The sequence below is a fragment of the Rutidosis leptorrhynchoides genome, chromosome 6 (genome assembly GCF_046630445.1).
Source record: "Rutidosis leptorrhynchoides isolate AG116_Rl617_1_P2 chromosome 6, CSIRO_AGI_Rlap_v1, whole genome shotgun sequence".
NCBI classification, from domain to species: Eukaryota; Viridiplantae; Streptophyta; class Magnoliopsida; order Asterales; family Asteraceae; genus Rutidosis; species Rutidosis leptorrhynchoides.
Window position 1 is genome coordinate 81,895,783 of NC_092338.1, and position 72,089 is coordinate 81,967,871.

Below are 72,089 nucleotides of genomic sequence, written 5' to 3' on the forward strand. Positions count from 1 at the left end.
GCATTCCATCGAACCTTAACAATTGGTATCTTGTTTTGCTTAAGTCTTTTAACCTCACGATCCATTATTTCGACGGGTTCTTCGATGAATTGGAGTTTTTCGTTGATTTGGATTTCATCTAACGGAATAGTGAGATCTTCTTTAGCAAAACATTTCTTCAAATTCGAGACGTGGAAAGTGTTATGTACAGCCGCGAGTTGTTGAGGTAACTCAAGTCGGTAAGCTACTGGTCCGACACGATCAATAATCTTGAATGGTCCAATATACCTTGGATTTAATTTCCCTCGTTTACCAAATCGAACAACGCCTTTCCAAGGTGAAACTTTAAGCATGACCATCTCTCCAATTTCAAATTCTATATCTTTTCTTTTAATGTCAGCGTAGCTCTTTTGTCGACTTTGGGCGGTTTTCAACCGTTGTTGAATTTGGATGATCTTCTCGGTAGTTTCTTGTATAATCTCCGGACCCGTAATCTGTCTATCCCCCACTTCACTCCAACAAATTGGAGACCTGCACTTTCTACCATAAAGTGCTTCAAACGGCGCCATCTCAATGCTTGAATGGTAGCTGTTGTTGTAGGAAAATTCTGCTAACGGTAGATGTCGATCCCAACTGTTTCCGAAATCAATAACACATGCTCGTAGCATGTCTTCAAGCGTTTGTATCGTCCTTTCGCTCTGCCCATCAGTTTGTGGATGATAGGCAGTACTCATGTCTAGACGAGTTCCTAATGCTTGCTGTAATGTCTGCCAGAATCTTGAAATAAATCTACCATCCCTATCAGAGATAATAGAGATTGGTATTCCATGTCTGGAGACGACTTCCTTCAAATACAGTCGTGCTAACTTTTCCATCTTGTCATCTTCTCTTATTGGCAGGAAGTGTGCTGATTTGGTGAGACGATCAACTATTACCCAAATAGTATCAAAACCACTTGCAGTCCTTGGCAATTTAGTGATGAAATCCATGGTAATGTTTTCCCGTTTCCATTCTGGGATTTCGGGTTGTTGAAGTAGACCTGATGGTTTCTAATGCTCAGCTTTGACCTTAGAACACGTCAAACATTCTCCTACATATTTAGCAACATCGGCTTTCATACCCGGCCACCAAAAATGTTTCTTGAGATCCTTGTACATCTTCCCCGTTCCAGGATGTATTGAGTATCTGGTTTTATGAGCTTCTCTAAGTACCATTTCTCTCATATCTCCAAATCTTGGTACCCAAATCCTTTCAGCCCTATACCGGGTTCCGTCTTCCCGAATATTAAGATGCTTCTCCGATCCTTTGGGTATTTCATCCTTTAAATTTCCTTCTTTTAAAACTCCTTGTTGCGCCTCCTTTATTTGAGTAGTAAGGTTATTATGAATCATTATATTCATAGATTTTACTCGAATGGGTTCTCTGTCCTTCCTGCTCAAGGCATCGGCTACCACATTTGCCTTCCCCGGGTGGTAACGAATCTCAAAATCGTAATCATTCAATAATTCAATCCACCTACGCTGCCTCATATTCAGTTGTTTCTGATTAAATATGTGTTGAAGACTTTTGTGGTCAGTATATATAATACTTTTGACCCCATATAAGTAGTGCCTCCAAGTCTTTAATGCAAAAACAACCGCGCCTAATTCCAAATCATGCGTCGTATAATTTTGTTCGTGAATCTTCAATTGTCTAGACGCATAAGCAATCACCTTCGTTCGTTGCATTAATACACAACCGAGACCTTGCTTTGATGCGTTACAATAAATCACAAAATCATCATTCCCTTCAGGCAATGACAATATAGGTGCCGTAGTTAGCTTTTTCTTCAATAACTGAAACGCTTTCTCTTGTTCATCATTCCATTCAAATTTCTTCCCTTTATGCGTTAATGCAGTCAAGGGTTTTGCTATTCTGGAAAAGTCTTGGATGAACCTTCTGTAGTAACCAGCTAGTCCTAAAAACTGGCGTATGTGTTTCGGAGTTTTCGGGGTTTCCCACTTTTCAACAGTTTCTATCTTTGCCGGATCCACCTTAATACCTTCTTTGTTCACTATGTGACCGAGGAATTGAACTTCTTCCAACCAAAATGCACACTTTGAAAACTTAGCGTACAATTCTTCCTTCCTCAATACTTCTAACACCTTTCTCAAATGTTCACCGTGTTCTTGGTCATTCTTTGAGTAAATAAGTATGTCATCAATGAAAACAATGACAAACTTGTCAAGGTATGGTCCACACACTCGGTTCATAAGGTCCATGAACATAGCTGGTGCATTAGTTAAACCAAACGGCATGACCATAAACTCGTAATGACCGTAACGTGTTCTGAAAGCAGTCTTTGGAATATCATCTTCTTTCACCCGCATTTGATGATACCCGGAACGTAAGTCAATCTTTGAATAAACAGACGAGCCTTGTAGTTGATCAAATAAGTCATCGATTCTCGGTAGTGGGTAGCGGTTCTTGATGGTAAGTTTGTTCAACTCTCGGTAGTCGATACACAACCTGAATGTACCATCTTTCTTCTTGACAAACAAAACAGGAGCTCCCCATGGTGATGTGCTTGGTCGAATGAAACCACGCTCTAAAAGTTCTTGTAATTGGCTTTGCAGTTCTTTCATCTCGCTGGGTGCGAGTCTGTAAGGAGCATGAGCTATTGGTGCAGCTCCTGGTACAAGATCTATTTGAAATTCAACGGATCGATGTGGGGGTAATCCCGGTAATTCTTTCGGAAATACATCGGGAAATTCTTTTGCAATGGGAACATCATTGATGCTCTTTTCTTCAGTTTGTACTTTCTCGACGTGTGCTAGAACAGCATAGCAACCTTTTCTTATTAGTTTTTGTGCCTTCAAATTACTAATAAGATGTAGCTTCGTGTTGCCCTTTTCTCCGTACACCATTAAGGGTTTTCCTTTTTCTCGTATAATGCGAATTGCATTTTTGTAACAAACGATCTCCGCTTTCACTTCTTTCAACCAGTCCATACCGATTATCACATCAAAACTCCCTAACTCTACTGGTATCAAATCAATCTTAAATGTTTCGCTAACCAGTTTAATTTCTCGATTCCGACATATATTATCTGCTGAAATTAATTTACCATTTGCTAATTCGAGTAAAAATTTACTATCCAAAGGCGTCAATGGACAACTTAATTTAGCACAAAAATCTCTACTCATATAGCTTCTATCCGCACCCGAATCAAATAAAACGTAAGCAGATTTATTGTCAATAAGAAACGTACCCGTAACAAGCTCCGGGTCTTCCTGCGCCTCTACCGCATTAATATTGAAAACTCTTCCACGGCCTTGTCCATTCGTGTTCTCCTGGTTCGGGCAATTTCTAATAATGTGGCCTGGTTTTCCACATTTATAACAAACTACATTGGCATAACTTGCTCCGACACTACTTGCTCCGCCACCACTCGTTCCGACACCATTTGTTCCTTTCGTTCTATTAACCCCTGGTCCGTAGACCTCACACTTCGCCGCGCTATGACCATTTCTTTTACACTTGTTGCAAAATTTGGTGCAGAACCCCGAGTGATTCTTTTCACACCTTTGGCATAGCTGCTTCTGATTGTTGTTGTTGTTGCGGTTATTATTGTTGTTGGGATGATTGTTGTAGTTGCTGTTGTTGTTGTTGTTGTTGTTGTTGTTGGGCCGTTTGTTGTAGTTGCGATTGATGTTGCGATTGTTGGGATAATTGTTGCGATTATTGTTGTAATTACTGTTGTTGTTGTATTGGTGATTCTTATCACCGTTTTCCTCCCACTTTCTTTTGACTTGCTTCACATTGGCCTCTTCAGCAGTCTGTTCTTTAATTCTTTCTTCAATCTGGTTCACTAGTTTGTGAGCCATTCTACATGCCTGTTGTATGGAGGCGGGCTCGTGTGAACTTATATCTTCTTGGATTCTTTCCGGTAATCCTTTCACAAACGCGTCGATCTTCTCTTCCTCATCTTCGAATGCTCCCGGACACAATAGGCACAATTCTGTGAATCGTCTTTCGTACGTGGTAATATCAAATCCTTGGCTTCGTAACCCTCTAAGTTCTGTCTTGAGCTTATTGACCTCGGTTCTGGGACGGTACTTCTCGTTCATCAAGTGCTTGAATGCTGACCACGGTAGTGCGTACGCATCGTCTTGTCCCACTTGCTCTAGATAGGTATTCCACCATGTTAACGCAGAACCTGTAAAGGTATGCGTAGCGTACTTCACTTTGTCCTCTTCAGTACACTTACTTATGGCAAACACCGATTCGACCTTCTCGGTCCACCGTTTCAATCCGATCGGTCCTTCGGTTCCATCAAATTCCAAAGGTTTGCAGGCAGTGAATTCTTTGTAGGTGCATCCTACACGATTTCCTGTACTGCCAGATCCAAGGTTATTGTTGGTATATAGCGCAGCCTGTACTGCGGCTATGTTTGAAGCTAGAAAAGTACGGAATTCCTCTTCATTCATATTTACGGTGTGTCGAGTAGTCGGTGCCATTTCCTTCAAAATAGTCAAATGGAACAAGTTAATCATACAGAATATTAAGAGTAGTTAATAGTATTTCGTAGCATAATATGAACTCATTTATAAAAGCTTTTTCTTCATATTAGCATTTTATAAGTTTAAATTCGAGTAGTACCTACCCGTTAAGTTCATACTTAGTAGCTAATATACAATTCAACTACTACAATTCTATATGAAAAACTGATTATAATAATATTTCGCGTTCAAACTTTTATACAATATTTTACAAACTTACAATACCGCTTATTTTACATAAAGCATGAAATATAGCACACAATAACTTTGATACAAGATAGTTGTGAAGACAATTCTAGCTAGTACACAAGTCGTTCAGCAAAGGCAATAAATACACGTAATTCATACGTCCAGAAACAAGTCATGCATTCTGGTTTTACTAGGACTACTTCCCATCCTTGGTCTTGTGCAACATAACCGTTATGGCCGTTGATAAGACAGCGTGTTGTAACGTCATCAAAGGGATGAGGGTTACGTAATGTCCAACAGTCCCGTAATAATCTAAAAACCTCATTTCTTACCCCAATTACCGACTCCGTCACTTGTGGAAACGTTTTGTTTAATAGTTGTAGCCCGATGTTCTTGTTCTCACTTTGGTGAGAAGCGAACATTACTAATCCGTAAGCATAACATGCTTCTTTATGTTGCATGTTAGCCGCTTTTTCTAAATCACGAAGTCCAATATTCGGATATATTGAGTCAAAATAATTTCTTAACCCGTTGCGTAAAATAGCATTTGGGTTCCCCGCAATATATGCGTCAAAGTAAACACATCGTAACTTATGGGTTTCCCAATGTGATATCCCCCATCTTTCAAACGAAAGTCTCTTATAAACCAAGACATTCTTGGAACGTTCTTCGAATGTCTTACAAACTGATCTCGCCTTAAATAGTTGTGCCGAAGAATTCTGGCCGACTCTAGACAAGATTTCATCAATCATGTCTCCGGGTAGGTCTCTTAAAATATTGGGTTGTCTATCCATTTTGTATTTTTAAACTGTAAAATAGACAAGAGTTAGATTCATAAAAAAAATACTTATTAATACAAGCAATTTTTACATATATCATAAAGCATAAGCACACTATATTACATATATTACACCACACGAATACAACTATCTTATTCCGACTCGCTTGTTTCTTCTTCTTCGGTTTTGGTTCGTTTTCCCAAGTTTCTAGGGATATATGATGTTCCCCTAATACGAGCCGTAATTTTCCACATTGGTTTAGAAAAACCTGGTGGTTTAGAGGTTCCCGGGTCATTGTTACAACTTAAGGACTTCGGGGGTTGACGATACATATAAAGTTCATCGGGGTTGGAATTAGATTTCTCTATTTTTATGCCCTTTCCCTTATTATTTTCTTTTGCCTTTTTAAATTCAGTTGGGGTAATTTCTATAACATCATCGGAATTCTCGTCGGAATCCGATTCATCGGAGAATTGGTAATCCTCCCAATATTTTGCTTCCTTGGCGGAAACACCATTGACCATAATTAACTTTGGTCGGTTGGTTGAGGATTTTCTTTTACTTAACCGTTTTATTATTTCCCCCACCGGTTCTATTTCTTCATCCGGTTCCGATTCTTCTTCCGGTTCCGATTCTTCTTCCGGTTCCGACTCTTCTTCCGGTTCCTCTTCGGGAACTTGTGAATCAGTCCACAAATTATTCCAATTTACATTTGACTCTTCATTATTATTAGGTGAGTCAATGGGACTTGTTCTAGAGGTAGACATCTATCACATAATATCAAACACGTTAAGAGATTAATATATCACATAATATTCATATGTTAAAAATATATAGTTTCCAACAAAAATGTTAAGCAATCATTTTTAAAGAAAACACGGTCGAAGTCCAGACTCACTAATGCATCCTAACAAACTCGATAAGACACACTAATGCAAATTTTCTGGTTCTCTAAGACCAACGCTCTGATACCAACTGAAATGTCCCGTTCTTATTGATTAAAAACGTTCCATATTAATTGATTTCGTTGCGAGGTTTTGACCTCTATATGAGACGTTTTTCAAAGACTGCATTCATTTTAAAACAAACCATAACCTTTATTTCATCAATAAAGGTTTAAAAAGCTTTACGTAGATTATCAAATAATGATAATCTAAAATATCCTGTTTACACACGACCATTACATAATGGTTTACAATACAAATATGTTACAACAAAATAAGTTTCTTGAATGCCGTTTTTACACAATATCATACAAGCATGGACTCCAAATCTCGTCCTTATTTAAGTATGCTACAGCGGAAGCTCTTAATAATCACCTGAGAATAAACATGCTTAAAACGTCAACAAAAATGTTGGTGAGTTATAGGTTTAACCTATATATATCAAATCATAATAATAGACCACAAGATTTCATATTTCAATACACATCCCATACATAGAGATAAAAATCATTCATATGGTGAACACCTGGTAACCGACATTAACAAGATGCATATATAAGAATATCCCCATCATTCCGGGACACCCTTCGGATATGATATAAATTTCGAAGTACTAAAGCATCCGGTACTTTGGATGGGGTTTGTTAAGCCCAATAGATCTATCTTTAGGATTCGCGTCAATTAGGGTGTCTGTTCCCTAATTCTTAGATTACCAGACTTAATAAAAAGGGGCATATTCGATTTCGATAATTCAACCATAGAATGTAGTTTCACGTACTTGTGTCTATTTTGTAAATCATTTATAAAACCTGCATGTATTCTCATCCCAAAAATATTAGATTTTAAAAGTGGGACTATAACTCACTTTCACAGATTTTTACTTCGTCGAGAAGTAAGACTTGGCCACTGTTGATTCACGAACCTATAACAATATATACATATATATTAAAGTATGTTCAAAATATATTTACAACACTTTTAATATATTTTGATGTTTTAAGTTTATTAAGTCAGCTGTCCTCGTTAGTAACCTACAACTAGTTGTCCACAGTTAGATGTACAGAAATAAATCAATAAATATTATCTTGAATCAATCCACGACCCAGTGTATACGTATCTCAGTATTGATCACAACTCAAACTATATATATTTTGGAATCAACCTCAACCCTGTATAGCTAACTCCAACATTCACATATAGAGTGTCTATGGTTGTTCCGAAATATATATAGATGTGTCGACATGATAGGTCGAAACATTGTATACGTGTCTATGGTATCTCAAGATTACATAATATACAATACAAGTTGATTAAGTTATGGTTGGAATAGATTTGTTACCAATTTTCACGTAGCTAAAATGATAAAAATTATCCAATCTTGTTTTACCCATAACTTCTTCATTTTAAATCCGTTTTGAATGAATCAAATTGCTATGGTTTCATATTGAACTCTATTTTATGAATCTAAACAGAAAAAGTATAGGTTTATAGTCGGAAAAATAAGTTACAAGTCGTTTTTGTAAAGGTAGTCATTTCAGTCGAAAGAACGACGTCTAGATGACCATTTTAGAAAACATACTTCCACTTTGAGTTTAACCATAATTTTTAGATATAGTTTCATGTTCATAATAAAAATCATTTTCTCAGAATAACAACTTTTAAATCAAAGTTTATCATAGTTTTTAATTAACTAATCCCAAAACAGCCCGCGGTGTTACTACGACGGCGTAAATCCGGTTTTACGGTGTTTTTCGTGTTTCCAGGTTTTAAATCATTAAGTTAGCATATCATATAGATATATAACATGTGTTTAGTTGATTTTAAAAGTCAAGTTAGAAGGATTAACTTTTGTTTGCGAACAAGTTTAGAATTAACTAAACTATGTTCTAGTGATTACAAGTTTAAACCTTCGAATAAGATAGCTTTATATGTATGAATCGAATGATGTTATGAACATCATTACTACCTTAAGTTCCTTGGATGAACCTACTGGAAAAGAGAAAAATGGATCTAGCTTCAATGGATCCTTGGATGGCTCAAAGTTCTTGAAGCAAAATCATGACACGAAAACAAGTTCAAGTAAGATCATCACTTGAAATAAGATTGTTATAGTTATAGAAATTGAACCAAAGTTTGAATATGATTATTACCTTGTATTAGAATGATAACCTACTGTAAGAAACAAAGATTTCTTGAGGTTGGATGATCACCTTACAAGATTGGAAGTGAGCTAGCAAACTTGAAAGTATTCTTGATTTTATGAAACTAGAACTTTTGGAATTTATGAAGAACACTTAGAACTTGAAGATAGAACTTGAGAGAGTTCAATTAGATGAAGAAAATTGAAGAATGAAAGTGTTTGTAGGTGTTTTTGGTCGTTGGTGTATGGATTAGATATAAAGGATATGTAATTTTGTTTTCATGTAAATAAGTCATGAATGATTACTCATATTTTTGTAATCTTATGAGATATTTCATGCTAGTTGCCAAATGATGGTTCCCACATGTGTTAGGTGACTCACATGGGCTGCTAAGAGCTGATCATTGGAGTGTATATACCAATAGTACATACATCTAAAAGCTGTGTATTGTACGAGTACGAATACGGGTGCATACGAGTAGAATTGTTGATGAAACTGAACGAGAATGTAATTGTAAGCATTTTTGTTAAGTAGAAGTATTTTGATAAGTGTATTGAAGTCTTTCAAAAGTGTATAAATACATATTAAAACACTACATGTATATACATTTTAACTGAGTCGTTAAGTCATCGTTAGTCGTTACATGTAAGTGTTGTTTTGAAACCTTTAGGTTAACGATCTTGTTAAATGTTGTTAACCCAATGTTTATAATAACAAAAGAGATTTTAAATTATTATATTATCATGATATTATGATGTACGAATATCTCTTAATATGATATATATACATTAAATGTCGTTACAACGATAAACGTTACATATATGTCTCGTTTCAAAATCATTAAGTTAGTAGTCTTATTTTTACATATGTAGTTCATTGTTAATATAATTAATGATATGTTTACTTATCATAATAGCATGTTAACTATATATATAACCATATATATGTCATCATATAGTTTTTTTTTACAAGTTTTAACGTTCGTGAATCACCGGTCAACTTGGGTGGTCAATTGTCTATATGAAACCTATTTCAATTAATCAAGTCTTAACAAGTTTGATTGCTTAACATGTTGGAAACATTTAATCATGTAAACATCAATCTCAATTAATATATATAAACATGGAAAAGTTCGGGTCACTACATCTTTGTTAAGTACCAACAACTGTGGTAGAAAATTTGATCACGGTAAGAAGAAGGGTAGAAAGAAGTCTAAGAAGAGGTATCCATCGAAAGATAGAAGTGAAGTCGTTTGTTGGGGTTGCAATCAAAAGGTGCACTTTCAAAGGAATTGTAAAAATGGTCCGGCAAAAGGTGTGAACTTGACCGCAGAAGATAGTGATGATGCACTTTTATGTAGTGTTGAAAATTCTACGGAGTCTTGGATTTTGGATTTGGGAGCTTCGTTTCATGCTACTCATGTCAAAAGCATGTTGAAGAATTTTCGATCATATCAAGGCAAGGTGAGATTGGTCGACAACAAACAACTCAATATAGAGGGCATTGGAGATGTTGTTTTGAAGACTACTCTTGGTTCTAATTGGACTTTAAAAGATGTAAGGTACATCCCTAAATTGAAAAGGTAGCTTATTTCGGTTGGTCAATTAGATGATGAAGGTAACGCGGTTACTTTTGAAAACCGCCAATGGAAGGTGGTTAAGGGTAGTTGTGTTGTGGCTCGTGGACATAAAAGGGGAACTCTTTATATGGTTGAAGTGTTTGATGAAGACACGGTGGTTGCTACAGTTAATGTTGAGTCCGAATCAACTCTATGGCACCGAAGACTCGGGTATATTAGTGAGAAAGGTATGAAGATGCTAGTTTCAAGTGGGAGAATTCTGGATTTGAAAAAGGTAGAACTTGGGTTTTGCGAACCATGTGTATATGGGAAGCAAAAGAAGGTGACTTTTGGGAAATTGGGGAATGCACCTAAGTTGGAGAAATTGGAGCTCGTTCATACGGATGTGTTTGGTCCAACTAATGTAGAATCACATGGAGGTTCTCGCTATTATGTCACCTTTATTGACGACTCCACTCGAAAGGTATGAGTTTATTTTCTTAAAGCTAAATCCGATGTATTTAATACCTTTGTGAAGTGGAAAGCTAAGGTAGAAAATGAGACTAACTTAAAGGTCAAGTGCTTGAAGTCGGATAATGGAGGGGAATATAGTAGTCTTGAGTTTAAAGCCCATTGTGCAAAGCTCGGTATTAGAATGTTGAAAACGGTACCGGAGACACCCCAACACAATGGGGTCGCCGAACGTATGTGTCACGACCCTACTTTTTCCGTTATCTTTTACCGTTAATTATTTAACGACCGTTAATTGTTATTCGTTCCACGTCATTTCTATGATCTATATTATTATTTTAGTAATAATATATTAATTATTATGTGTTATATGAATGAATATTTGTATTCATATTTCAAGTTATACGTTTCTACGTGTCGCGGATTTCTATCCGGCGAATCTTTTCGGTTTTCAAACCAACGGGCAAACTTTTGGGATTTTTAAGTCCTAATTATTTTAAATATGATATTTTAATGTCATATGTTTATATTTAGTGTTTATATATTTTATTCGTCGCGTATTTGTTATCTCTCCTAAAAATCAATCGCGAATTAGCGTTTTCGCGTTTCGGGCTTCGATCGGGCGTTCAGGCCACAAGATAATTGACTTTTTAACATTTTGGAATGGTGGACCCCCTTTCTGATTTTGGCCAAAAATTCCCTTAGGGAGGGGGGTGTTTTGTAACTTTTGCAAACTAGTGGCTATTTGATCAAAAACACCATTACTACCTCATTTAACCTAAGCATTTCTTTTTCTTTTTTTTTTCTCCTTCCTCTTTTTCTTTGTTTGAGCTGTCCACCACCACCATCATTAGCATCATCATCTTCATCAATCAAGTGCTTGGAATTTAGGGCTTTCATCATAATCGGATTCATCTCTTCGATCTCTACACGTTCATATCATTCAATTCTCGATTAGGGTATAAACCCTAACCCTAGATTTTTAATTTTTCTTTATTTTTTTTGTATTTTGATGTTATATTGATAGTATGATAGTTACATGTTATTGTATTGATGATTGTATGCGTAGAATTGCTCGATTATATATGTTTTCGGTTTGATTAATTTGGGACAGCAGAATTTTCGTTCATTTCTGATTATGTAACTGATATAAAAGTGAAATTGAAGTGTTTAGATGAGTTCCTCTCATCAAGACATTAATTTTAGACTCCGGATTCATGTCATTTCGATTCCCGGAGCTCTAGTTATGATTAAGATGATGTTTTGTTGAGATTGAAATATGAAAACGAAATGAACCAGGTTTGGTCCGACTTTGTGACCACTTTTGGAGTATTTAGGGTGTACTAGTGTGTTAGGATTGATGATGGGATGAACTTTCATGTTCGGGTCATCGAAATCCGAGCCACGGATCACCCGTTATGACTAAAACGTGTTTTTGAACGGATTAAAGCTCCAAGTTGTTTAATGGCTGATTATCACGACTTGGTTGCTGTTCTTGGGATGTTCTTGAGTACACCAATGTGTCGGGTGGGTTGGTTAGGCGGAGATATATATAAGACTTGCCGAAAACCGACACCCGGGGCTCAAGTTATGACCCGATGAACTTTTAATTAAAACTTATGGTTAATTATTAAAACTTATGATATAAATAATGATTTTCATTATTATTAAATTACTTATGATATAAAAAGTAATTATTATAATTTAATACTTATGATATATATTTATTATATCATTATTTAATTACTTATGATTTAATTAAACTTTTAATTAAAATTATGATTAATAATACTTTTACTATTAATGAAAAATACTTATGGTAAATATTAAACTTTATGAGAATATTATAATAAGACTTATAATAAGGATTAAATAATTATTCAATTATTATAAGGCTTAGTTATTATTTAATTATAATTTAATTATTAAATACTTATGATTTATTAGAAACTTATGATATGATTAATAATTCATTATTAATTAATAATACTTATGATATGATTAAAATTTATTATTAATTAATGATACTTATATTATGACTTATATTTAATAAATTAATTAAATACTTATGTTATATTAATTATATCATTTAAACTTATGTTAACTTTAAAAATTCATTTTAATTTAATTAAACTTATGTTATGACATAATTATACAAATTTAACTTTAATTAACATTATAACTTATATTATTATTACAACTTACATTTTTAAAATTTATGTTGACTGTGTTTGACCGAGGTTGACTTTTGAGTTGACTTTCGATTGACTTTGACCTTCAGTTGACTTTTGTTGACTTTCTAAATAAGGAAACTTTCCTAACTTAAAACTTTCTAAAAATAGAAACTTTCTAAATTTGTAAACTTTCCAAAAATAGAAACTTTCCTAAAATAGAAACTTTCCAAAAATAGAAACTTTTCAAAAATGGAAACCTGCTAAAAATAGAAACTTTCTAAAAATAGAAAGTGTGTGTCCGTACACTGTTCCGATCAAACTGATGCATGTTGAGTGTTGTTCTATGTCTACTTGCAACATGTACAATAGCTATCATACTAAGACTTGACCTAAGTTAGTTATTTATATCGACTTGCTTTATTTATAGGTCGGCGTTATGATCATTCCTGATCACTTTACTTCATTTGCTGTTCGCTTATTTGTGTGGTTACTTCGTTTGCTATTAAGGTGAGTTATAGTCCCATTTTTCTATTTAAATCTTTTGGGATGAGAATACATGCAATTTATTTTATATTTTGGACACAAGTGAAGGTTGGTTTAAATTATTCATTGTGAGTTGAACAAAAATATTTCCTAGTCTGGTAACTGTAATAACTGGTTTCTACTGGTGAATGCGAATCCTATGGATAGATCTATCGGGTTTGACAACCCCATTTCGAGCTAGTCGCGCTAGCAATTTATAATCGGAATGTTTAGTACTTCGTATTTTGTTGTAGATACACATGTTCGGTGTATATTATTTATTGTGTTTGGCAAGGGTAAATAAATGGTTAAGTGGTTACCAGGTGGCTCACGAAAAATGGAATAATGTTTTTATATGTTTTCTAGCATATAATTTTGTGGTTCAAAAAGGAGTTTTTATGTTTTCAAACATAAATTTTTATGGTTTTTATTAAATATCGTTTGCAATATTAAACCTATAATTCACTCAACATTTTTGTTGACAGTTACTCGCATGTTTTATTCTCAGGTTCATGATTGATTGCTTCCACTGTGCTTAGAGAGTCTGCATATTTATGATGGCAGCTTTTGTTAAACAATAACTTGCATTCTATTTTGATACATTTAATAGTGGATGCTGTTGACTTTGTTTTGGTCAACTTTTGCTTAAGTAATAATGTATGATTTTTCTAAACTTACATATTTTGATAGGTTTCCTTTATAGGAAATCATTTTTAAATAAAGAATGCAAGGTTATTTATTAAATTCATATAGAGTTATGATCAAGCTGTGGGACCAAGATAACGATGGTCGTCAAGTGTACTTTGACGGGTCGTTACAGTATGAATCGTACGTTAAATGAAAGGGCTTAGAGTATGAGACTACATGCCGGTTTTTCTAAAATGTTTTGGGTGGATGCGGTTAACACGGCGGCTTATTTGATAAATAGGGGACCCTCAACACTGTTGGTGTGACAACCGTCACTTTTTCCTTCCTGAAATGACTAAAATGCCCCTAGGGTTTTTCCTTGCATGTCTGCGTATTTAATATCTAGGGTTTATATACTGCAGCATAATTAATATACGAATTTAATTGACCCTGACTTAATATTTATTATTATTAGGTCAACACCTTTATTAAAATAAGTATAATATAATTATAATATACTTATGTAATACTAACTAATACAATGTTATTAATTTAAAATAAGTAATAACAAATTGTATAAAATATTTGTGACGCATTTGTAAAATATAAAACTATAATGTAATTAAACTAATTAAATAATAAAAATCATATAATAAATTAATTAATTTAATTAATTATTATTAACCGAAATAATAATATTATTTTATTAATTTTTGGATTTATTATTAAATATTAAAATAATACCAATTTTGAAAAATTCTAGAACCTTCTATTTTACCTCCTAAATTAACTAATTAATTTAGATACAAGATAAATACAAATTTAAGGGATAAAATCAATTTATTTATAGATAAAATTTATCTAATCAACTATTATTATTTTAAATACTATTCTTTGAGAATAAGTTTATTAATCTAGACATTTATATGATTAGATACATTTACTTGTTGCTAAAGTAAATATCTTTTCATTTTTTTAAATATTTCGTCCTATATCTTTTTTTATATGGAAATATATTTTTTTTTAACTTATTTTCCAAGTATTTTTACCCTATAAATACCAAATCATTCCACATAAATTTTTTTATCAAATTCTATGGAACTCTCTCAACTTGAAAATATTTTTAAGGTACTTTTCTTCTTTTCTATTTTTTTATTTCATTTATTTTTTAGCTGATTGGCTTTTTAAATCTTTTAAAAAATTGAAAATAAAATACAAAAATTAATATTAATACATTATAATTAGTAATAAGTATTAGTTACTGTAAAAAATTATTTTTATGATTTATAAGTCGAGTTTATAATTATAAATAATTAAAAACGGATTTAAATACATATATGTATATACGGTATACATATAAATTTATAAATAATACAAATAATGATAAATAAATTATGTAATTATTTTTACAGTAAAGTAACATACTTATAATAATTATTATGATCAGAATATAATTTTTATATATTAAATACGAATTTATATAGAATTACTCTTATTTCTAATAATCGAATAACAGGAAAATACGAAAGTAATTAATAAAAACTTTAATAATTCATGGGATCTAGTCTAAAATCATCTTAATATTATTCTAACATGTAAACATAAATTATTTATTTTTAGAATTACTAGAACAATTGTTATTTATGATTCAGTTTACATAAATAATGTGAAAATTGGGTTTTAAATTCTATAAATACTTAAAATTAGTAAAAATAATTTTTACAGAAAGTAATAAGCATATAATAATTATTGAAGTCGCAAACCTAATTTATATATCGTTGTATATATTTATTCTTTATTTATTTATTTACCGATATATATATATATATATATATATATATATATATATATATATAAGTGTTATAAATTATTTTAAATATAAAAAACAGTAATAAAATTATAAAAACTATTTGAAACAGTGTTAGGACATATAAAAATAATTTTTGTAATTTTTGGAATATTATTTATTATTAAATACAAATTATGTATTATTTAATCATAGAAACAATGTGAAATTCGTAATAAATATAAAAACAGTAAATAAAATTTATATAAAAATTTTTATAAGTTTATATAATATACCTAGACCTTCAAAAATTATAAAAAATAATTATTGGGTCGAATTAGTATTTATTTTGTAATTTAGCTTCTATTGTATATATACCAAAAATATATAATAAGATAAATATAAAATAAATATAATATTAAGATAGATAATTTTTATAAATTTTTATAAAGGTTTATTTTCTACAAAAGATATTTAAAAATTATAATCTTATTTGTTTTGTATTTATTTAAGTAATTATGAATTTATGTTATATATATATATATATATATATATATATATATATATATATATATATATACGAATATGATATATATATAAATATAATATATAATAATTAGTTAATATTTTGGAGATATTTAATTAATAATAAAAATTAATATTAATTATTAAATAATAATAACTTATATATTAAGTTCACCTATAATGTATATTAAATTTATTAATGTATATTATTAGTATAAATAAGGAATAATATTAAGTAATTAAATATGATATATATTATATACTTGTTATAACAATAATAGTTATGTATTAATATAATAACATAAAAAGGAAAATATTTATATATGTGATTAACATATACATATTTAATATAATATAATAATTAATATATAATATAATATAAGCAACTAATTAATATATAATAAATAATAATGATAATTAAATACTTATTATAACTTGAACTATAATTGTATGTACAAGTAATCTATTAAGTGTTGTATTTATATACACACACAACAAGAGAATACTAAAATCATACCGATGAAAGTACGATTTATACAAACTTCACCGCTACTTACGGTCGTAAGTGAATGATGTCTAGGTTGCCATTATGGGATAAGGTTGTGGATCTCGAATGTCATGACATAGTTTCTGATCAAGAGTCCTAGCCCCCGGTTACATCTGGTCATTCCGGACTTATTTGATAGCACCGAGGTTTGCGTAAGTTGTACAAGGTCTAAACTTGATTATTGTGGACACGCAAACACTTGTAAAACAACTCTTAAGTTCACTTAGGATTTTCATTTTTCATATGGACAAATTTCTGATTAAGTCAATATATCTCTAGGTTGAAGACCTGGTCATATACTCTCGTTCATTTCATTCGTGGAATTATCTTCATCTTTTGCTGTGCTATTTAAGGTGATTTTCATAGTCCCATTTTTACTGTTTTTATATTTTCGGATGAGACACATGCTTGCTTTTAAATGTTTTACGATTTAGACACAAGTAACTTAAAAAACTTTATATGCAACTGGATGAGACTTTTTGTTAAACTTGTATTTATACATGTATTTATACTTGAATTTTTACATGCTAAATTGTAGTGACCCGAACTTTTTCATGATTATATATTAAATGAAAACTATATTTGCATGATTAAATGTTTCCAACATGCTAAGCAATCAAACTTGTTAAGACTTGATTAATTGAAATAGGTTTCATATAGACAATTGATCACCCAGGTTGACCGGTGATTCACGAACGTTAAAACTTGTAAAAACTATATGATGACATATATATGATTATATATATAGTTAACATGATATTATGATAAGTAAGTATCTCATTAGGTATTTTAACAATGAGTTATATACATAAAATTGAGTTTATTGAATTAAGAAACTCGAAACGATATATATAACGATTATCGTTATAACAACGTCTTACTAAATACATATAAATCATAGTAAGATATTGATACACTATGTTTAATCATGATAAATTTTAAGTAAACATGTCATTAAGTGTATTAACAATGAACTACATATGTAAAAACAAGACTACTAACTTAATGATTTCGAAACGAGACATATATGTAACGATTATCGTTGTAACAACATTTAACTGTATATATATCATACTAAGATATATTAATATATCATAATATCATGATAATGTAATAATTTAACATCTCTTTAGATATAATAAACAATGGGTTAACAACATTTAACAAGATCGTTAACCTAAAGGTTTCAAAACAACATTTACATCTAACGACTAACGATGACTTAATGACTCAGTTAAAATGTATATACATGTAGTGTTTTAATATGTATTCATAAACTTTTGAAAGACTTCAAGACACTTATCAAAATACTTCTACTCAACAAAAATTCTTACAATTACATCCACGTTCAGTTTCATCAACAATTCTACTCGTATGCACTCGTATTCGTACTCGTACAATACACAACTTTTAGACGTATGTACTATTGGTATATACACTCTAATTATTAGCTCTTAGCAGCCAATGTGAGTCACCTAACACATGTGGGAACCATCATTTGGCAACTAGCATGAAATATCTCATAAAATTACAAAAATATTAGTAATCATTCATGACTTATTTACATGTAAACAAAATTACACATTCTTTATATCTAATCCATATACCAATGACCAAAAACACCTACAAACACTATCATTCTTCAATTTCCTTCATCTAATTAATCTCTCTCAAGTTATATCTTCAAGTTCTAAGTGTTCTTCATAAATTCTATAAGTTCTAGTTTCATAAAATCAAGAATACTTCCAAGTTTGCTAGCTTACTTCCAATCTTGTAAAGTGATCATCCAACCTCAAGAAATCTTTCTTGTTTACAGTAAGATATCTTTCTAATACAAGGTAATACTCATATTCAATCTTTGGTTCAATTTCTATAACTATAACAATCTTATTTCGAGTGATGATCTTACTTAAACTTGTTTTCGTGTCATGATTCTGCTTCAAGAACTTTCAAGCCATCCAAGGATCCTTTGAAGCTAGATCCATTTGTCTCTTTTCCAGTAGGTTTATCCAGAAAACTTGAGGTAGTAATGATGTTCATAACATCATTCGATTCATACATATAAAGCTATCTTATTTGAAGGTTTAAACTTGAAATCACTAGAACATAGTTTAGTTAATTCTAAAATTGTTCGCAAACAAAAGTTAATCCTTCTAACCTGACTTCTAAAATCAACTAAACACATGTTCTATATCTATATGATATGCTAACTTAATGATTTAAAACCTGAAAACACGAAAAACACCGTGAAACCGGACATACGCCGTCGTAGTAACACCGCGGGCTGTTTTGGGTTTGATAATTAAAAACTATGATAAACTTTGATTTAAAAGTTGTTCTTCTGGGAAAATGATTTTTATTATGAACATGAAACTATATCCAAAAATCATGGTTAAACTCAAAGTGGAAGTTTGTTTTTCAAAATGGTCATCAAGACGTCGTTCTTTCGACTGAAATGACTACCTCTTACAAAAATGACTTGTAACTTATATTTTCGACTATAAACCTATACTTTTTCTATTTAGATTCATAAAATAGAGTTCAATATGAAACCATAGCAATTTTATTCACTCAAAACGGATTTAAAACGAAGAAGTTATGGGTAAAACAAGATTGGATATTTTTTGATTGTTGTAGCTACGGGAAATATTGTAACAATTCTATACAAATCATATCCTAGCTAACTTATATTGTATTATACATGTATTCTAATATATTATGTAATCTTGGTATACCATAGACACGTATGAAAATGTTTTGACATATCATATCGACCCATGTATATATATTATTTGGAACAACCATAGACACTCTATATGCAGTAATGTTGGAGTTAGCTATACAGGGTTGAGGTTGATTCCAAAAATATATATACTTTGAGTTGTGATCTAGCCTGAAACGTGTATACAATGGGTTGTGGATTGATTCAAGATAATATATATTGATTTATTTCTGTACATCTAATTGTGAACAACTAGTTGTAGGTTACTAACGAGGACAACTGACTTAATAAACTTAAAACATTAAAACGTATTAAAAATTTTGTAAATATATTTTGAACATACTTTGATATATATGTACATATTTGTTATAGGTTCGTGAATCGACCAGTGGCCAAGTCTTACTTCCCGACGAAGTAAAAATCTGTGAAAGTGAGTTATAGTCTCACTTTTAAAATCTAATATTTTGGGATGAGAATACATGCAGTTTTATAAATGTTTTACGAAATAGACACAAGTAAATGAAACTACATTATATGGGTGAATGATCGAAGCCGAATACGCCCCTTTTGCTTGGTAACCTAAGAATTAGTAATCCGATCTACTAATTGACGCGAATCCTAAGAATAGATCTATTGAGCCTAACTAACCCCATCCAAAGTACCTGATGCTTTAGCACTTCGAATTCGTTTTTATCATGTTCGAAGGATTTCTCGGAATGATAGGGGATATTCTTATATGCATCTTGTTAATGTCGGTTACCAGGTGTTCACCATATGAATGATTTTTATCTCTATGTATGGGATATATATTGAAATATGAAATCTTGTGGTCTATTATTATGATTTGATAATATATAAGTTAAACCTATAACTCACCAACATTTTTGTTGACGTTTTAAGCATATTTATTCTCAGGTGATTATTAAGAGCTTCCGCTGTTGCATACTAAAATAAGGACAAGATTTGGAGTCCATGCTTGTATGATATTATGTAAAAACTGCATTCAAGAAACTTATTTTTGATGTAATATATTCTTATTGTAAACCATTATGTAATGGTCGTGTGTAAACGGTATGTTTTAGATTATCATTATTTGATAATCTACGTAATGCTTTTTAAACCTTTATAGATAAAATAAAGGTTATGGTTGTTTTAAAAAATGAATGCAGTCTTTGAAAAACGTCTCATATAGAGGTCAAAACCTCGCGACGAAATCAATTAATATGGAACGTTTATAATCAATATGAACGAGACATTTCAGTTGGTATCCGAGCGTTGGTCTTAGAGAACCAGAAAATTGCATTAGTGTGTCTTACCGAGTTTGTTAGGATGCATTAGTGAGTCTGGACTTCGACCGTGTTTGATAATGCTAAAAACGAACATATATTTCATAGCATTATTCCTCAAGAAAGACAAGCTTTTAGTTGCAATTGTTCTATTTACAAGTGATATTCGTTTAAATAATAAAAGGTGAAGACAAAAGACAGATTCGACGAATTGAAGACGCAAACGACCAAAAAGCTCAAAAGAACAAAAGACAATCAAAGAGGTTCCAATTATTGATAAGAAACGTCCCGAAATTACAAGAGTACAAGATTCAAAACGCAAAGTACAAGATATTAAATTGTACGCAAGGACGTTCGAAAATCCGGAACCGGGACCAGAGTCAACTCTTAACGCTCGACGCAACGGACTTAAAATTACAAGTTAACTATGTATATAAATATAATATAATATATAATTAATTATATTAATTATATATATATTATATATATATTATAAACCGTCGGTAAACAAAGAGCCAAACTCCTCTGAGCTGTAAAAGTAACCTCCGCGACTCGCGGAGTTTGAAGAGGTTTTCACCGCGAGTCGCGGAGCCCCAAAAATCGACTCTGGCTTTAAAGCAAACCGAATTCTGATCATTTTTCATAATCTATTTCTCTCTTCTCTCATATATACGTAAAATATATATATATATATATAATTTATATTTTAATTTTAATTTTAATTTTAATTCTAATAATAAGGGTATGTTAGCGAATATTGTAAGGGTGTAAGTCGAAATTCTGTCCGTGTAACGCTATGCTATTTTTAAATCATTGTAAGTTATGTTCAACCTTTTTATATTAATGTCTCGTAGCTAAGTTATTATTATGCTTATTTAAAACAAAGTAATCATGATGTTGGGCTAATTACTAAAATTGGGTAATTGGACTTTGTACCATAATTGGGGTTTGGACAAAAGAATGACACTTGTGGAAATTAGACTATGGGCTATTAATGGGCTTTATATTTGTTTAACTAAATGATAGTTTGTTAATGTTAATATAAAGATCTACAATTGGGCGTCCCTATAAATTACCATATACACTCAATCGGACATGATGGGCGGGGTATTTATATGTACGAATAATCGTTCATTTAACCGGACACGAGAATGGATTAATAGCCACTAGAATAATTAAAACAGGGGTGAAATTACATTCAAGGGTAATTGGTGTAATTGTTAACAAAGTAGTAAAACCTTGGTTTACACACAGTCGATAACCTGGTGTATTCATTAAACAAAGTATTAAAACCTTGTTACAATTCGAATCCCCAATTAGTTGGAATATTTAACTTCGGGTATAATAATAATTTGATGAGGACACTCGCACTTTATATTTATGACTGATGGACTGTTATGGACAAAAACCAGACGGACATATTAAATAATCCAGGACAAAGGACAATTAACCCATGGGCATAAAACTAAAATCAACACGTCAAACATCATGATTACGGAAGTTTAAATAAGCATAATTCTTTTATTTCATATTTAATTTCCTTTATTTTATATTTAATTGCACTTCTAATTATCGCACTTTTATTTATTGTTATTTAATCGCACTTTTAATTATCGTACTTTTTAATTATCGCACTTTTATTATTCGCAATTTCATTATCGTTATTTACTTTACGATTTAATTTAAGTCTTGTATTTATTTTATATTTTACATTAGGTTTTAACTACGACTAAAATTTTAAAATCGACAAACCGGTCATTAAACGGTAAAAACCCCCCTTTATAATAATAATATTACTTATATATATGTTTGTATTTTTATAAAAGTAAATTAATATAGCGTTGAGCTTTGTTTAAAGATTTCCCTGTGGAACGAACCGGACTTACTAAAAACTACACTACTTTACGATTAGGTACACTGCCTATAAGTGTTGTAGCAAGGTTTAAGTATATCCATTCTATAAATAAATAAATATCTTGTGTAAAATTGTATCGTATTTAATAGTTTTTCCTAGTAAAATATAAACTATTTCATATACACCTCGCATAACATCAAGTATTTTTGGCGCCGCTGCCGGGGAATTTCTTAAACGCCGGAAGCGCAACGCTAATAAAAAAAAAAAAGATTTTTTATTTTACTTTTATTAAAATTCGTTTTTGTAAAAATACGTGTTAATTATTCGAAAATATAAAAAGAAAAACAAAAATATAAGTATTTTTAAGATTTTGTTAAATATTTAAGTTTTATAAGTTTCTTTATTTTTAGTTTAGTTTATAAAAATATAAGTTTTATTTTAATATCTTTTATTTATATAAAAATAGAAAACAGAAAATAAAAATAAATAAATAAAGAAAAAACGCGTCGAAGATTAAATCTGTCAACTGAATTTCTGAACCCCGCGAGTCGCGGGGTTTGAAGTTTTAATTACCGCAAGTCGCGGAGCTTCTCTGACAGACGACAGAAGCCCTAATTCAGCATTAATTACGGGTATTAATTAATTATTATTATTATTTAACCCTAATTATTATTATTATTATTATTAGTTTTATTTTAAGATTTACTTTTTATTTAATTTGTTTTATTTAGTATTAATTAGTTTATTAAATTGTAAAATTAATAGTTTTATTAAATAAATAATATAAAAATAATATTTTTATAAAAATTGTACTTTTTACAACTTTTTGTATATTTTTATATTTTGTCCCTTTTTAATCGTTTTAGCGTAATATTTCTATTTTTAGCTCATATTTAATTTTAAACTTAGTTATTGCCATAGTCATTTTTACTCCTAGATTTTTAGGCTTTGCCGTAGAATTCCTTAAGTGCTTTTTCTTTAGACTAAGATTTAGGTACTTTAGAATTTTACGACGCCATTTTAAGTTTTAGTTTCTTTTTAAGTTATTTCCATTTGGAATTTAGTTTTTCCTGTAAGCTTTAATATTTTTAGACGACTTTTACTATGTACCAATTGTCATTCCAATTAGTAATTTCAATTTGCGATTATAATTTTAAGTTAGTTGTAGTAATAAGGTTAGGTTAGTTAAGTATTTTTAAGTTTTTATAAGTTTCTTTTATTTTTCCGTCACCTTTTATTTTTCAACCATTTTTTCTTTTTCGACCTTTTTCGACGAACTCTTTTTCTCTCTTATTACTCGCCATTCTAGTTTTTAGGACTTAGAATTTTTTCTACTTCTTATCTAAATTTCTTAAAATTACGAAAATTTATTTTAAGTGGTTAAATTGATAGACATCAAAATTTTCTGGTTCGTAGTAATAGTTGGATTTGTACGTGGACCGGGTTATTGGAGCCAAACAGTCCTCAATTATATTGAGAACAAACGAATCCTGCCCCTCTGCTGCATCTTTTGGCTATTCGAAACGTGGGCAAAATCAGAAAAGTCTATTAATTGGATAACTTATTATAATTTTTCTTTCCTTTTAAAAACTAATAGGATATTCAGTGAATGCACCGAGCAAGACGTTCATCACCTTTTGTACGTTCACCACCTGTAACTAGATCAAGACATTTAGCAAATATAACCGCCGTTGATTTTTCTTTAGAATCGTCATCCAGTCGACCAAGTACTTCAGTTCAAATTTCCGATAATCCATTTTTTGAACCCGACCTCACAATTGAGAATCCGGAGAATATTCAGGAACGGTTCATAGATCCTGAACCATTAAACTTTCCTCCGGAGCCACCAATCATTCAAACAGAGATTGTTGAGGGACGAACTATTAAATCAGAATCATCTAGTGATACCGATTCAACAAATTTAATTATGGAGAATCTGGAACCTTTAAGTATGGAAGACCGAATGAGAGCTAAACCCACTGGCCAAGGTCACGCAATTACTCATCCAGACATTAATGCACCAGATTATGAAATCAAAGGACAAATTCTACACATGGTGACTAATCAATGCCAATTTAGTGGTGCGCCGAAGGAAGATCCAAATGAACATCTACGTACCTTTAATAGGATCTGCACACTATTTAAAATCCGAGAAGTGGAGGATGAACAGATATATCTCATGTTATTTCCCTGGACTTTAAAGGGAGAAGCCAAAGATTGGTTGGAATCGTTACCTGAAGGGGCGATTGATACATGGGACGTTTTAGTTGACAAATTTCTTAAACAATTCTTTCCTACATCTAAAGCCGTAAGACTTCAAGCAGAAATTGTTACGTTCACACAGAAACCAAATGAAACTCTATATGAGGCGTGGACAAGATATGGAAAGTTGTTAAGAGGATGTCCGCAACATGGTTTAGACACCTGTCAAATAGTACAAATATTCTACCAAGGATGCGACATCACTACAAGAAAAGACATAGATATAGCAGCTGGTGGTTCTATTATGAAGAAAACCGAAACTGATGCTTACAAAATTATTGATAACACTGCTTCCCACTCACATGAGTGGCACCAAGAAAAAGACATCATTAGATCATCTAAAGCAGCTAGAGCCGATTCTAGCCATGACTTAGATTCCATTTCCGCAAAGAAAGATGTTGTGGAGAGACGAATGGAAAAGATGACTAAAGATATTCACTCAATACGAATTAGTTGTGAGCAGTGTGGAGGACCACATTTGACAAAAGATTGTCTCAGTATTGAATTAACAATGGAACAAAGAGAGAATATTTCATACATAAACCAAAGGCCTGGAAATAATTATCAGAATAATTATCAACCGCCAAGACCGATTTACAATCAAAACCAGAATTATAACCGAAATATTCCATACAACAACCAACAAAGTCCTAGCAATCAACAAGTATCCAATAATACTTACAATCAGCAAAGACCTAATTTTCAAAACAAACCACCACAACAGACCGATGATAAAAAGCCGAATTTAGAAGATATGATGACGAAGCTAGTTGAAACTCAAACGCAGTTTTTCACATCTCAGAAACAAACTAATGAACAAAATGCTCAAGCATTTAGAAATCAACAAGCTTCTATTCAAAATCTGGAACAAGAAGTAAGTAACCTAGCAAGGTTAATAGGTGAAAGAAAACCGGGAAGTCTACCTAGTGATACAAATGCTAACCCCAGAAATGAAACAGCTAAAGCCATTACCACAAGAAGTGGTACAACACTTAAACCACCTGAAATACCTGTAACTTCTGATGAAACTATTCCTACTCCACAAGAACCACAACCTGATCAAGATAAGGAAAAAGAATCGGTAGTTGAAAAGGTTAATGAAAATAACACCGTTAAGGATAAACCTTATGTTAAACCATACCAACCACCACTTCCTTACCCGAGTAAAATGAAGAAAGAGAAACTTGAAGCCGAGCAATCCAAATTCTTGGATATGTTTAAACAGATAAATGTAAATCTTCCTTTCATTGATGTGATTTCAGGAATGCCAAGATATGCTAAATTCTTGAAAGATCTAATCTCAAATAGAAAGAAAATGGAAGAACTCTCGGCTGTTACTATGAATGCTAATTGTTCAGCAGTGCTGTTGAATAAGATACCAGAAAAACTATCTGATCCAGGAAGTTTCACAATTCCATGTTTTCTGGGTAGTCTTAGTTCAATAGAAGCATTGGCAGACTTAGGTGCTAGTATAAATCTAATGCCGTATTCACTATACGCTAAACTAGACCTTGGAGAATTGAAACCAACCAGAATAAGCATACAACTAGCCGATAGATCAATAAAATATCCTAGAGGGATAATGGAGAACATGCTAGTTAAAGTTGGTACTTTAGTATTTCCAGTAGATTTTGTTGTTTTGGACATGGAAGAAGATTCTCAAGTTCCTCTCATATTAGGAAGACCATTCTTAAACACGGCTAAAGCAATGATAGACGTGTTCGGTAAGAAACTGACCCTAAGTATAGAGGATGAGAGTGTTACCTTTTCAGTTGATAGAGCAATGCAACAACCACAATCTGCAGATGATACATGTTATTATATTCAAACTATAGATGCACATGCAGAATTATTAGAAGAATTTCCAGAATTACAAGGAACAGGAGAATGTTCTTTAGGAGAAGGTAATGAACCAATTGATGAAGCTGAAATGTTAGCTACACTTATAGCTAATGGATATGAACCAACAACAGAAGAAATTCAAATGCTAAAAGAAGAAGACAGATATCGATATAAATCATCGATAGAAGAACCTCCGAAATTAGAGTTAAAGCCACTTCCAAACCATTTGGAATACGCTTATTTACATGGTGAATCTGAATTACCTGTAATAATATCGTCTTCTCTTACTGAAAATGAGAAATCACAACTCATTTCTGTGTTGAAAGCTCATAAACCAGCCATTGCATGGAAGATTCATGATATTAAAGGAATAAGTCCTTCGTATTGCACACATAAAATCCTTATGGAAGAAGGTCATAAAACGTATGTGCAACGCCAACGAAGACTAAATCCTAATATGCAAGATGTAGTTAAGAAAGAGATTATTAAACTGCTAGATGCAGGTCTGATATATCCAATTTCTGATAGTCCATGGGTAAGCCCAGTTCAATGCGTACCTAAGAAGGGTGGCATGACTGTCATTACAAATGAGAAAAATGAGCTTATTCCTACTAGGACTGTAACAGGATGGCGTGTATGTATTGATTATAGAAAATTAAATGACGCCACCAGAAAAGATCACTTTCCCTTACCTTTCATAGATCAAATGTTGGAAAGATTAGCCGAAAATAGTTACTATTGTTTTCTAGATGGATTTTCCGGATATTTTCAAATTCCAATAGCACCCGAGGACCAAGAGAAAACCACATTCACGTGCCCTTATGGTACTTTTGCTTACAAACGCATGCCATTTGGACTTTGTAACGCCCCTGCAACCTTTCAAAGGTGTATGATGGCGATTTTTCACGACATGATAGAAGAATGCATGGAAGTATTCATGGATGACTTTTCAGTCTTCGATGATACATTTAAATCATGTCTAGTTAATCTGGAACGAATGCTAATTAGATGCGAAAAATCATATCTAGTACTTAATTGGGAGAAATGCCATTTCATGGTTAAAGAAGGCATCGTTCTTGGACATAAAATTTCAAAAGAAGGAATTGAAGTGGATAGAGCTAAAGTGGATGTAATTGCTAAACTTCCACATCCCACCAATGTTAGAGGAGTTAGGAGTTTTCTAGGGCATGCCGGTTTTTACCGACGTTTCATAAAAGATTTTTCTAAAATTGCCACTCCTATGAATAAACTCCTAGAAAAGGATGCGCCATTCATCTTTTCAGATGAATGTATCAAATCTTTTAATATTCTTAAAGAAAAACTCACTAATGCGCCGATCATGATAACACCAAATTGGAATCTACCATTTGAACTAATGTGCGATGCAAGTGATTTTGCAATGGGAGCCGTTTTAGGACAAAGGATTGAAAAATGATTTCAACCTATATATTATGCTAGTAAGACGTTACAAGGAGCACAAACAAACTATACAACTACTGAAAAAGAACTCCTTGCTATTGTCTTTGCTTTTGACAAATTTCGATCATATCTCGTTCTAGCAAAAACGGTGGTCTATACCGACCATTCTGCTCTTAGATACCTATTTTCAAAACAAGATGTTAAACCAAGATTAATCCGTTGGATCTTACTCTTACAAGAGTTTGATATTGAAATCCGAGATAAAAGAGGAGCAGAAAATCTCGCCGCTGATCATCTTTCTCGTCTTGAAAATCCGGAATTAGAAATTCTAAATGAATCAGCCATACAAGACAACTTTCCTGATGAATATCTATTGAAGATAGATTATAATGAAATCCCATGGTTTGCAGACTATGCAAACTACTTAGTTTGTGGATTCCTTGAAAAAGGATTATCGTACCAAAGACGAAAGAAATTCTTCAGTGATATAAAACACTATTTCTGGGAAGATCCACATCTGTTTAAAAGTTGTCCCGATGGAATAATACGCCGATGTGTATTTGGAGATGAAGCTAGTAAAATTTTAAACCATTGTCACACAGGACCAACAGGAGGGCATTATGGGCCTCAACTAACAGCAAGAAAAGTTTATGAAGCTGGATTCTATTGGCCTACAATTTACAAAGACGCACACCTTCTTTGCAAATCCTGTGATGCATGTCAAAGGGCCGGAAAAATAAGTCAACGTGATGAAATGACACAAAATGTCATCCAAGTATGTGAAGTATTTGACATTTGGGGTATTGACTTTATGGGTCCATTTCCAAAATCTAATAATAATCTATATATACTCGTAGCCATTGATTATGTATCTAAATGGGCGGAAGCACAAGCTCTCCCAACTAACGATGCACGAGTTGTAGTCAACTTTTTAAAACGTCTTTTTGCAAGGTTTGGAACACCGAAAGCTTTAATAAGTGATCGGGGTACTCATTTCTGTAATAATCAACTTGAGAAAGTTCTTAAAAGATATGGAGTAACTCATAAAATCTCCACCGCATATCATCCACAAACAAGTGGACAAGTTAAAAATACCAACCGAGCTTTAAAACGTATTCTAGAGAAAACCGTAGGATCAAATCCGAAGGAATGGTCCATTAAATTGGAGGATGCACTCTGGGCTTTAAGAACAGCCTACAAAACTCCAATTGGAACCACACCTTTTAGACTTGTTTATGGAAAAGCATGTCATCTTCCAGTAGAAATTGAACACAAAGCATTTTGGGCTTTGAAAACATGTAATCTTGATTTACATGAAGCCGGACGTCTACGATTAAGTCAACTAAATGAATTAGAAGAATTAAGACATGAAGCATACGAAAATTCGTTAATCTATAAAGAAAGAACGAAGAAATGGCATGCTAAAAGAATCAGAAGTTCAAAAGAATTTAAAGAAGGAGACAGAGTTCTTCTTTTCAATTCACGATTCAAGCTATTTCCTGGAAAATTGAAATCAAGATGGTCTGGACCATTCATTGTCAAAAGAGTTTTTCCATACGGAACGATAGAATTAATAAATTCAAATGGGATTGAATTTAAAGTTAATGGTCACAGAGTTAAACATTACATACATGGTCCGATGGAAGTCGACAACGAAGTTAATCACAATTTCGACACCACAGCTAACTAAGTGTGGGGAGAATCAAGTCTTTAAAGGATAATATGTATTTCTGTTAGAGTTAGATTGTCTGTTTTCGTGTAGTTCTCGAAAATGGAACCCGAATGGTCTTTCCCTAGCAGACCCTAAAGAACTAGTCTTCTCCCCCCATTCTGAATTTTTATTTTTTTTTAGGTTTTTACGAAATGATGACTGCCTGTGAACTAAACCATGGTCTAATGATACACGCTTTGATCACTAAAAGAAATAATGACATACTACCGAGTGAAATAGTATCAGTAATCAGAGAAAGAATGGACGGAGTTAGAAAAGAATCCAGATGCGAAGATAATAAGTTACAATTTGGTAAAGGAAAATCAAAATCCGCAGCGAAAAGAAGAGCACGACACCTAGAACGATGTCACAAATGCGGAAAATGGTCACATGGAGGTAAATGTTCAAATAATCAAACCTATTCAAATACCGAATTTGTTACTTTATGCAGAGACGGACCGTTCATATGTTTAGAAGAAAAGACACTGAATGCTCGAGGTTACGCCTATGTAGCCATGGAAAACCAATTAAACCGACTATCTTATGAATGGGATAGATCATATAACTAAGAAATCTATTTCACAGGTATGTCTGTACAGTTTTTATTTTTATTTTTATTTTTAACCTTTTGATAATAAACGCTAATTTGTTCGCTAAAAAGTATTAAATTGGTATTGAATAAAATTAGGTTTGGCAACCGAAATTATTGATATCATTCAAAAATTTATTACATCACTGCGAAATTTAACGTTTATTCTTAAGGTATAAATATCTTTAAACAATCAACCCAAAATATTTCAAAAATTCGTCATGAGTTAAATTAGGTCTTGGAACCGAAATTACTTTACCGAAAAGAGGGGTGCATATTTTTGATAATATTTGATTGATTAAAGTGGGATAAAAAGACAAAAAGATTTTTAATTTTATTTTTACCATATTTTTAAAATTAATATTTAAATCTTAAATTAATATTGTAAACTTTATAAAAATATATATTTAAAATTGTAAATATTTGAAAAATTAATATAAGTTTGGTATGAATTTATAATATGAATTTTTAAATTAAGTTTGGTGTGAATTTTTAATTTTTAAAATATGAAATTTTAATTTTATGCATTTCAAATTTTAAGTTTGGTGTGAATTTTTAATTTTTAATTTTTAATTTTGAATTTTATATTTAAGTTGTGTGAATTTAAAAACAAAAATTTACTTTATCTCATTAAGTTAAGAATATGATTTTTAAAATTCGTCGTAAGTTGAAGACTAGGTCTTTGAACCGAAATTGCTTTACCCGAGGGAGGGACGAGAACTTTTATTATCATTATTTTTAATCTTATTGAATTAGAGTATGCCAAAAACATTAAAAAACCCAAAAATCTAAGCTTTTAAAACAATCGCTACAAAAAGACAAATTTTAAAATTCTGTCGAGAGACGGACTAGGACATCGATCCGAAACGACCTCGTCCTAAATAACAAGGGAAACAAAATTTTAAAATTAATTTCTTAATTGTTTTCAAAAGTTAATGATTATAAAAAAAAAAAAAAAAAACAAACTCCGCGAGTCGCGGAGTTTAAAGGGTGTTTCACCGCGACTCGCGGAGGGACCGAAAATCAAAAAAAAAAAATAAAAGAGCTGAACGATCAGTTTATGGACACACAACTCCACAACTCAAAAACACAGCAGCGAAAAAACCCCGAAAAAACCCGAAAAAAACCCCCAAAATCACAATTTTTAACCGTTAATCACCAAATCTTTTGCTAAAATCATGTTGAGAAGGATGCTATCTAAGAATTACTCAAGAAAAACGGTAAATTTCTACACCTAAACACCATTTAATCCGAAATTTGATGTTCTTGAGCTATTTTTTCCCCAATTTGATTTTGATGCTTTTTAGTGTAATTAGACTTAAATTGTTTATGTATTATGCTTGTATAACCTAGATTGATGCTGTTTAACATGATTAGAAGCCTTAAACTTCAAATTTTGAGTAATCTAGGGTTTGTGTTCTTGAGCAAATTTGGGGCTTTTTGATATAAACAGGTTATGGCCGATTTTTGTCATGAATTGTTGCTAAATTAAGTAGTGTAACATGTTTAGGTAGTTAAATGATCCAAACTTTGAGCCTAAACATGATTTTGAGAATTAAAGTGGACTTTTTCAAGTCTAAAATTCATGAACTTGATTTTTGAAAGATAATGCCATTTGAGACTTGTTTAATTGCTAGTAATGATTATTTTGAGATGTTATTTGAGTTGAATGCTTATGAACTTGGCGAACATTTTCGTATATGCTTATTTGAAAAAGTGTAGATTTGATAAAAATGTGAAAATGAGCTTAAGTTTGATATAAATTGATAATGTCATTGTAATTATTTTGATTGATGATTTTGCTGACACTAATGCATATTTGGATGCACAAAAATTGTGTTTGATGTGTTTTGCAGAATGAAAGGGGTGAATCTTCATCCCAAGCCCGCAATGCTCCTGCTGAGAATTTGGAACAACAGGAGGTGGATAACTACTACAAGCAGGATATACCTCATCCAGTCATGACCTTTTCTGATATGCACTTGGAAGAGTTGCACCCGAACCTGAGATTTGACAGACTTTGGATAGATTATCCAAAATATCAAAGGGGTTTGCATACTCTTCATTCTAAGGTTGTTGAGGTACCAAGGGTCATAGAATGGGGACCCTTAGAAGCTGTAGAATTGGCCGGGCCAATTAGGAAATTACTTGTACAGAGGTATGGTAATTCTTCTTTTAATGACTGGGTATGTTTATTCACCATACGTAGACCTGTATATAAAGTATGGTGTGAAGAATTGTTATGTAGTATAGAGTTGAATGATCGGGTAGCTAGTTTAACCGATCGTTCTTTTATTAGATTTTTGTTAGGCGGTTCGATGCGCCACATGTCTTTACTGGACATGGCTCAGGCTTTACGTATATATACGCCTGAGGAGTTAGCGTCTGCCGATTGTAGAGGATTGATACTAAACGGTAGAAAGATAGATGAGAATTTTGATACACACGGTGTGTGGAGTCAAATGACAAGCCATCACCGTTTCAAAGGGGGAAATTACTCTTATTTGGATATAGATAGAGCCGAATTAAGAGTGATACATAGGTTTTTAGCTAATTCGATTATACAAAGGGGTAAGAACAAAGAAAAAGTAAATGAACAGGATTTGTTTTACCATATGTGTATTCAAGACCCACAAAGCGCTGTAAGTATACCATATTGTGTGGGTTATTATTTATCAGCTATGGTTCGGGGGATGCGACCACATAGCATAATAGGAGGTGGTATTTTTATTACTTTGATTGGTGAATATCTCGGTGTGGATATAAGTCGGGGGGGATTATTAGTAGAAGAACCAGAACCCCGCGATACTATAGGTTTAAATGTATACCATGGTGCGAAAGTTTTGAAGAGGCGAAATAACGCCGCAGTACGATACCATGGTAGACATCCACAGGTGGAGAGAAACCAACAACAAGGTAATGTAGGAGGGGGGAATGAGATGCAAGAAATGCATAGGTTTATAGCTTCTCAGGAATACGAAAATGCTAGACAGAGAGCATTTGAAGATTGGCAAGTTCATCAGAACCAAATCATAGCTCATTGCCAACATATAGGTAGAAACTATATTCCTACACCGAAACCCATCTTCCCTCCTTGGTCTATAGAGATGCAGCCACCATATCCTACGTATGACCCTGCCGAAGCATTCTATAGCACCTATGGTTATGCCTGGAACCCCTATTGGTACCAATATCATCCTTAGTTTATTATTATTATTTTTTTTTTTTGTAATTTGTAATTATTAATATGTTTAATACTTTTGTTAATATTGTAATCATTTTTATAATTATCTAACTTTTATTCTTAGATTTTAATAATTTTTGAATGTGGGGTAATATACCAAACTTCAAAAATATGTATATATGTTTGCAGTTTATCTTATGTACACAACAGGGTAAAACAACGCATTTTTAAAGACTGGCATTAAGTTCAGCAAAAGCAACTAATTTTGACGACAAGATGCAAAATATATGTAAAATAACAACAAGACGGAATGAACAAATGATGTGCACCATTTATCATTCAGCAAACAAACGCCAATATATTTGGAAACTTTGGTAAAAATTTAATCATTTTCACACAAATCACCTTCAATAATTTAAATTGTTACTGATTTCTTGCAAATGAGGGCATTGCAAGATCTTAAGTGTGGGAAGGGGTTAAATTCTTTCGGATTTTAAAATTTTTATCTTAAACACTTGGTTACCATTAAAAATACTAGTAAAGCAGTAGTTGTATTAGAATCTAGTGCTCTCTGATAAAAAAGAACAGCCCTAGTCTTATATACTGACTACCCAATTCTAGTAAAATTTTTCAAAATTTTCAATTAAATGAATTCAAATTATGTTTATACATATTTATGAACGATAAAACTAGGTTTTAACACCGAAATTATTGTTACCTCGGAAAGGACATAAATTTAGAAACAAACTAAAATGTTAAAATTCATTTAAAATGGAATAGAGGACGATAAAAAGGAAAATAAAAGCCAAGTGTGGGAAAATTTACCAAGTTATTTTAAACATATGTCACATATATCTGTAACAAATAACTGAAAATACTTTTGCTTTGGACTAAACTAAACTGTTTTACCCGATGAAAGAAAAGAAGAGATGGATCTACATGATGAATCAATTCCATCATTAAAAGGAAGTAAAGTCTTCCGAAAAAGACACGCGCTTCTTGATTTAGGTCATGAAGTTGTCGTCCAGACCAGCTGTAGGTTGACGAAAAGTCTAGAAAAGTCATCACTAAAATCAGCAGGAAATCCACGGACCTCAGCATTAAACAGGGTCGCCAAGTGGTCAGATTTATCCAAACCATGAGAAGGATTTATCTCGTACAATGGGGGGGCACCATGCAAATTAGCTGGATAAGACTAATGAATCAGATCCCCAGAAAGGATAATCTCCTTAAAGATTAAAAATCAGCTTTTAAGACTGATATTACTCAATCCTAGAGATTGACCCTAAAGATTGAGAATTCAAACTCATGGAATTCAATGATATCTAAACTCGAGCTTGAACGAGAAAATATTTTGATCAAAATTACAAACTGATTTGTTTTCTGAAAACCCTATTTTCAATGCGTTCATTACCATTGAACGTAAAATCCTAGGAATTCACCTGGAATTCATTAGGTCACCTGAACTAAATCGGGTGTCAACCGTAAGAACGGTGGTTGCATAGTGGTCAAAGACAGGACCTTGTGCCAGACCGAAAAATTATAAGGGTGAGCTTTACTATTGCTCCTACCAAGGATAGTAATTGCGTCCGACACGTTATAGACCATAATTAAAAGCATGTCACGGGACATTGCCTTAACAGTTGCTTGTTCAACGCTTTCCTTTACAACCGGACGGTAGTTTGCCGAAAGGTAATATACGGAACAAGTAAACTGGACGTGTTGCTTTCCAAATACAAGGTTAGCAAGTGGGTGACACAAAACAGCAAGTTTTGAGCTAAAATTTTCAAATCTGAAACCCACCAAACCCACAAAAATATTTTGCAAACACCGGTAAAGGGTTATCCCGGAAAACTTATCTAGGGTAAAAACTAGATTTAATTTTCAAAAGATCAAATGTTTTCATAAAGATCCAATTTCCTTAATGGATCTAAATTTTTATAGTCATGTGGGACTGTAAACCATATCGTTACTACCATTGTTTATACCGCCGTATAGAAATCACTGATGTACAAAGTGTGAAGAATAAAGAAGTGATTCTAGTATTTCAAGACGATATTGCTTGAGGACAAGCAACGCTCAAGTGTGGGAATATTTGATAATGCTAAAAACGAACATATATTTCATAGCATTATTCCTCAAGAAAGACAAGCTTTTAGTTGCAATTGTTCTATTTACAAGTGATATTCGTTTAAATAATAAAAGGTGAAGACAAAAGACAGATTCGACGAATTGAAGACGCAAATGACCAAAAAGCTCAAAAGAACAAAAGACAATCAAAGAGGTTCCAATTATTGATAAGAAACGTCTCGAAATTACAAGAGTACAAGATTCAAAACGCAAAGTACAAGATATTAAATTGTACGCAAGGACGTTCGAAAATCCGGAACCGGGACCAGAGTCAACTCTTAACGCTCGACGCAACGGACTAAAAATTACAAGTTAACTATGTATATAAATATAATATAATATATAATTAATTATATTAATTATATATATATTATATATATATTATAAACCGTCGGTAAACAAAGAGCCAAACTCCTCTGAGCTGTAAAAGTAACCTCCGCGACTCGCGGAGTTTGAAGAGGTTTTCACCGCGAGTCGCGGAGCCCCAAAAATCGACTCTGGCTATAAAGCAAACCGAATTCTGATCATTTTTCATAATCTATTTCTCTCTTCTCTCATATATACGTAAAATATATATATATATATAATTTATATTTTAATTTTAATTTTAATTTTAATTCTAATAATAAGGGTATGTTAGCGAATATTGTAAGGGTGTAAGTCGAAATTCTGTCCGTGTAACGCTACGCTATTTTTAAATCATTGTAAGTTATGTTCAACCTTTTTATATTAATGTCTCGTAGCTAAGTTATTATTATGCTTATTTAAAACAAAGTAATCATGATGTTGGGCTAATTACTAAAATTGGGTAATTGGGCTTTGTACCATAATTGGGGTTTGGACAAAAGAACGACACTTGTGGAAATTAGACTATGGGCTATTAATGGGCTTTATATTTGTTTAACTAAATGATAGTTTGTTAATGTTAATATAAAGATCTACAATTGGGCGTCCCTATAAATTACCATATACACTCAATCGGACACGATGGGTGGGGTATTTATATGTACGAATAATCGTTCATTTAACCGGACACGGGAATGGATTAATAGCCACTAGAATAATTAAAACAGGGGTGAAATTACATTCAAGGGTAATTGGTGTAATTGTTAACAAAGTAGTAAAACCTTGGTTTACACGCAGTCGATAACCTGGTGTATTCATTAAACAAAGTATTAAAACCTTGTTACAATTCGAATCCCCAATTAGTTGGAATATTTAACTTCGGGTATAATAATAATTTGATGAGGACACTCGCACTTTATATTTATGACTGATGGACTGTTATGGACAAAAACCAGACGGACATATTAAATAATCCAGGACAAAGGACAATTAACCCATGGGCATAAAACTAAAATCAACACGTCAAACATCATGATTACGGAAGTTTAAATAAGCATAATTCTTTTATTTCATATTTAATTTCCTTTATTTTATATTTAATTGCACTTCTAATTATCGCACTTTTATTTATTGTTATTTAATCGCACTTTTAATTATCGTACTTTTTAATTATCGCACTTTTATTATTCGCAATTTCATTATCGTTATTTACTTTATGATTTAATTTAAGTCTTGTATTTATTTTATATTTTACATTAGGTTTTAACTACGACTAAAATTTTAAAATCGACAAACCGGTCATTAAACGGTAAAAACCCCCCTTTATAATAATAATATTACTTATATATATGTTTGTATTTTTATAAAAGTAAATTAATATAGCGTTGAGCTTTGTTTAAAGATTTCCCTGTGGAACGAACCGGACTTACTAAAAACTACACTACTTTACGATTAGGTACACTGCCTATAAGTGTTGTAGCAAGGTTTAAGTATATCCATTCTATAAATAAATAAATATCTTGTGTAAAATTGTATCGTATTTAATAGTTTTTCCTAGTAAAATATAAACTATTTCATATACACCTCGCATAACATCAGTGTTTTTCTTCAAAAACGATTGCTTAACATTTTTTGTTGGAAACTATATATTATTAACATGTAAATATTATGTGATATATTAATCTCTTAACATGTTTGATATTGTGTGATAGATGTCTACCTCTAGTACAAATCCCATTGATTCACCTAATAATAATGAAGAGTCGAATATATTTTGAGAAGATTCACAAATTTCCGAAGAGGAACCGGAAGAAGAGGAACCGGAAGAGGAGGAACCGGAAGAAGGGGAACCAGAAGAGGAGGAATCGGAAGAGGAGGAACCAGAAGAAGAGGTTCCGGAGGAAGAAATATTGATGCCTATAGTAAATCGATTAAATAAAAGAAAATCCTCAACCAACGGACCAAAGTTAATAATGGTCAATGGTGTTTCCGCCGAGGAAGCAAAATATTGGGAAGATTACCAATTTTTCGATGAATCGGATCCCGATGAGGATTCCAATGATGTTATAGAAATTACCTCTATCAAATTTAATAAAGCGAAAGAAAATAATAAGGGAAAAGGTATAAAAATAGAGAAACCCGATTCCAACCCCGATGAACTTTATATGTATCGACAACATCCGTATTTCCTAAAATGTAACAATGACCCGGGAACCTCTAAACCACCAGGTTTTTCTAAACCATTATGGAAAACGACGGATCGTATTAGAGGAACACCATATATTCCTAGAAAATTAGGAAAATGAACCAAGTCCGAAGAAGAAGAAACCAGTGATTCAGATTAGAGGGTTGTAATCATGTTGTGTATTATATGTATTGTAGTGTGCTTGTACTTTTATGTTCTATGTAAAAATTGCTTGTATTGTTTGTTAATTATCTTTTACGAATCTAATCCTTGTCTATTTTACAGTATAAAAACAAAATGGACGTTAAGGGTAGACAACTGAATATTTTAGAAGATCTACCAGAAGATATGATTGAGGAAATCTTGTCTAGAGTCGGTCAGAATTCATCAGCACAATTAATTATGGCAAAATTAACTTGTCAAATATTTGAAAGACTTTTCAGAAATGCCTTAGTTTATAAAAAGCTTTCCTTTGATAGGTGGGGTATATCACATTGGAGAGACCGTAAGTTACGCCATGTTTTCTTTAAAGCGTTAAATGCGGGGAACCCAAATGCAATTTTACGCTACGGGTTAAGAACCTATTTTGACTCAACATATCCCAACATAGGATTTCGTGAATTAGAAAGAGCTTCTAACATGCAACATAAAGAAGCATGTTATGCTTACGGGTTAGTGATGTTCGCTTCTTACCAAAGTGAGAAAAAGAACATCGGATTGCAGCTTTTAAATAAGACCTTCCCACAAGTGACGGATTCAGTAGTTGGGGTGAGAAACAAGATTTTTAGATTATTACGGGGCTGTTGGACATTACGAAACCCTCGTCCTTTTGACGAAATTACAACATGCTGCCTAGCTGATAATGCTAAAAACGAACATATATTTCATAGCATTATTCCTCAAGAAAGACAAGCTTTTAGTTGCAATTGTTCTATTTACAAGTAATATTCGTTTAAATAATAAAAGGTGAAGACAAAAGACAGATTCGACGAATTGAAGACGCAAACGACCAAAAAGCTCAAAAGTACAAAATACAATCAAAGAGGTTCCAATTATTGATAAGAAACGTCTCGAAATTACAAGAGTACAAGATTCAAAACGCAAAGTACAAGATATTAAATTGTACGCAAGGACGTTCGAAAATCCGGAACCGGGACCAGAGTCAACTCTCAACGCTCGACGCAACGGACTAAAAATTACAAGTCAACTATGCACATAAATATAATATAATATATAAATAATTCTTAAAATTTATATATATATTATATTAATATTTAAAACCGTCGGCAAGAAAGACTCCAAAAGGGACTGAGCTGTAATTTCAAACTCCGCGACTTGCGGAGTTTGAAGGCCAAAAGGGCCGCGAGTCGCGGAGCCCGAAAATTTGAAGCTCTCTATAAAAGCAACCAAATTCTGAGCATTTTTCATTCATAATATATCCATCCATCTCTCTATCTATATCGTAAAATATATATATATATATATATTTATAATTTATATTTTAATTTTAATTATAATTCTAATAATAAGGGTATGTTAGCGAATGTTGTAAGGGTGTAAGTCAAAATTCTGTCCGTGTAACGCTACGCTATTTTTAATCATTGTAAGTTATGTTCAACCTTTTTACATTAATGTCTCGTAGCTAAGTTATTATTATGCTTATTTAATCCGAAGTAATCATGATGTTGGGCTAATTACTAAAATTGGGTAATTGGGCTTTGTACCATAATTGGGGTTTGGACAAAAGAACGACACTTGTGGAAATTAGACTATGGGCTATTAATGGGTTTTATATTAATTAAACAATACCTTGTTAGTTTAATATACAAACTTATAATTTGACGTATTTATATATAACCACATACGCTTGACTGGGTACGGTGGGCGGGATATCTATAAATACCAATAATTATTCATTTTACGGACACGGAACGGGATTAATAGTTAATAGACTTGTTGAAACAGGGGTGAATTACATTCAAGGGTAATTGGTGTAATTGTTAACAAAGTAGTAAAACCTTGGTTTACACGCAGTCGATAACCTGGTGTATTCATTAAACAAAGTATTAAAACCTTGTTACAATTCGAATCCCCAATTAGTTGGAATATTTGACTTCGGGAATAAGAATAATTTGACGAAGGCTTTCGCATTTTATATTTATGACTGATGGACTATTATGGACAAATCCGTATGGACATATTAAATAATCCAGGACAAAGGACAATTAACCCATGGGCATAAAACTAAAATCAACACGTCAAACATCATGATTACGGAAGTTTAAATAAGCATAATTCTTTTATTTCATATTTAATTTCCTTTATTTTATATTTAATTGCACTTCTAATTATCGCATTTTTATTGTTATTGTATTTAATTGCACTTTTAATTATCGTACTTTTTAATTATCGCAAGTTTATTTTATCGCACTTTTATTATTCGCAATTTCATTATCGTTATTTACTTTACGCTTTAATTTAAGTCTTGTATTTATTTTTAATATTTTATATTTGGTTTTAACTGCGACTAAAGTTTTAAAATCGACAAACCGGTCATTAAACGGTAAAAACCCCCTTTATAATAATAATATTACTTATATATATATATTTATATTTTTATAAAAGTAAATTAATATAGCGTTAAGCTTTGTTTAAAGATTTCCCTGTGGAACGAACCGGACTTACTAAAAACTACACTACTGTACGATTAGGTACACTGCTTATAAGTGTTGTAGCAAGGTTTAAGTATATCCATTCTATAAATAAATAAATATCTTGTGTAAAAATATATCGTATTTAATAGTATTTTCCTAGTAAAATTTAATAGTATTTTATACCCCTTAGCTTTGACATCAAGTATTTTTGGCACCGTTGCCGGGGATCTTCTTAAAAGCAGGAAGCGCAACGCTAATATAATAATAAAAAAAAGATTTTTAGTTTACTTTTATTAAAATTTGTTTTTATAAAAATACGTTTTAAAAATTCGAAAATATAAAAAGAAAAACAAAAATTTATATATTTTTAAGAGTTTGATAAATATTTAAGTTTTATTTAGTTTCTTTAGTTTGTAAAAATATAAGTTTTATTTAATTTATTTTATAATTTTATTTCATAAAAAATAAAAAAACCGAAAAAAATAAAAAAATTTAATATATATAAATCTATTTTTAAGATATTTTTAAAAATTATAAAGTAAGTTCTATTTTTATTTAATTTTTTAATTATAAGTTTTTATTATACAATATAAACAGAAAATATAAAAATAGAAATAAAAAAAAAACGTCGAATAAAAAAACGTACCTGAGTTGATTTTTAGAACCCCGCGACTCGCGGAGGTTTGATGCCTTGAATACCGCGACTCGCGGAGACCGTCTGTCACAGCTGACCAGAACCCTAATCAGGCATTAATTACGGAGTATTATTAATTATTATTAATTAATTTGTATTAGGGTTAAATATTTAATTAATTTAGTATTTAATTTAAGTTTTAATTAATTTGTATATTTAGTTTATTAAGTTTAATTAAATTGTAAAATTAATAGTTTTATAAAATAAATAATATAAAAATAATATTTTTATAAAATTTATACTTTTTACAACTTTTTGTATATTTTTATATTTTGTCCCTTTTTAATCGTTTTAGCGTAATATTTGTATTTTTAGCCCATATTTAGTTTGAAAACTTAGTTTTTGCCATAGTTATTTTTACTTCTAGATTTTTAAGCTTTGCCGTAGAATTCCTTACGTGCTTTTTCTTTAGACTAAGATTTAGGTGCTTTAGAATTTTGCGACGCCTTTTTAAGTTTTAGTTTCTTTTTAAGTTATTTCCATTTAGGATTTAGTTTTTCCTGTAAGCTTTAATATTTTTAGACGACTTTTACCTATGTATCAATTATCATTCCAATTAGTAATCTCAATTTGCGATTATAATTTTAAGTTAGTTGTAGTAATAAGGTTAGGTTAGTCAAATGTTTTTAAGTTTTATAAGTTTCTTTTATTTTTCCGTCACCTTTTATTTTTCAACCATTTTTCTTTTTCGACCTTTTTCGACGAACTCTTTTTCTTTCTTATTTCTCGCTATTCTAGTTTTAGGACATAGATTTTTATTCTACTTCTTATCTAAATTTTCTTAAAATTACGAAAATTTATTTTAAGTGGTTAAATTGATAGACATCAAAATTTTCTAGTTCGTAGTAATAGTTGGATTTGTACGTGGACCGGGTTATTGGAGCCAAACAGTCCTCAATTATATTGAGACCAAACGAATCCTGCCCCTCTGCTGCATCTTTTGGCTATTCGAAACGTGGGCAAAATCAGAAAAGTCTATTGATTGGATAACTTATTATAATTTTTCTTTCCTTTTTAAAACTAATAGGATATTCAGTGAATGCACCGAGCAAGAAGTTCACCACCTTTTGTACGTTCACCACCTGTAACTAGATCAAGACATTTAACAAATATTACTGCCGTTGATTTTTCTTTAGAATCGTCATCCAGTCGACCAAATACTTCAGTTCAAATTTCCGATAATCCATTTTTTGAACCCGACCTCACAATTGAGAATCCGGAGAATATTCAGGAACGATTCGTAGATCCTGAACCACTAAACTTTCCTCCGGAACCACCAATCATTCAAACAGAGATTGTTGAGGAACGAACCATTAAATCAGAATCCTCTAGTGATTCCGATTCAACAAATTCAGTTATGGAGAATCTGGAACCTTTAAGTATGGAAGACCGAATGAGAGCTAAACGCACTGGCCAAGGTCACGCAATTACTCATCCAGACATTAATGTGCCAGATTATGAAATCAAAGGACAAATTCTACACATGGTGACTAATCAATGCCAATTTAGTGGTGCGCCGAAGGAAGATCCAAATGAACATCTACGTACCTTTAATAGGATCTGTACACTATTTAAAATCCGAGAAGTAGAGGATGAACAGATATATCTCATGTTATTTCCCTGGACTTTAAAGGGAGAAGCCAAAGATTGGTTGGAATCGTTACCTGAAGGGGCGATTGATACATGGGATGATTTAGTTGAAAAATTTCTTAAACAATTCTTTCCTGCATCTAAAGCCGTAAGACTTCAATCAGAAATTGTTACGTTCACACAGAAGCCGAATGAAACTCTATATGAGGCGTGGACAAGATATGGAAAGTTGTTAAGAGGATGTCCGCAACATGGTTTAGACACCTGTCAAATAGTACAAATATTCTACCAAGGATGCGACATCACTACAAGGAAAGACATAGATATAGCAGCTGGTGGTTCTATTATGAAGAAAACCGAAACTGATGCTTACAAAATTATTGATAACACTGCTTCCCACTCACATGAGTGGCACCAAGAAAAAGATATCGTTAGATCATCTAAAGCAGCTAGAGCCGATTCTAGCCATGACTTAGATTCCATTTCCGCAAAGATAGATGCTGTCGAGAGACGAATGGAAAAGATGACTAAAGATATTCACTCAATACGAATTAGTTGTGAGCAGTGTGGAGGACCACATTTGACAAAAGATTGTCTCAGTATTGAATTAACAATGGAACAAAGAGAGAATATTTCATATATAAACCAAAGGCCTGGAAATAATTATCAGAATAATTATCAACCGCCAAGACCGATTTACAATCAAAACCAGAATTATAACCGAAATATTCCATACAACAACCAACAAGGTCCTAGCAATCAACAAGTATCCAATAATACTTACAATCAGCAAAGACCTAATTTTCAAAACAAACCACCACAACAAACCGATGATAAAAAGCCGAATTAAGAAGATATGATGACGAAGCTAGTTGAAACTCAAACACAGTTTTTCACATCTCAGAAACAAACTAATGAACAAAATGCTCAAGCATTTAGAAATCAACAAGCTTCTATTCAAAATTTGGAACAAGAAGTAAGTAACCTAGCAAGGTTAATAAGTGAAAGAAAACCGGGAAGTCTACCTAGTGATACAAATGCTAACCCCCGGAATGAAACAGCTAAAGCTATTACCACAAGAAGTGGTACAACACTTAAACCACCTGAAATACCTGTAACTTCTGATGAAGCTATTCCTACTCCACAAGAACCACAACCTGATCAAGATAAGGAAAAAGAACCAGTAGTTGAAAAGGTTAATGAAGATAACACAGTTAAGGCTAAACCTTATGTTAAACCATACCAACCACCACTTCCTTACCCGAGTAAAATGAAGAAAGAAAAACTTGAAGCTGAGCAATCCAAATTCTTGGATATGTTTAAACAGATAAATGTAAATCTTCCTTTCATTGATGTGATTTCAGGAATGCCTAGATATGCTAAATTCTTGAAAGATCTAATCTCAAATAGAAAGAAAATGGAAGAACTCTCGGCTGTTACCATGAATGCTAATTGTTCAGCAGTGCTGTTGAATAAGATACCAGAAAAACTATCTGATCCAGGAAGTTTCACAATTCCATGTTTTCTGGGTAGTCTTAGTTCAATAGAAGCATTGGCAGACTTAGGTGCTAGTATAAATCTAATGCCGTATTCACTATACGCTAAACTAGACCTTGGAGAATTGAAACCAACCAGAATAAGCATACAACTAGCCGATAGATCAATAAAATATCCTAGAGGGATAATGGAGAACATGCTAGTTAAAGTTGGTACTTTAGTATTTCCAGTAGATTTTGTTGTTTTGGACATGGAAGAAGATTCTCAAGTTCCTCTCATATTAGGAAGACCATTCTTAAACACGGCTAAAGCAATGATAGACGTGTTCGGTAAGAAATTAACCCTAAGTATAGAGGATGAGAGTGTTACCTTTTCAGTTGATAGAGCAATGCAACAACCACAATCTGCAGATGATACATGTTATTATATTCAAACTATAGATGCACATGCAGAATTATTAGAAGAATTTCCAGAATTACAAGGAACAGGAGAATGTTCTTTAGGAGAAGGTAATGAACCAATTGATGAAGCTGAAATGTTAGCTACACTTATAGCTAATGGATATGAACCAACAACAGAAGAAATTCAAATGCTAAAAGAAGAAGACAGATATCGATACAAATCATCGATAGAAGAACCTCCGAAATTAGAGTTAAAGCCACTTCCAAACCATTTGGAATACGCTTATTTACATGGTGAATCTGAATTACCTGTAATAATATCATCTTCTCTTACTGAAAATGAGAAATCACAACTCATTTCTGTGTTGAAAGCTCATAAACCAGCCATTGCATGGAAGATTCATGATATTAAAGGAATAAGTCCTTCGTATTGCACACATAAAATCCTTATGGAAGAAGGTCATAAAATGTATGTGCAACGCCAACGAAGACTAAATCCTAATATGCAAGATGTAGTTAAGAAAGAGATTATTAAACTGCTAGATGCAGGTTTAATTTATCCAATCTCTGATAGTCCATGGGTAAGCCCAGTTCAATGCGTGCCTAAGAAGGGTGGCATGACTGTCATTACAAATGAGAAAAATGAGCTTATTCCTACTAGGACTGTAACAGGATGGCGTGTGTGTATTGATTATAGAAAATTAAATGACGCCACCAGAAAAGATCACTTTCCCTTACCTTTAATAGATCAAATATTGGAAAGATTAGCCAGAAATAGTTACTATTGTTTTCTAGATGGATTTTCCGGATATTTTCAAATTCCAATAGCACCCGAAGATCAAGAGGAAACCACATTCACGTGCCCTTATGGTACTTTTGCTTACAAACGCATGCCATTTGGACTTTGCAACGCCCCTGCAACCTTTCAAAGGTGTATGATGGCGATTTTTCACGACATGATAGAAGAATGCATGGAAGTTTTCATGGATGACTTTTCAGTCTTCGGTGATACATTTGAATCATGTCTAGTTAATCTGGAACGAATACTTATTAGATGCGAAAAATCAAATCTAGTTCTTAATTGGGAGAAATTCCATTTCATGGTTAAAGAAGGCATCGTTCTTGGACATAAAATTTCAAAAGAAGGAATTGAAGTGGATAGAGCTAAAGTAGATGTAATTGCTAAACTTCCACATCCCACCAATGTTAGAGGAGTTAGGAGTTTTCTAGGGCATGCCAGTTTTTACCGACGTTTCATAAAATTTTTTTCTAAAATTGCCACTCCTATGAATAAACTCCTAGAAAAGGATGCTCCATTCATCTTTTCATATGAATGCATCAAATCTTTTAATATTCTTAAAGAAAAACTCACTAATGCGCCGATCATGATAACACCAAATTGGAATCTACCATTTGAACTAATGTGCGATGCAAGTGATTTTGCAATGGGAGCCGTTTTAGGATAAAGGATTGAAAAATGATTTCAACCTATATATTATGCTAGTAAGATGTTACAAGGAGCACAAACGAACTATACAACTACTGAAAAAGAACTCCTTGCTATTGTCTTTGCTTTTGACAAATTTCAATCATATCTCGTTCTAGCAAAAACGGTGGTCTATACCGACCATTCTGCTCTTAGATACCTATTTTCGAAACAAGATGCTAAACCAAGATTAATCCGTTGGATCTTACTCTTACAAGAGTTTGATATTGAAATCCGAGATAAAAGAGGAGCAGAAAATCTCGCCGCTGATCATCTTTCTCGTCTTGAAAATCCCGAATTAGAAGTTCTAAATGAATCGGCCATACAAGACAACTTTCCTGATGAATATCTATTGAAGATAGATTATAAAGAAATTCCATGGTTTGCAGACTATGCAAACTACTTAGTTTGTGGATTCCTTGAAAAAGGATTATCGTACCAAAAACGAAAGAAATTCTTCAGTGATATAAAACACTATTTTTGGGAAGATCCACATCTGTTTAAAAGTTGTCCAGATGGAATAATACGCCGATGTGTATTTGGAGATGAAGCTAGTAAAATATTAAACCATTGTCACACAGGACCAACAGGAGGGCATTATGGGCCTCAACTAACAGCAAGAAAAGTTTATGATGCTGGATTCTATTGGCCTACAATTTACAAAGACGCACATCTTCTTTGCAAATCCTGTGATGCTTGTCAAAGGGCCGGAAAAATAAGTCAACGTGATGAAATGCCACAAAATGTCATCCAAGTATGTGAAGTATTTGACATTTGGGGTATTGACTTTATGGGTCCATTTCCAAAATCTCATAATAATCTATATATACTCGTAGCCATTGATTATGTATCTAAATGGGCGGAAGCACAAGCTCTCCCAACTAACGATGCACGAGTTGTAGTCAACTTTTTAAAACGTCTTTTTGCAAGGTTTGGAATACCGAAAGCTTTAATAAGTGATCGGGGTACTCATTTCTGTAATAATCAACTTGAGAAAGTTCTTAAAAGATATGGAGTAACTCATAAAATCTCCACCGCATATCATCCACAAACAAGTGGACAAGTTGAAAATACCAACCGAGCTTTAAAACGTATTCTAGAGAAAACCGTAGGATCAAATACGAAGGAATGGTCCATTAAATTAGAGGATGCACTCTGGGCTTTTAGAACAGCCTACAAAACTCCAATTGGAACCACACCTTTTAGACTTGTTTATGGAAAAGCATGTCATCTTCCAGTAGAAATTGAACACAAAGCATTTTGGGCTTTGAAGACATGTAATCTTGATTTACATGAAGCCGGACGTCTAAGATTAAGTCAACTAAACGAATTAGAAGAATTAAGACATGAAGCATATGAAAATTCGTTAATCTATAAAGAAAGAACGAAGAAATGGCATGATAAAAGAATCAGAAGTTCAAAAGAATTTAAGGAAGGAGACAGAGTTCTTCTTTTCAATTCACGATTCAAGCTATTTCCTGGAAAATTGAAATCAATATGGTCTGGACCATTCATAGTCAAAAGAGTTTTCCCATACGGAATGATATAATTAATAAATTCAAATGGGATTGAATTTAAAGTTAATGGTCACAGAGTTAAACATTACATACATGGTCCGATGGAAGTTGACAATGAAGTTAATCACAATTTCGACACCACAGCTAACTAAGTGTGGGGAGAATCAAGTCTTTAAAGGATAATATGTATTTCTGTTAGAGTTAGATTGTCTGTTTTCGTGTAGTTCTCGAAAATGGAACCCGAATGGTCTTTCCCTAGCAGACCCTAAAGAACTAGTCTTCTCCCCCCATTCTGAATTTTTATTTTTTTTAGGTTTTTACGAAATGAAGACTGCCTGTGAACTAAACCATGGTCTAATGCTACACACTTTGATCACTAAACGTAATAATGACACACTACCGAGTGAAATAGTATCAGTAATCAGAGAAAGAATGGACGGAGTTAGAAAAGAATCCAGATGCGAAGATAATAAGTTATAATTTGGTAAAGGAAAATCAAAATCCGCAGCGAAAAGAAGAGCACGACACCTAGAAAGATGTCACAAATGCGGAAAATGGTCACATGGAGGTAAATGTTCAAATAATCAAACCTATTCAAACACCGAATTTGTTACTTTATGCAGAGACGGACCGTTCATATGTTTAGAAGAAAAGATACTGAATGCTCGAGGTTACGCCTATGTAGCCATGGAAAACCAATTAAACCGACTATCTTACGAATGAGATAGATCGTATAACTAAGAAATCTATTTTACATGTAAGTCTGTACAGTCTTTATTTTTATTTTTTATTTTTAACCTTTTGATAATAAACACTAATTTGTTCGCTATAAAGTATTAAATTGGTATTGAATAAAATTAGGTTTGGCGACCGAAATTATTGATATCATTCAAAAATTTATTACATCACTGCGAAATTTAACGTTTATTCTTAAGGTATAAATATCTTTAATCAATCAACCCAAAATATTTCAAAAATTCGTCATGAGTTAAATTAGGTCTTGGAACTGAAATTACTTTACCGAAAAGAGGGGCGCATATTTTTGATAATATTTGATTGATTAAAGTGGGATAAAAAGCCAAAAAGATTTTTAATTTTATTTTTACCATGTTTTTAAAATTAATATATAAATCTTAAATTAATATTGTAAACTTTGTAAAATCAATATATTTAAAATTGTAAATATTTGAAAAATTAATATAAGTTTGGTGTGAATTTATAATATGAATTTTTAAATTAAGTTTGGTGTGAATTTATAATATGAATTTTTAAATTAAGTTTGGTGTGAATTTTTAATTTTTAAAATATGAATTTTAATTTTATGCATTTTAAATTGTAAGTTTGGTGTGAATTTTTAATATTAATTTTGAATTTTATATTTAAATTGTGTGAATTTAAAAAACAAAAATTTACTTTATCTCATTAAGTTAAAAATATGATTTTTAAAATTCGTCGTAAGTTGAAGACTAGGTCTTTGAACCGAAATTACTTTACCCAAGGGAGGGACGAGAACTTTTATTATCATTATTTTTAATCTTATTGAATTAAAGTATGCCAAAAACATTAAAAAACCAAAAATCTTAGCTTTTAAAACAATCGCTACAAAAAGAAAAATTTTAAAATTTTGTCGAAGGACGGACTAGGACATCGATCCGAAACGACCTCGTCCTAAATAACAAGGGAAACAAAATTTTAAAAATTAATTACTTAATTTTTTTATAAGTTAAAGATTATATAAAAAAAAAAAAATTACCAAACTCCGCGACTCGCGGAGTTTGGAGGTTCAATCTCCGCGACTCGCGGGAGGACCGAAATACAGAAAAAATAAAAAGAGCTGCAACTGATCAGTCCACACCTCAAACCAGAAAATACTGCGAACATAAACACGCAAAAACCCGAAAATACACCCCCAAAATCACAATTTTTAACCGTTAATCATCAAATCTTTTACTAAAATCATGTTGAGAAGGATGCTATCTAGGAATTACTCAAGATAAACGGTAAATTTCTACACCTAAACACCATTTAATCCAAAATTAGTGTTCTTGAGCAATTTTTTTCCCCAATTTGATTTTGATGCTTTTTAGTGTAATTAGGCTTAAATTGTTTATGTATTATGCTTGTATAACCTAGATTGATGCTATTTAACATGATTAGAAGCCTTAAACTTCAAATTTTGAGTAATCTAGGGTTTGTGTTCTTGAGCAAATTTGGGGCTTTTTGATATAAACAGGTTATGGCCGATTTTTGTCATGAATTGTTGCTAAATTAAGTAATGTAACATGTTTAGGTAGTTAAATGATCCAAACTTTGAGCCTAAACATGATTTTGAGAATTAAAGTGGACTTTTTCAAGTCTAAAATTCATGAACTTGATTTTTGAGAGATAATGCCATTTGAAACTTGTTTAATTGCTAGTAATGATTATTTTGAAATGTTATTTGAGTTGAATGCTTATGAACTTGGCGAACATTTTCGTATATGCTTATTTGAAAAAGTGTAGATTTGATAAAAATGTGAAAATGAGCTTAAGTTTGATATAAATTGATCATGTCATTGTAATTATTTTGATTAATGATTTTGTTGACACTAATGCATATTTGGATGCACAAAAATTGTGTTTGATGTGTTTTGCAGACTGAAAGGGGTGAATCTTCATCCCAAGCCCGCAATGCTCCTGCTGAGAATGCGGAACAACATGAGGTGGATAACTACTACAAGCAGGATACACCTCATCCAGTCATGACATTTTATGATATGCACTTGGAAGAGTTGCACCCGAACCTGAGATTTGACAGACTTTGGATAGATTATCCAAAATATCAAAGGGGTTTGCATACTCTTCATTCTAAGGTTGTTGAGGTACCGATGGTCATAGAATGGGGACCCTTAGAAGCTGTAGAATTGGCCGGGCCAATTAGGGAATTACTTGTACAGAGGTATGGTAATTCTACTTTTAATGACTGGGTACGTTTATTCACCATGCGTAGACCTGTATATAAAGTATGGTGTGAAGAATTGTTGTGTAGTATAGAGTTGAATGATCGGGTAGCTAGTTTAACCGATCGTTCTTTTATTAGATTTTTGTTAGGAGGTTCGATGCGCCACATGTCTTTACTAGACATGGCTCAGGCTTTACGTATATATACGCCTGAGGAGTTAGCATCTGCCGATTGTAGAGGGTTGATACTAAATGGTAGAAAGATAGATGAAAATTTTGATACACACGGTGTGTGGAGTCAAATGACAAGCCATCACCGATTCAAAGGGGGAAATTACTCTTATTTGGATATAGATAGAGCCGAATTAAGAGTAATTCATAGGTTTTTAGCTAATTCGATTACACAAAGAGGTAAGAACAAGGAAAAGGTAAATGAACAGGATTTGTTTTACCATATGTGTATTCGAGACCCACAAAGCGCTGTAAGTATACCGTATTGTGTGGGTTATTATTTATCAGCTATGGTTAGGGGGATGAGACCGCATAGCATAATAGGAGGTGGTATTTTTATTACTTTGATTGCTGAATATCTCGGTGTGGATATAAGTCGGGGGGGATTATTAGTAGAAGAACCAGAACCCCGCGATACTATAGGTTTAAATGTATACCATGGTACGAAAGTTTTGAAGAGGCGAAATAACGCCACAGTACAATACCATGGTAGACATCCACAGGTTGAGAGAAACCAACAGCAAGGTAATGTAGGAGGGGGAAATGAGATGCAAGAAATGCAAAGGTTTATAGCTTCACAGGAGTACGAAAATGCTAGACAGAGAGCATTTGAAGATTGGCAAGTTCATCAGAACCAAATCATAGCTCATTGCCAACATATAGGTAGAAACTATATTCCTACACCAAAACCCATATTCCCTCCCTGGTCTATAGAGATGCAACCACCGTATCCTACGTATAACCCTGCCGAAGCATTCTATAGCACCTATGGTTATGCCTGGAACCCCTATTGGTATTAATATCATCCCTAGTCTACTTAGTTTTATTTATTTTGTAATTTGTAATGTTGATACGTTTAATACTTATGTTAATATTGTAATAGTTTTTATAATTTTCTAACTTTTATTCTTAGATTTTAATAATTTTTGAATGTGGGGTAATATACCAAATTTCAAAAATATGTATATATGTTTGCAGTTTATCTTATGTACACAACAGGGTAAAACAACGCATTTTCAAAGACTGACATTAAGTTCAGCAAAAGCAACTAATTTTGACGACAAGATGCAAAATATATGTGATATAACAACAAGACAGAATGAACAAATGATGTGCACCATTTATCATTCAGCAAACAAACGCCAATATATTTGGAAACTTTGGTAAAAATTTAATCATTTTCACACAAATCACCCTCAATAATTTAAATTGTTACTGATTTCTTGCAAATAAGGGCATTGCAAGATCTTAAGTGTGGGAAGGGGTTAAATTCGTTCGGATTTTAAAATTTTTACTTTATACACTTGGTTACCATTAGAAATACTAGTAAAGCAGTAGTTGTATTAGAATCTAGTGCTCTCTGATAATAAAGAACAGCCCTAGTCTTATATACTGACTACCCAATTCTAGTAAAATTTTATAAAATTTTCAATTAAATGAACTCAAAATCATGTTTATACATATTTATGAACGATAAAACTAGGTTTTAACACCGAAATTATTGTTACCTCGGAAAGGACATAAATTGAGAAACAAACCAAAATGTTAAAATTCATTTAAAATGGAATAGAGGACGATAAAAAGGAAAATAAAAGCCAAGTGTGGGAAAATTTACCAAGTTATCTTAAACATATGTCACATATATCTGTAACAAATAACTGAAAATACTTTTGCTTTGGACTAAACTAAAAAGTTTTTCCTGATTTACTGTAAGAAAGATGGATCTACACGATGAATCAATTCTATCATTAAAAGGAAGTAAAGTCTTCCGAAAAAGAAACGCGCTTCTTGATTTAAGTCAGGAAGTTGTCTTCCAGACCAGCTGTAGGTTGACGAAAAATCTAGAAAAGTCATCACTAAAATCAGCAGGAAATCCACGGACCTCAACATTAAACAGGGTCGCCAAGTGGTCAGATTTATCCTAACCATGAGAAGGACTTATCTCATACAATGGGGGGGCACCGTGCAAATTAGCTTGATAAGACTAATGAATCAGATCTCCAGAAAGGATAATCTCCTTAAAAGATCAAAAATCAGCTTTTAAGCCTGATATTTCTCAATCCTTGAGATTGACCTTAAAGATTGAGAATTACAAACTCATGGAATTCAATGATATCTAAACTCGAGCTTGAACAAGAAAATATTTTGATCAAAATTACAAACCGATTTGTTTTCTGAAAACCCATTTTCAATGCGTTCATTACCATTGAACGTAAAATCTTAGGAATTCACTTGGAATTCATTAGGTCACCTGAACCAAATCGGGTGTCAACCGTAAGAACGGTGGTTGCATAGTGGTCAAAGACATGACCTTGTGCCAGACCGAAAAATTATAAGGGTGAGCTTTACTATTGCTCCTACCAAGGATAGTAACTGCGTCCGACACGTTATAGACCATAATTAAAAGCATGTCAGGGGACATTACCTTAACAGTTGCTTATTCAACGCTTTCCTTTACAACCAGACGGTAGTTTACCGAAAGGTAATATACGGGACAAGTAAACTGGACGTGTTGCTTTCCAAATACAAGGTTAGCGAGTGGGTGACACAAAACCGCAAGTTTTGAGCTAAAATTTTCAAATCTGAAACCCACCAAACCCACAAAAATATTTTGCAAACACCGGTAAAGGGTTATTCCGGAAAACTTATCTAGGGTAAAAACTAGATTTAATTTTCAAAAGATCAAATGTTTTCATAAAGATCCAATTTCCTTAATGGATCTAAATTTTTATAGTCATGTGGGACTGTAAACCATATCGTTACTACCATTGTTTATACCGCCGTATAGAAATCACTGATGTACAAAGTGTGAAGAATAAAGAAGTGATTCTAGTATTTCAAGACGATATTACTTGAGGACAAGCAACACTCAAGTGTGGGAATATTTGATAATGCTAAAAACGAACATATATTTCATAGCATTATTCCTCAAGAAAGACAAGCTTTTAGTTGCAATTGTTCTATTTACAAGTGATATTCGTTTAAATAATAAAAGGTGAAGACAAAAGACAGATTCGACGAATTGAAGATGCAAACGACCAAAAAGCTCAAAAGTACAAAATACAATCAAAGAGGTTCCAATTATTGATAAGAAACGTCTCAAAATTACAAGAGTACAAGATTCAAAACGCAAAGTACAAGATATTAAATTGTACGCAAGGACGTTCGAAAATCCAGAACCGGGACCAGAGTCAACTCTCAACGCTCGACGCAACGGACTAAAAATTACAAGTCAACTATGCACATAAATATAATATAATATATAAATAATTCTTAAAATTTATATATATATTATATTAATATTTAAAACCGTCGGCAAGAAAGACTCCAAAAGGGACTGAGCTGTAATTTCAAACTCCGCGACTCGCGGAGTTTGAAGGCCAAAAGGGCCGCGAGTCGCGGAGCCCCAAAATTTGAAGCTCCCTATAAAAGCAACCAAATTCTGAGCATTTTTCATTCATAATATATCCATCCATCTCTCTATCTATATCGTAAAATATATATATATATTTATAATTTATATTTTAATTTTAATTATAATTCTAATAATAAGGGTATGTTAGCGAATGTTGTAAGGGTGTAAGTCGAAATTCTGTCCGTGTAACGCTACGCTATTTTTAATCATTGTAAGTTATGTTCAACCTTTTTACATTAATGTCTCTTAGCTAAGTTATTATTATGCTTATTTAATCCGAAGTAATCATGATGTTGGGCTAATTACTAAAATTGGGTAATTGGGCTTTGTACCATAATTGGGGTTTGGACAAAAGAACGACACTTGTGGAAATTAGACTATGGGCTATTAATGGGTTTTATATTAATTAAACAATACCTTGTTAGTTTAATATACAAACTTATAATTTGACGTATTTATATATAACCACATACGCTTGACTGGGTACGGTGGGCGGGATATCTATAAATACCAATAATTATTCATTTTACCGTACACGGAACTGGATTAATAGTTAACAGACTTGTTGAAACAGGGGTGAATTACATTCAAGGGTAATTGGTGTAATCGTTAATAAAGTAGTAAAACCTTGGTTTACACGCACTCGATAACCTGGTGTATTCATTAAACAAAGTATTAAAACCTTGTTACAATTCGAATCCCCAATTAGTTGGAATATTTGACTTCGGGAATAAGAATAATTTGACGAAGGCTTTCGCATTTTATATTTATGACTGATGGACTATTATGGACAAATCCGTATGGACATATTAAATAATCCAGGACAAAGGACAATTAACCCATGGGCATAAAACTAAAATCAACACGTCAAACATCATGATTACGGAAGTTTAAATAAGCATAATTCTTTTATTTCATATTTAATTTCCTTTATTTTATATTTAATTGCACTTCTAATTATCGCATTTTTATTGTTATTGTATTTAATTGCACTTTTAATTATCGTACTTTTTAATTATCGCAAGTTTATTTTATCGCACTTTTATTATTCGCAATTTCATTATCGTTATTTACTTTACGCTTTAATTTAAGTCTTGTATTTATTTTTAATATTTTACATTTGGTTTTAACTGCGACTAAAGTTTTAAAATTGACAAACCGGTCATTAAACGGTAAAAACCCCCCTTTATAATAATAATATTACTTATATATATATTTGTATTTTTATAAAAGTAAATTAATATAGCGTTAAGCTTTGTTTAAAGATTTCCCTGTGGAACGAACCGGACTTACTAAAAACTACACTACTGTACGATTAGGTACACTGCCTATAAGTGTTGTAGCAAGGTTTAAGTATATCCATTCTATAAATAAATAAATATCTTGTGTAAAAATGTATCGTATTTAATAGTATTTTCCTAGTAAAATTTAATAGTATTTTATACCTCTTAGCTTTGACATCACTAGCCAATGGTCATAACGGTTATTTTCCACAAGACCAAGGATGGGAAGTCATCTTAGTAAAACCAGAATGCATGACTTGTTTCTGGACTTATGAATTACGTGTCTTTATTTCCTTTGCTGAACAACTTGCGTATTAACTAGATTTATCTACAAAACTGTCATGTATCATAGTGTACTATATTTCATGTTATATGTATTATAGCGAAGTTGTAAGTTTGAAGAATATTTGTATGTGATATATTATTATAATCAGTTTTTCATATGGAATTTTAGTAGTTGAATTGTATATTAGCTACTAAGTATGAACTTAACGGGTAGGTAGTACCCGAATTTAAACTTATAAAACGCTAATATGAAGAAAAAGCTTTTATAAATGAGTTCATATTATGCTACGAAATACTATTGACTACTCTTAATATTCTGTATGATTAACTCGATTCAGTTAGCTATTTTGAAGGAAATGGCACCGACTACTCGACACACCATGAATATGAGCGAAGAGGAATTTCGTACATTTCTTGCTGCAAACATAGCTGCACTACAGGCTGCACTACATACCAACAATAACTCTGAATCTAGGAATGCAGCTAACGGCGCAAGAAATCGTGTAGGATGCTCCTACAAAGAATTCACTGCCTGCAAACCTTTGGAATTTGATGGAACCGAAGGACCAATTGGATTGAAACGGTGGACCGAGAAATTCGAATCGGTGTTTGCTATAAGTAAGTGTACTGAAGAAGACAAAGTTAAGTACGCTACGCATACCTTCACAGGTACTGTATTAACGTGGTGGAACACCTATCTTGAACAGGTAGGACAAAATGCTGCTTACGCACTACCGTGGTCGGCATTCAAGCAATTGATGAACGAGCAGTACCGTCCTAGAAACGAAGTCAATAAACTCAAGGCAGAACTTAGAGAGTTACGAACACAAGGGTTCGACGTTACCACATATGAACGACGATTCACAGAGTTGTGCCTATTGTGTCCGGGAGCATTCGAAGACGAAGAAGAGAAGATCGACGCATTTGTAAAAGGGTTACCAGTAAGGATTCAAGAAGATGTGAGTTCACACGAGCCCGCTTCTATACAGAAGGCAAGTCGAATGGCTCATAAACTCATAAATCATATTGAGGGAAGAATTAAAGAGCAGGCGGCCGAAGAAGCAAACACGAAACAACTCAAGAGGAAGTGGGAGGAAAACGGTGACAAGAGTCACCAGTACAACAACAATAACAATTACAACCACAATCGCAACAACTATCCCAACAATCGCAACAATAACCGCAATCCTAACAATAACTACAACAAACATCCCAACAACAACAACAACAACTACAACAACCGTTTCAACAACAATAATAATCCCAACAACAACCTCAATAACAACAACGGCAACAAAAACCAAAAACAGTCATGTCATAGGTGTGAAGAAAATCATCAGGGGTTTTGCACAACATTTTGCAACAGGTGTAAAAGAAATGGTCATAGCGCGACAAAGTGTGAGATCTACAGACCAAAATTTAACAGAACTAAAGGAACAAATAATGTCAGAACAAGTAATGCTAAAATGAATAGTGTCAGAGCAAGTAATACCAACGCTGTTTGTTATAAATATGGAAAACCGGGTCACATTATTAGAAATTACCCGAATCAGGGGAATACTAATGGGTAGGGCTGTGGAAGAGTTTTCAATATTAATGCGGCAGAAGCACAGGAAGACCCGGAGCTTGTTACGGGTACGTTTCTTATTGACGATAAACATGCTTATGTTTTATTTGATTCGGGTGCGGATAGAAGCTATATGAGTAGAGAATTTTGTGCTAAATTAAGTTGCCCATTGACGCCTTTGGATAGTAAATTTTTACTCGAATTAGCAAACGGTAAATTAATTTTAGTAGATAATATATGTCGGGAGAGAGAAATTAAACTGGGGGATGAAACGTTTAAAATTGATTTAATACCAGTCGAGTTAGGGAGTTTTATTGTAATAATTGGCATGGACTGGTTGAAAAAGGTGAGAGCAGAGGCCGTTTGTTACAAAAATGCGATTCGCATTATGCGTGAAAAAGGAAAACCTTTAATGGTGTACGGAGAAAAGAACAACGCGAAATTAAATCTTATTAGTAGTTTGAAGGCACAAAAACTAATAAGAAAAGGTTGTTACGTCATTCTAGCACACATCGAGGAAGTTAAACCTGAAGAAAAGAACATCAGTGATGTTCCCGCCGCAAAAGAATTTCCCGATGTATTTCTGAAAGAATTACCGGGATTACCCCAACATCGATCCGTTGAATTTCAAATAGACCTTGTACCAGGAGCTGCACCAATAGCTCGTGCTCCATACAGACTCGCACCCAGCGAAATGAAAGAATTACAAAGTCAGTTACAGGAACTTTTAGAGCGTGGTTTCATTCGACCAAGCACATCACCATGGGGAGCTCCTGTTTTGTTTGTCAAGAAGAAAGATGGTACATTCAGGTTGTGTATCGACTACCGAGAGTTGAACAAACTTACCATCAAGAACCGCTACCCACTACCGAGAATCGAAGACTTATTTGATCAACTATAAGGCTCGTCTATTTATTCGAAGATCGATTTACGTTCTGGATATCATCAAATGCGGGTGAAGGAGGATGATATTCCAAAGACTGCTTTTAGGACGCGTTACGGTCATTACGAGTTTATGGTTATGCCGTTTGGATTGACTAACGCACCAGCTGTGTTCATGGACCTCATGAACCGAGTGTGTGGGCCATATCTTGACAAGTTTGTCATTGTTTTCATCGATGACATACTTATTTACTCGAAGAATGATCAAGAGCACGAAGAACATTTGAGAAAAGTGCTAGAGTTGCTGAGAAAATAAAAACTGTACGCTAAGTTTTCAAAGTGTGCATTTTGGTTGGAAGAAGTTCAATTCCTCGGTCACATAGTGAACAAAGAAGGTATTCAGGTGGATCCAGCAAAGATTGAAATCGTTGAAAAGTAGGAAACCCCAAAAACTCCGAAACACATACGTCAGTTTTTAGGACTAGCTGGTTACTACAGAAGGTTCATCCAAGACTTTTCCAGAATAGCAAAACCCTTGACTGCATTAACGCATAAAGGGAATAAATTTGAATGGAAGGATGAACAAGAGAAAGCGTTTCAGTTATTGAAGAAAAAGTTAACTACGGCACCTATATTGTCATTACCTGAAGGGAATGATGATTTTGTGATATATTGTGACTCCTCAAAGCAAGGTCTCGGTTGTGTATTAATGCAACGAATGAAAGTAATTGCTTATGCATCTAGACAATTGAAGATTCACGAACAGAATTATACGACGCATGATTTAGAATTAGGCACGGTTGTTTTTGCATTAAAGACTTGGAGGCACTACTTATATGGGGTCCAAAGTATTATATATACCGACCACAAAAGTCTTCAACACATATTTAATCAGAAACAACTGAATATGAGGCAGCGTAGGTGGATTGAATTGTTGAATGATTACAACTTTGAGATTCGTTACCACCCGGGAAAGGCAAATGTGGTAGCCGACGCCTTGAGCAGAAAGGACAGAGAACCCATTCGAGTAAAAGCTATGAATATAATGATTCACACTAACCTTACTACTCAAATAAAGGAGGCGCAACAAGGAGTTTTAAAAGAGGAAAATTTAAAGGATGAAATACCCAAAGGATCGGAGAAGCATCTTAATATTCAGGAAGACGGAACCCGGTATAGGGCTGAAAGAATTTGGGTACCAAAATTTGGAGATATGAGAGAAATGGTACTTAGAGAAGCTCATAAAACCAGATACTCAATACATCCTGGAACGGGGAAGATGTACAAGGATCTCAAGAAACATTTTTGATGGCCAGGTATGAAAGCCGATGTTGCTAAATACGTAGGGGAATGTTTGATGTGTTCTAAGGTCAAAGCGGAGTATCAGAAACCATCAAGTCTACTTCAACAACCCGAAATCCCGTAATGGAAATGGGAAAACATTACCATGGATTTCATCACTAAATTGCCAAGGACTGCAAGTGGTTTTGATACTATTTGGGTAATAGTTGATCGTCTAACCAAATCAGCACACTTCCTACCAATAAGAGAAGATTACAATATGGAGAAGTTAGCACAACTGTATTTGAAGGAAGTCATATCCAGACATGGAATACCAATCTCTATTATCTCTGATAGGGATGGCAGATTTATTTCAAGATTCTGGCAGACATTACAGCAAGCATTAGGAACTCGTCTAGACATGAGTACTGCCTATCATCCACAAACTGATGGGCAGAGTGAAAGGACGATACAAATGCTTGAAGACATGCTACGAGCATGTGTTATTGATTTCGGAAACAGTTGGGATCGACATCTACCGTTAGCAGAATTTTCCTACAACAACAGCTACCATTCAAGCATTGAGATGGCGCCGTTTGAAGCACTTTATGGTATAAAGTGCAGGTCTCTGATTTGTTGGAGTGAAGTGGGGGATAGACAGATTACGGGTCCAGAGATAATACAAGAAACTACCGAGAAGATCATCCAAATTCAACAACGATTGAAAACCGCCCAAAGTCGACAAAAGAGCTACGCTGACATTAAAAGAAAAGATATAGAATTTGAAATTGGCGAGATGGTCATGCTTAAAGTTTCACCTTGAAAAGGCGTTGTTCGATTTGGTAAATGAGGGAAACTAAATCCATGGTATATTGGACCATTCAAGATTATTGAGCGTGTCGGACCAGTAGCTTACCGACTTGAGTTACCCCAACAACTCGCAGCTGTACATAACACTTTTCATGTCTCGAATTTGAAGAAATGTTTTGCTAAAGATGATCTCACTATTCCGTTAGACGAAATTCAAATCAACGAAAAACTTCAATTCATTGAAGAACCCGTCGAAATAATGGATCGTGAGGTTAAAAGACTTAAGCAAAACAAGATACCAATTGTTAAGGTTCGATGGAATGCTCGTAGAGGACCCGAGTTCACCTGGGAGCATGAAGATCAGATGAAGAAGAAATACGCGCACCTATTTCCAGAAGATTCGTCAACACCTTCTACAACTTAAAATTTCGGGACGAAATTTATTTAACGGGTAGGTACTGTAGTGACCCGAACTTTTCCATGATTATATATTAAATGAAAACTATATTTGCATGATTAAATGTTTCCAATATGTTAAGCAATCAAACTTGTTAAGACTTGATTAATTGAAATAGGTTTCATATAGACAATTGATCACCCAAGTTGACCGGTGATTCACGAACGTTAAAACTTGTAAAAACTATATGATGACATATATATGATTATATATATAGTTAACATGATATTATGATAAGTAAGTATCTCATTAGGTATTTTAACAATGAGTTATATACATAAAATTGAGTTTATTGAATTAAGAAACTCGAAACGATATATATAACGATTATCGTTATAACAACGTCTTACTAAATACATATGAATCATATTAAGATATTGATACACTATGTTTAATCATGATAAATGATAAGTAAACATGTCATTAAGTGTATTAACAATGAACTACATATGTAAAAACAAGACTACTAACTTAATGATTTCAAAACGAGACATATATGTAACGATTATCGTTGTAACAACATTTAACTGTATATATATATCATACTAAGATATATTAATATATATCATAATATCATGATAATGTAATAATTTAACATCTCTTTAGATATAATAAACAATGTGTTAACAACATTTAACAAGATCGTTAACCTAAAGGTTTCAAAACAACATTTACATCTAACGACTAACGATGACTTAACGACTCAGTTAAAATTTATATACATGTAGTGTTTTAATATATATTTATACACTTTTGAAAGACTTCAAGACACTTATCAAAATACTTCTACTTAACAAAAATGCTTACAATTACATCCTCGTTCAGTTTCATCAACAATTCAACTCGTATGCACCCGTATTCATACTCGTACAATACACAGCTTTTAGACGTATGTACTATTGGTATATACACTCCAATTATCAGCTCTTAGTAGCCCATGTGAGTCACCTAACACATGTGGGAACCATCATTTGGCAACTAGCATGAAATATCTCATAAAATTACAAAAATATTAGTAATCATTCATGACTTATTTATATGTAAACAAAATTACACATTCTTTATATCTAATCCATATACCAATGACTAAAAACACCTACAAACACTTTCATTCTTCAATTTTCTTCATCTAATTTATCTCTCTCAAGTTCTATCTTCAAGTTCTAAGTGTTCTTCATAAATTCTATAAGTTCTAGTTTCATAAAATCAAGAATACTTCCAAGTTTGCTAGCTTACTTCCAATCTTGTAAAGTGATCATCCAACCTCAAGAAATCTTTCTTATTTATAGTAAGATATCTTTCTAATAAAAGGTAATACTCATATTCAAACTTTGGTTCAATTTCTATAACTATAACAATCTTATTTCGAGTGATGATCTTACTTAAACTTATTTTCGTGTCATGATTCTGCTTCAAGAATTTTCAAGCCATCCAAGGATCCTTTGAAGCTAGATCCATTTGTCTCTTTTCCAGTAGGTTTATCCAGAAAACTTGAGGTAGTAATGATGTTCATAACATCATTCGATTCATACATATAAAGCTATCTTATTCGAAGGTTTAAACTTGAAATCACTAGAACATAGTTTAGTTAATTCTAAACTTGTTCGCAAACAAAAGTTAATCCTTGTAACTTGACTTCTAAAATAAACTAAACACATGTTCTATATCTATATGATATGCTAACTTAATGATTTAAAACCTGGAAACACGAAAAACACTGTAAAACCGGACATACGCCCTCGTAGTAATACCGCGGGTTGTTTTGGGTTTGATAATTAAAAACTATGATAAACTTTGATTTAAAAGTTGTTCTTCTGGGAAAATGATTTTTCTTATGAACATGAAATTATAGCCAAAAATCATGGTTAAACTCAAAGTGAAAGTTTGTTTTTCAAAATGGTCATCAAGACGTCATTCTTTCGACTGAAATGACTATCTCTTACAAAAACGACTTGTAACTTATATTTTCGAATATAAACCTATACTTTTTCTGTTTATATTCATAAAATAGAGTTCAATATGAAATCATAGCAATTTGATTCACTCAAAATGGATTTAAAACGAAGAAGTTATGGGTAAAACAAGATTGAATATTTTTTTATTGTTGTAGCTACGGGAAATATTGTAACAATTCTATACAAATCATATCCTAGCTAACTTATATTGTATTATACATGTATTCTAATATATTATGTAATCTTGGGATACCATAGACACGTATGCAAATGTTTTGACATATCATATCGACCCAAGTATATATATTATTTGGAACAACCATAGACACTCTATATGCAGTAATGTTGGAGTTAGCTATACAGGGTTGAGGTTGATTCCTAAAATATATATACTTTGAGTTGTGATCTAGCCTGAGACGTGTATACACTGGGTCGTGGATTGATTCAAGATAATATATATCGATTTATTTCTGTACATCTAATTGTGGACAACTAGTTGTAGGTTACTAACGAGGACAGCTGACTTAATAAACTTAAAACATTAAAACGTATTAAAAATTTTGTAAATATATTTTGAACATACTTTGATATATATGTACATATTTGTTATAGGTTCGTGAATCGACCAGTGGCCAAGTCTTACTTCCCGACGAAGTAAAAATCTGTGAAAGTGAGTTATAGTCCCACTTTTAAAATCTAATATTTTGGGATGAGAATACATGTAGTTTTATAAATGTTTTACGAAATAGACACAAGTAAATGAAACTACATTATATAGGTGAATGATCGAAGCCGAATATGCCCATTTTGCTTGGTAACCTAAGAATTAGTAAACCGATCTACTAATTGACGCGAATTCTAAAGATAGATCTATTGGGCCTAACGAACCCCATCCAAAGTACTGGATGCTTTAGTACTTCGAATTCATTTTTATCATGTCCGAAGGATTTCCCGGAATGATAGGGGATACTCTTATATGTATCTTGTTAATGTCGGTTACCCGGTGTTCACCATATGAATGATTTTTATCTCTATGTATGGGATGTGTATTGAAATATGAAATCTTGTGGTCTATTATTATGATTTGATAATATATAGGTTAAACCTATAACTCGCCAACATTTTTGTTGACGTTTTAAGCATGTTTATTCTTAGGTGATTATTAAGAGCTTCCGCTGTTGCATACTAAAATAAGGACAAGATTTGGAGTCCATGCTTGTATGATATTATGTAAAAATTGCATTCAAGAAACTTATTTTTGATGTAATATATTCTTATTGTAAACCATTATGTAATAGTCGTGTGTAAACGGTATATTTTAGATTATCATTATTTGATAATCTACGTAATGCTTTTTAAACCTTTATAGATAAAATAAAGGTTATGGTTGTTTTAAAAAATGAATGCAGTCTTTGAAAAATATCTCATATAGAGGTCAAAACCTCGTGACGAAATCAATTAATATGGAACGTTTATAATCAATATGAACGGGACATTTCATAAATCCCCGCTAGATAATATTGTTAATTACATGAATTTGAGTTGGCAAACTTAATTATTGATGGTAGCGCTATGGGAGCAACGTCCCTATCCATTGACAGATGTCAAGTGGGTACATAATAATGAAAGCGTGGTACGACGGTACCATGGGGTATTAATTATTTAGTTCGATATTATACTCATGGCATATACTTTAATTTTTGATATATGATTTATATCGAATTTTTATAACTAAATCTTGTGGTCTAAAAATCTTGATTATTGATATAAACCTATGAATTTCACTCAACCTTTGTGCTGACGTTTTAAGCATGTTTTGTCTCAGGTTATAATTAGCTTTGTGATGCTAGCTACTGTGCTGTTGATGATTGCCTGCTTCGCTTGCTGCATTAGAGTCCATCATTTTTATTTATCATTTAATATCTAGACATTTGTCATTGGATTAAAGATGTAAAACCTTATTATTTTTCCACTGCAATACAATTAATGTTTTATAAAACGTCTCATATAGAGTCATTCTCGTTTGTACACTTGTGTTATGATATTGAAAAGTCATAAATACCCCTGGCCCTATTTGGAGGTGTGACAGATTGGTATCAGAGCCAGGTTGTTATAGAGAACCAGGATTTCATTTTATGTGTGCCTTATGTGCTAGTTAGGGTGCCTTAGCAATCATTAGGACTATAACTGTAACGAACCAACCCGTTATCCAACCGAATACGCTAAATATTTTTTTTTGTATCATTAGTAGGGTGCGCAGCGCGCACCAGTACCTGTGCGCGGCGCGCACAGGCCTGATCAGCCCGCTGTCCAGAATTTCCAATTTTCGTTTAATGATCTCCCACTTCCCGACATTTTTAGAAGAAATGCTTTTCACAACACATTATAATATGTAAAACTAACACGTTCCAATAATAAAACAAGTTTTATGACACCGGGCCCACATATGCCCAAATTACGAGTTCCGTACAAAATGTAAGTTTCGACCAAATTAGTTTAAATTCCAAACGACACTAGAGCAGGATGTTTGGGGGTTAAACTACCCAAATCTCGGTCAAACTTCAAAAAGCTATACTCCCAAAAGCTTCTCCTAGCATAACAAAAGCGGGATCACTAGTCCAAATGAATACCCTTTCCCTTATCCACGCTGGAGCCTATAAAAAAGGTAAACAACGAGAGGGTAAGCAAAACACTTGGTGAATGCAATAATTATACACATACATATATAATATACCTACTTGCAATCACTTACTCACACCGCATATTCGCTAGCAATATAATTAGCATACAAACTCCAAGTATAAGCTAATGACCTCCAATTACCACAACTAGCATAACCAATATCATATACTCCGTAACAATATAATATGATACATTACAACGTATAAATAAACAACTATATGGATAACCATACACGCACTATGGTGCCACCGGCTCCGTGGTTCGCACCATACGCCGATGTCATGATGCCACCCGCTCCGTGGTTCGCATCACGACTTGAGTCATACTCAAACTAAGGCTTTACCGGCTTCGTGGTTCTTTCCTTAGGAACTCCTAGTGTAGTGCCACTGGCTCCGTGGCTCGCACTACAATACTCCTACCATGATACTTCCGGCTTCATGGATCGCATCATAGCAATTGTCATGATGCTACCGGCTCCGGGGTTCGCACCACAACTTATACTATAGTGCTACCGGCTCCGTGGTCTACACAATAGCACACTCACACATACTATGGCACTACCGGCTCCGTGGATCGTGCCATAGCCTATAAATAAATACACTATATACATACATGCATAATTATTCCACTCACCTTACGCCTCCGGTGAATGATAAACCAAGCTTGCAACCTCTAATGTAACGCACCTATTACATTATGCATATAATCAATCACACAATCAAGTAGGCCAACCAACTCACTCACCATCCTAGTGTCATTTTGACCCATGGTGCAATTTCGACCCATTTGCACACTTAACCCTAATATTGGGTTAACTTCGCCAAAACCCTAACACTAGTCAATTTTGGTCTTAATACCTATTTAATCACAAGTTTAGTGTGTTCACATACTCCATTAACAATTTAGGTGGCCAAAGACTCACTTGACCCGTTTCAAAGTCAACACTCCCATTTAGGTCACCAACATACCCAAATAACACCCACTTACTTAATATCAAAGTGTGCTAGTGATTAACTAACCATTTAAGACTCATAACACCCATTTATCACTTTGAAACCCTAGGTTAGTCATTCTTGAGTCCTCATGACTCAATCTTACCCAAAAACACCCAAAATCACCAATAATGGGTTTTATGTTCATCACTAACCCAAACCCTAACCCTTAAACAAATTAAAATAAGAAAATCAAGATTAGAGCATACCACCACAATCACAACGTAGCTAGTGATTAGATGAACAACTTTAACACACGCGCTTTGGCCCAAAATCAACTTCTTCCTCCTTGATTTAAGCTTTCTCTCTCTCTCAAAGTGTTTCTCACTCTAAAATTGAATGGGAGAGAAGATGTGGTTGATGATAGTGTTGAATGTGTTTTCAACCACCACACAACTGGCCATTAATGCCCTAACTCGTTCCCATGTGAAAAGACAAGAATACTCTTCATTTAACTTTAATTAAAAAGGCAGAAAACTGTGCCCAGGAGCAGTACGCGGCGCGCACACTTACTCCTGCGCGGCGCGCACGAGTGTCTGGACAGTTTTTGACCTCTGTTTAAATACACAAGGATACCAACACTCTATGTACCATATTTACACTACTGTACAATAATAATTTGGGTCTTACAACTCTCCCCCACTTGAATCGGAGCGCGTCCTCTCGATCCAAGCCGCATGACAAGAGGGAAGATAAACTAACACAAAATCTTCGGGCTCCCAAGTAAACTCGGAACCTTTACTACGACGCCATTGAACTTTAAAAGTTCTCACTTCTTTATTTCTCAACCTTTTGACCTTCTCATCGAGTATAGCAATCGGCTCCTCAATATACTCTAACTTATTGTTTAACTCAATCTCGTCTAATGGCATCCATGAAGAATCATCCGCAAGACACTTACGGAGATAGGAAACATGAAATGTATTATGGATCCCCGCAAGCTCTTCGGGTAATTCCAAATGATACGCAACTTCACCAACACGAGCTAAAATTTTAAATGGCCCAATAAACCGAGGAGCTAACTTTCCCCGTTTTCGAAACCGAATAACACCCTTCCATGGCGAAACTTTAAGCATCACCATGTCACCTTCTTGGAACTCAATCGGTTGTCTACGTTTATCAGCATACGACTTTTTTCTATCTTGAGCCGCTTTCAAATGAGTGGGAATCTTCTCAATCTTACTATTCATCTCTAAAACCAAATCGGTACTCCCGATTTCTCTTTGGCCCACTTCACCCCAATAAATTGGAGTTCGACACCTACGCCCATAAAGCATCTAGTAAGGTGGCATTCCAATACTAGCATGATAACTATTATTGTACGAGAATTCCACCAATGGTAAGTGCTCATCCCAACTACCACCGAAATCGATAATACATACCCATAACATATCATCCAATGTTTGATTCGTATGTTTGGTTTGACCGTCCGTTCGAGGATGGTACGCCGTGCTCATTCTTAATTGTGTACCAATATCTTCATGAAACTTATTCCAAAACCGAAATGTGAAACGAGTATCCCGATCCGAAATAATAGATATAGGAACCCCATGCCTTGATATCTCCTCTTTGATAAACAATTTTGACAAAGTCTCCGACGGTATCGTTTCCTGAATGGGAAGAAACAAAGCACTTTTCATCAATCGATCAACTATCACCCAAATCGTATCAAATTGGGTTCTCGCCGTCTTTAGTAACTTTGTAATGAAATCCATGGTAATGTGCTCCCATTTCCATTTTTAAATTCCAATGGTTGTAACATACCATATAGCTTTTGGTGTTCGGCCTTAACTTGCAAACACGTGACGCATTGCTCAACATACTTAACAACATCACGTTTCATGCCGGGCCACCAATAATCTTTCTTCAAGTCAAGATACATTTTTGTCACGCCCGGATGAATGAAATACTTTGACTTATGTGCTTCATCAAGTAGCACTCGTCGGAAAATCTCCCATTCTAGGCACCCACACTCTACCTTGAAAAGACAACAAACCATGCGGACATAAAGTAATAAACTCCGTTTGCCCCATGATTCCTTCCTCATACTTATTGTTAACAAAAGCATCAATTTGAATCTCACCAAGCTTTACAAGAAAATCGTTAGTAATAGTCATGCGTAACGATCCTACTCGTATCGTCGGATGTTGACTCTTTCGACTCAACGCATCCGCGACAACATTCGCCTTACCCGGATGATAAAGTATTTCACAATCATAGTCTTTTACCACATCCATCCATCTATGTTGACGATAATTCAAATCTCGTTGATCAAAAAGATGTTTCAAACTCTTATGATCAGAATAAATCGTACACTTAACACCATACAAGTAGTGGCATCAAATTTTCAACGCATGAACCACCGCCGCCAATTCCAGATCATGAGTTGGATATCTCTTTTCGTGTTTCTTTAATTGTCGAGAGGCGTAAGCGATGACTTTACCTCTTTGCATTTGTACACACCCAAGCCCATTTAATGAGGCATCACAATAAACCATCATGTCTTCTACCCCTTCCAGCAACACTAACACCGGAGCATGACATAACTTCTCTTTTAACAATTGAAAAGCAATTTCTTGCTTGTTCTCCCAATTAAATCTCGCGTTCTTTCTCGTCAAATTCGTCAATGGAGAAGCGATTTTAGAAAAGTCTTGGATAAACTGACGATAATAACCGACCAATCCGAGAATCTTCGGATTTCCGTAGGCGTAGTCGGTTGTCCCCAACTCTTTACCGTCTCTATCTTCCCCGGATCTACTTGAATACCATCTTTGTTCACAATATGGCCAAGGAATTGAACTTCCCTTAACCAAAATTCACATTTGGAGAATTTAACATACAACTTCTCCTTCCGCAACGTCTTCAACACACCACGCAAATGATGCTCATGTTCCTTCATACTCTTTGAATAGACAAGTATGTCGTTAATGAACACTATCACCGACTTGTCCAACATAGGTTGGCACACTTGGTTCATAAGATCCATGAATGCCACCGGTGCATTCGTAAGACCAAAAGGCATAACTACAAATTCAAAATGCCCGTAACGCATTTGAAAAGCCGTTTTCTCAATATCTTCCTCACGGACCCGCATTTGGTGATAGCCGGACCGTAAGTCAATTTTAGAAAAGTACGTCGTACCTTGGAGTTGGTCAAACAAATCGTCAATCCGAGGCAATGGATAACAATTTTAGATTGTCACTTTGTTCAACTCCCAATAATTGATGCACATCTGCATACTACCATCCTTCTTCTTCACGAATAAAACTGGAGCACCCCATGGCGAAGCACTCGGTCGGATAAAATCCTTTTCAAGCAACTCTTGGGTTTGATTCAACAACTCTTTCATTTCCATCGGTGCTAAACGATAAGGAGTTTTAGCAATGGGAGTAGCCCCCGGAACCAACTCAATGCGAAATTCAACTTGTCTTTCCGCCGGAACACCCGGTAACTCATTCGAAAAAACGTCTTCAAATTCATTAACCACCGGAATTTCACGAATGGATGGGGGCTCTTTCCTAGTATCAATTACATGGGTAAGAAAAGCCATGCCACCACTAATAAGAAAACGATGCGCCCATGCATAAGTGCATAATGGCACTAGTCTTCTACGTTTATTGCCATGAATAATTAACTCTCCCCCACTAGGGGTTCTTACACGAATGAACTTTTCATGGCATGCAATATCAGCTGTATTACGATCGAGCCAATCCATACCAACAATGATATCAAACTCCCCCAAAGTTATCGGGATAAGATCAATTTTAAAGGTTTCGGCACCAAACACAACATTACAATTCTTACACACATCAACCCCTAGTACCGTCTTACCATCCGCTATTTCGACTTCTACCGGATGACTCAACTTAGCTAGTGGTTTATTAAGTTTAGGCACAAATCTTGGAGACACAAACGATAAATTAGCACCGCTATCAAATAATATCCTTGCCGGATTAGAGTTGACCATGAAAGTACCTGAGACAACTTTGTTGGATTGTTTGGCCTCATCATTTGTCATCAAATAGTTGCGACCCCTAGCCGTACCCGCCGCTTTCTCAAGCTTCTTAACTTGATAAGTATACAAATCGGGACACTCCATCCGTCGGTGCCCCTCTTTATTACAATTATAACAAGTGAGTTTGTTTGCGGTAGATGGGTTCATACAATCACGAGCCATGTGGCCTTGTCACCCACAATTATAACACTTGGGTCCATAACCCCCGGAAGAACCCTTCTTCACACTACCGACACTCTCACTCGCACCCCTACTATTCTTGCTGGAATGACTAGTAGCTTCAAACGTTCTTTTGCTAAAGGTAAAGCCACTCTTTCTCAAGACGAGCGCCTCAAAACCTTTCGCCATATCGAACAACTCATCAAAAGTTTTCACCGCGGTTACACTAATATTTTCTTGATAATTGTCGTTCAAGATTCGATAAAAGTCTTCCTTTAACATGTGATCATTACCGATATACTCCGGGAAAAATTGGGTCTTTGCCAAGAAAGTGGACTTAAGAGTGTTTAAGTCTGTAACGACCCGTTAAAATCGCTATTAACGCGGCACGTTAATCATTGATTCCACAGTGAGGTTTTGACCTCTATATGATACGTTTTGATAAAATATTGCATTCATTAAAATAAGTGACTTTCTAAACATAGAAAGTTATAAATATGTGGGCGAGTGCTTAGGTATAAGCAAAACCTCAAAATACATAAGTCTTTAATTTATAGGCTGACCTCACAGTCCAATTATTTATTACACAACGCAGTTTTATTTTGAATGCAATAAACTTTGTACAAAGCATGAGAGACTCCATGCAGGCAACAAGCACATCACAGCGGAAGCAGTCTAAGGACCTGAGAATAAAACATGCTAAAAAGGTCAACACGAATGTTGGTGAGTTATAGGTTTAATTGCTCGAGTCATAAATATATATAAAGATAGACCACAAGATTTCATCAAAAGTTTATCAATAGATTCTACGTAACAGAGCACCCTGGTAACTAAACTTAACGCTATAATGAAAATTACCCCATTCATTTTAATACACACAAACCAACGTGTCATAAACTCAAATAACATACGTCCGTTAAAAGGCTAGCGCTCTAGCTCGGACGAGGATGTCAAGCCCTATGGATCCATATACAATTATTCGC